The sequence below is a fragment of the Arachis hypogaea genome, chromosome 6 (assembly GCF_003086295.3).
Source record: "Arachis hypogaea cultivar Tifrunner chromosome 6, arahy.Tifrunner.gnm2.J5K5, whole genome shotgun sequence".
NCBI lineage: Eukaryota > Viridiplantae > Streptophyta > Magnoliopsida > Fabales > Fabaceae > Arachis > Arachis hypogaea.
The window spans coordinates 20,661,729-20,733,817 of NC_092041.1; the positions used below are offsets into that span (position 1 = coordinate 20,661,729).

Here is a 72,089-nt window from a genome sequence, read left to right on the forward strand (position 1 = left end):
CCACATTCCTACAACAAGTTTTTCTAGTTAACTAAGCATTTATCCGGGAAATAATCAATTTAATTTGTTGGACTTAGCCACACTCTATCCAGAGTTTAAAAATAATTTATCAGACATCATACAGGTTTACAAGCTTGCCAGGAAACCCAAACAGTCATAAAAATAGAGTTTTTCCAGAAAACAGGGTGTGTGCGCACTCATATACCTGTGCCTATGCATAAATCAAACTGTCCTTTTCGACGGGTGTGTGCGCACAGACCTGTAAACTCACTCTGATGGGTGCGTACGCACAAGCTTGTGCCTACAATCAAATTTTCTGATTTTCTGCAAAATCTGAAATTTCAGTTTTCGACACCAATTTTTAAATGTTTATAACTTTTGTTACAAAATTTCATTTTCCTTCATTCTTAGACAGTTTTAAATCTCTCATCTCATCATGATCCTTAATTTAAGATAAATTTCATCGAATTCCAAACTCCGAGCGCCAAATTATGACTCTTTGATGTTGGACAAAATTAACTAGTTTACCCAAAAATCTGCATAATACGTACTTTTACAATGTTTCAATTTATTTCATTCAATACTACCCCAAACCCATTTCTTGGAACCCCTTTTACACAATTATCAATCTCAATCCATTCCCTAACCAATAAAAGCCCAACAACTAATTCCATTCATCAAGAACCTAATCAACCAATTTTAATCATACAACATAACTCATTACAATTTTTCATTCATTACCACAATCACAACACATCAAATTTTCAACCAATTCTCATTATTTCCACAATAAATCACAATATGGCACTTACACACTTACCCTAACTTATCAAGTAAGAGATACCTCACCCTATTACGGCCTTTCAGTCCAATTTTCATATCAAATCTTAATAAACAATCAAATCACAAATATATATATAATGACAATTTTATATTCAGCTCAATTATACAATTATACCGATTTCTCAAATTCACACTATATCACAACCATTAGTCATTTATCAACTAACCATTTCAATCCTATTTTAGGGATATTTAACCTAGGTTTTCACATAACTTTACATAATGCCTACCCGAATCCAAAATCCGTACCTTAATAACGGCAGTTTTTTTCAACTCTTTGATTTTCTCTCTAGATAGATCCAAACCTCAATTTGCCAATCAATGCCTCCACTAAGCGTTCCACAAGCGTTCAGTTCCGCAACAATCCTATGCCAAGCACTCAATCCACTCTAATAAATTCAATTTCACCAAAATCTCAACCTAGAGCTCGTATGAAATGGAGGTTTAAAGAAGAAAATGCTCACCTTACTTTATTCCATTCGAAACTTGGATGAAATTCAACTATAATTCATGCTAGAGCTCCCCTATTGCGTCAAAATCATAAAATCTCAACACACATACTCAAAATGCGAATTGCAAGAAAAACCTAAAAATGGCTCAAGATTTTTGGGAGTACTCACCTTAAAATGGTATAAAATCAAAGATCAGGACAAGGTGGTCGTGTGGCCAAAAACGAGTCTTCGATTGGAGCTATGATTTGAAAGTTATGTGAATTTGAATGTGGCGATCGATGAATAGTGAAAGTTAAGACATCTCACTCTCCTTCTCTTCTCTCCACCGTGGCTTTCTCTCACAAATAAGGGTTGAGTGTGCTGAAATGTGGAGTGTGAATGGCTTATATAAGTTTTGAAATTGGCCTAACATGTGTCCGTTTGTGATTTTTTGTTCGTTGACCCTATCTTAGATCAAAATCTTTAAAATAAGTGTCCGATTTTTTTTATTCTAAATTCTTTTAATTTTTCGTCATATATACAATTTTAATTTTTTTTTACATCCAGTATCAGTCAAATTTAAATCGATATAATTAAAGTTAATGCCGATACATATTTTTTATAATTAATTATTTATTATTCATCTGGGTTTTACACTACCTAACACTCTATTTTCATATTCTTTAAATTTCAAAAGTACTTTTTCAGCACATCTTATTAGTATAAAAATAAATTATTCTTTTCTTTATTATTTTTGTTTTCATTCTATCTATCTATCCATCCACACTTAGTATTTAGAGACGGACCCACATACAAAGTTGTGGGACCATCTGCCCCATTAAATTATAGAAAAAATAATAAAAATATACATAAAAATATATAATGCCCATTGTATCATTATATTTGTGGCATGTTTAAATTTTTTATTTATGTATGATAAAAATTTATGTTCTTAAATATCAATACAATAAAAAAATTATATATAAATGTAATCTATTAAAACTAGAAAAATTAAATTTACTTAAATTAAAAAATAAATAATAATAATTTAATTAGTTAATTATACAAAATCAAACTTAAATTTTTAAATATAAATAATATTATTAGTATTTAGTAATTTTTTTAAAAGTTAATTGAGATAATATTATATATTATTTATTTATTTTTATTATTTTATTTAATTTATTTTTGGCTTTATATATAATAATTTTTTTTGTCATACAAACAGTTACATAAATATGATAGAATTTTAACTTTATACATAGCTATTAAATTTAATTTTTTTAATTTTTCTGTTAATCTCTCTCACACAACTACAAAAACTTAGAAAAAATTAACATTGGTCCATTCAAATTATATTTTTAATAATTTTTAATTATTGAGCTATAATTATTTTTTATATTATATAAAAATTAATAAAATGTGATTCAATGAGTATAAAATATTTGACAAAAAATTAGTATTAGTAATAACTATATTAAAATATTTTTAAATTAACATATTTTTAATATGTTAATTAAATTATTGAAAATTTAATTAATATATTTTAAATTTTAAATATTTATTTTTAATTATTTTTTGTATTATTTTTGTCAATACTACTAAATATTTTTGGTCCCTCACGGTTAGTATTTTAGGGTTGTCCATTTGACTCCTTTTGACCGGTAAATGAGTGAATGTTCCACTTCCGTCAACGAGTAAACTTAGAAACATGCATAATCTTAAAGCAAAACCAAAGTTCAATTATTGACTATTTTTAAGAATTTCAAAGGATATATAATCATACAATTTAAAGTTAGATGAAGACTAAACATACAAGGTATAGTAAGATATATCTTTTTCTTCTAATAAAATCGAGCTTTTTACACATACAACATTAACAAACAAACACAATATATAATCGAGCTTTAATTCTGCTAGCTTTTGCTTTTAGCAATAAACTTCCTATTAGATTAGGTTTCTTCCATCGTGAGATGGTGCGTGCTCCCTCTCCTTTATTTAAATCTTTAGTACTATAAAGAAAATAATACAGTAATGTATGTATGTTGACCACTTTATTGAGGAGGGGTCACTTAGACTTATTGTTTATTTTTTTAAAAGTAATAAGAGACAAACTAGGATTTGAAGCAGAATTTTATGCATGGAAAAAACATCACATGAATAGATTAGTTTCAGTACATGTAGGACAGATCCAAAATCAGCACCTCAAATCTCTTAGATCCCATTGCCATTTGATGGTTAAAAACTATTAGAAATATAATTATTTATGTATTTTTTTTATCGGTTTAGATTTTTAAAAAAAAATAATATTATAATATAATAAAATTTTGAGAGAAGTGATTTTATAATTAAAAAAAATAATATTTTTTTTAAGTTAAGAGTGAGACTATTTTTAGTTGAGTATAAAAAGACTATATCGTTTAAATTAAATTATAATTCATTGGCAATGTTTTATTCTCTTACATACAAATAATTAATTATTCTTATATATATCACTATATATTTCATTAAAAACAATGCTAAGGAGATAATATTCTAAAATTACATTCTTTAATTTAATATTTATAATTTTATGTTTATAATATTTAAAATTATATATTTATTACTTCTATCTAATATCATAGATTTATTTTAAAAATAATTAATAAATATAAAATAAAATAACTTTAGATTAATTTAAATTAATTTTTATTATCTCTCAAACATTTTCCTTTCACTAATTACGTTAATGAGATGGATTTTTAGTTGTGAGTCTACCAAATAGATCGTTTAAAATAAACTAAAACCTGCGATAACAAAATCAAAAGGAATCGGAGAAATTGCATCAATTTGGATGAGTACTAATAATTCCTTAATAAGGTAGGGTCGATGATGAGTTAGATCATTCTTTTTATGTTATCCAAACTTGCTTCACACGTTCGATATGCCAAAGCAAGGCCAAACATGCATCCTTTATCGTTTTCTTGGTTTCTCCATTATTTGAATTGAGTCCACGTAATAATAATGACCCTGCTGCTATATGTTTTATGATGACACTGGAGAGAAAATTAATCAAAATTATCTTATTCTATTTAACATTTATAATTCTATATGCGTATTTATTATATTTAATATTATCTAATTATTCTATCAATAATTAAATAATATAACATTAATTATTTTATATTAATTTTCTATTATTTTTCAAATATATATGAAGTAATACTTAATTTAGTCTCTATATTTATACGTAAACTTTAGATTAATTCCTAAAATTTCAATTGTCTCTATTTAGCTTTTAAATTTTACAAATATTATTCACATTAGTCTCTCAAATAATTTTTGGTATACAAATATTAATTGAGCGCTGATATAAATAGCCAAATGTCACATTAGAACTTGTAAAACGACGTCGTTTTAGTTTTAGAGTTCAAATAGCCCAAAAACAACGTAGTACTTTTTTTGAGAGAAAAAATTTAATAAATACCGATTACAATATTATTTTAGGATTATATAAGTGCAAAAACTAAAACGATGTTGTTTTACAGAATCTAATGTAATATTCAGTTATTCATATCAGCATTTTATTAATATTTGTGCATCAAAAACAATTTTAAAAACTAATATAAATTATATTCATAAATTTTAAAGACTAAATACAGACGATTAAAACTTCAAATACTAAAATAAAACTCACCTAGAAATTGAGAAACCAAATTAAAAGTTATCTCAATATTTTTTAATATTTTCTCATGGTGCTTCAGGATATTAGTAATAATATTTTCTGACTACAACTTGCAATCATTTCTGTCTCTCTGAAATTTAAAGAGGCATTATCTATGGATAATGATTATAAATATTATATTTTTATGTATATTATTTTATCAGAAAAGCTCTGCATACAAGCCCTATTGTATGCTTTACAAGTTTATTAACCAATAAACCCTCAAAACGCGCTGCAACCCTACGTCCAATACACGCGCTATATAACTACCAAATTTAAAAGATTTGTTTCCTTTCTTTGTTCTTCTTCTCGTTCTTCTTCTTCTGGTTCTTCTTCTTCTCGTTCTTCTCTCCTTATTTCTAGATTTGTTTCGTTCTTCTTCTTCTTCTCGTTCTTCTTCTTCTCGTTCTTCTCTCTTTTAACTCCAGCTTCGTTTTCTATCGATTTTTGTTTACTGAAATCAAAGTTTGGATTCGTTTTGAAGATAATGATTGATTCAACGTCAGATTCTCAGCTGAATCAGGGCGAAGTGGATTATGAATTTAAATCTAACGAAGTTCCTGAGGTTTGATTTACATACGTTTACTCTGAATTTTGTTGTAGTAATTTGTATAGCATTGTGTAGCTGAATAATTCGTGAACATTGACTGTGAGACTAACGCGTCAACATAAATCTGTGGATGGAATGTAATGTATTAGTTTTGATTGATTATCTGGAATTCATAGCAGACGCTCGGGTGTAGATCAGAACTTTTTTGGGTGTATTTGTTTCGGTAGTGTGGGTGTATTTACATTTATGGCTGTTTCTGTTATTTTAACTGAGTTGTTGTCGTTCGGGTGTATTATATCAGACATGATTGGGTGTGTTTTTAGTTTTTTGTGACGGTGTATTCTGCAGCATGTGTGTTTACAACTTATGGCTTTTATTGTCATTTTAGTTGAGTTGGTGCCGTTCGGGTGTATTATATTTGCAATAGTTGGGTGTAATTATAGTTTTTGACATGGTGTATTCTGCAGCCTCTCTCTGTTGTTGATGACCAGTTTGTTCTGAAGGTTGGAATGACCTTTACCACCCTTGAAGATGCTGGAAAATTTTACAGGAACTACGCCAAGGTTGCAGGTTTTTCTACAAGAGTTCGGAGCACAAATAGGAAGGGAAACGAGATTAAGAATCAATTGATTACATGTAGCAGAGAGAGAAAATGGAAATCTAAAATATCTCCGACCAAGAAGACGAATCCGACAGCCGGTTTAAACTGTCCTCCAAGAACTTATATACACACATTGAAGGATGTCGGTGCTTGGATCATTTCAAAGGTTGTGCTGGATCATTCACACCCCTGTTGTCCAAGTAAAGCAGAGATGCTCAAACAGCACAGGAAACTAAGCATGTCCATTCGTCGTACAATAGAGAATAACGAGGAGGCGGGTATCAGACCAAGCAAAACCTACCAATCATTTGTTGCGGCTGTCGGGGGTAACCGTGAGTTAAATTTTATCGAAAAGGACGTGAGGAATTACATTATCAGGGAAGTGCAAAGTGTTTCCGAACAAGAAGATGCAAAGGAATTCGGGAAATATTTGTTAAGAATGAAGGAGAAGAATCAAAATTTCTTTTTTGAGCTTGAACTCGAGGATGATCAATCAATTAAGCTGGCTTTTTGGGCCGATGCAAGAAGTAGAGCTGCCTTTGAGTATTTCGGAGACGTCATTTCATTTGACACCACCTACAATACAAACAGGTAACAAACTGCCCCTGTTTATGATGCTAAATTAATGCATTTTTATGAATTCGCAGCAGAGGTGTATATTGGCTATTTTTTGGGTGTATACGAAGCATGTGTTGGGGTGTACCTAATGATTTTGCATTCTGCACTATGGTAATTTGTTTCAGGTATAATTTGGTCTGTGGTTCTTTTGTCGGGGTGAATCACCATGATCAGTCAACACTTCTCGGATGCTCTTTGATGAAAAACGAAGAAATTGAATCATTGAAATGGTTATTTCAATGTTGGCTTCATTGCATGGGAGAAAACGCTCCGAAAGAGTTTCTCACCGATCAACGCGCATCAATGAAAAGGGCTTTAGAGGCCTGTATGCCAACAACAATTCACCGTTGGTGTATTTGGCACATCATGAAGAAGATTCCAAACAAATTAAACGGGTATAAGGGACATGCAGATATTGAACAAGAAATGAGCCAAGTTGTTTGGAACTCTCATAGCAAAGACTCATTCGATAGGAATTGGAATGATTTTCTGCTGAATTTTGGTCTTATGGACAACAAGTGGCTTTCAGGTAATGTTTGTTTAAAATCTGTAGCAAAGGTATAAATTGCATGTTTTTTCGGGTGTATTTATAGTCTGTGTTTGGGTGTATTCTGCAGATCTGTATGAAGACCGTCATTTATGGGTTCCTATCTATCTGGATCACCACTTCTGCGCAGGGATGAGAAGCACACAAAGGAGCGAGAGCATGCATTCATTTTTTAACAAGTTTATCACCCGGAACAGCTCGCTTATTCAGTTCGTCAAACAATACGATAATTGCCTCGGAAGCAGGGAGCAAGCAGAGAGAGAATCAGATGCTACAGATTTTCATACGGTCATACCGTGTGCAACCAAATCCTCCATTGAAGCTCAGTTTCAAGATGTGTACACTCATCAAAAGTTTAGGGAAGTCCAAGCGCAATTCAGAGGAAAGGCGAATTGCATCACCAGATTAACGAATTCTGCTCTAGGCTATTCAGTATACGAAGTCGGAGAACAAGTTTCCAGCTCAATATTCAACAAGTTTGTGGTTACTTACGACTCAGTTGCAGCCGAGGTAAAATGCCAATGCTTATTATTCGAGTCGAGAGGGATACTGTGCCGTCACACACTAAGCGTGTTAAGCTTTGAACAAGTAAGCCAAGTGTCACCTAGATATATACTGGAACGATGGAGTAAGAAGGTAAAGAGGCGACACACACACATCAAGAGCAGCCACGACGAGCCACTGATGGAGCCAAGAAACAAGAGGTTTGACCAATTGGTTTTTCGTTCGCAAAATATTTGTGAATTTGCATCCGAATCGGAGGAGCTGACTGCAATTCTGCATCGTGCGTACGATAACGTCATGGCTGATATGGAATCATTAAAAGCCAAAAGGAAGGGGACATTTTCTTTATCCCACGAAGACGCCAACTTGGAATCCGTTAACGAGCTTCAAAGCCCGCCAAGGATCCGAACAAGAGGACGTCCAAAAAATAGGCTAGGTTCAAAGTTGGACAAACAGATTGCAAATGCCACAAAGAAGAAGAAAATGAAAGTTTTAAGCGAAGTAAAAGTAATGTTCTTTAAATTTGTGGTGATTGAGTTTATTTTTCACGTTAATAGTTTAGCTAATATGTGAGTGTTATATTCAGATAAACCTGTTTGATGCTGCATCAATGGTGCATTTAAATTCCAGCCAATATCAAGGACATGTTATAAATTATCAGTTTAGGGTACCAGCAGCAGGGGATAACTCTTTGGGTGTATAGTTTTACAGAATATGGGTGTAAAAGCACTGTTCTCTTGGGTGTATTTTTGTGAATTCACATTTTACATTTTAAGTGTTTAGGGTTCAGGGTTTTAGTCTCAAAGCATCATGGGGGGATAGATTTCAGGGTGTATATTCAACTTTATTTGGGTTTAAAAAATTGCAGGTTATGGGTGTATATTTGATTTGATGTTTTTCTTCATATTTTAGTACCTGTAATTCATACATTTTGAATACAGCACAGACAGTTTAATAGCACAGACAATTTGGGTGTATATTTTAAGCAATCTTGGGTGTATATTAAACTCCCGTTGGGTGTAAAATTTATAATCTGTGTTTAGATCTGCCTTGATGTTTTCCTTCATATTTAACCACCTGTAATACAGCTTTTGAATACAACATAGACAGTTTAACAGCACATATAGTTTAACTATGGAAAAAAATTTCATTGAATAGAAGTTGTTTATAAATGGCCATTTTTACAGCATTTGTTCAATTTACAAACTAGCTAGCAGTTGGATTACTCATTTTCTATATCAATAGAATTTATCTGACAAAACGGACTCAATAATACAGAGGATGGCTTCGACAGTCTTATTGCGTTACTCGCTCTAATTGCTTCATCTCTCTCTTTACTCATTTCATTGAATAGTATCCGCGAAGCATACTCCACTCTATAGTGGTCCACCTCGTCCTACAATTAAAAAGTATATTTTGTTTAAACAGCAATATTAATTCAGTAAAGTAATACAGAGTTATATAGTTCTAAAGACAGTTACCTGTTTCCAATTATCCCATTCATACTTCCCCCTTTTAATGTTTTCCGGCTCAATTAACTCAAGCCACTTCATAACGTAGATAGCGCAGTCATATCTGAAAATGAAGAAAATAAATTACAAATCTCATTTAGGAAAGTTTAATATTCAGAGTCACAAATTTATACGTTGATTTTTGGCATGATATATTAACGTATGATGCTTTAATTTCCTTCTCCTTCTCGCCTTTCTTCAGAGGTTTCCCGCCGGCATATGCTCTCATTCTTGAAATTACATATCGCTTAAATACCAAAACAAATCAGTAATATACCCGAATGAAATACACCCAAATGAATGCAAACAATCATTATTTAGAACATACTAAAGATGTAAAATACACCCAAATGAATGCACTAGATACAACCAACTGAATAAACAACATACACCCAACATGATCAACAAAATACACCCAAATGGTTCCACAAAATACACCCAAAGGAGAACACAGAGCCAACTTACAGTGAATTTATTAAGCTGCTTTCTCTTATCGCTTGGAGCTTTCTTGTGTAGCGGGTCAAGTATATGAAATCTCTGCTTTCTTGTATCAATCACCCATAACCACCAATGGTCCGAGTAGCAAACAGGTGCAAAAATCTGAAGGATTGCCATATTTCAACAGTGTGTTATTTTATTTGGCATATAAGTAAAGAACGGTACTAACAAATTTTACAAATGAAAACTTACATATAGATGCGAAGTTAATTTTTTTGCATCTATGAAGGGAATAAAACTTGGGTAGTCTTCCATCCTGAATTTTTTATTGGTTTTAGGTGATATGAATTTCCCGTTTGAGTGCTTCGAAATGGCCATGTTCTGCAACAATTGTGAAACAACAAATATAATACTGAAAATACACCCAAGTGAATACTATAAATACACCCAAATGACTACACAATTTACACCCAATTGAACTTAAAAAATACACCAAAATGAATACAGAAAATACACCCAAAATGCGTAGAAGTAACACTTACCACAATATCGGGGGAGAGACAGTATACTTGTTCTTGAAACCTTTTATCATTTGTCTGGTTGAGGATGAGGCACATGGCAGATACAATCTAGAAATATATGCCGAAATCAATTTATATTAATAAACATTGCAGTAAACTTTGGTGTAAAAACATTAATGTTATTCTAATATTACCTCAGCTTCTATATAAGTTGCTGCCTGGAGTGATGCAATGTGCATTTTTGTCAAAATGTATTTATCTTGGGCCATCAGAGTGCACAGGTTCTCATACTCGTTAGTTGTGCCATCTGCGTATGTCTTCACTCGCGTCCTCCAGATGTAGCACTTCTGTTTCATATCATCCGTATTTTGATTTATTCCCGCAGGAGTTTCAAACTTCCCATAACTTTCTCCCCCAGTCTCCCTTTGAATTTGTGGACTTTTACTTTCTTCTTTTGCTGCACTTCTTGCTATTTTTTCTACCAAATTCTCTAATTGTTCTAGCAAATTTGCAGCTTCTGGAGATTTTGCCCTTTCTGCCTCCTGTGTTGACGCTCCCTCCTGCGTTGATGCTTCTTCTTGTCTTGAATCAGTGAGGCCAAGGCTGAATGATGGCATCTGATCTGTTCTAGGAACATACGATGTTGTCCGTGCCATCATCAATAGGGAAGCAGCGTCTTCTGCGGCTGGATAACTGCGTCATCATTATAACGTATTATAAGAATAAGAATATACGAATGATAAGCAAATATTGATTTCAGTCTGATGAACTTACATTTTAGTTGGAGCTGGGGGAAGCGTGGGTGTGCTTTCTTCAAGTTGTTGGGGGGTTCAGGAGTGCTGCACAGTTACACACAAATTAATCATGGCGTAAAAAAAAACTATTCAGGAACAATATACAGCCAAACTGTTACCAAATATACACCCGAACTGTAACCTAATATACACCCAAACTCTAAACAAATAATACTATTTCTTATGTTTTTGTAGTTCCTTCAATTTGTAGCAGAGGAGTTGGTTCAAAATCTATCTCAGGTGTTTCTTCAAATTCCGACACAGTGGTTGTTTGGGACACTGGCACAAAAACTTGAATCAGAACTCTAAACAAGAAGAAAAATGAAAGGTTAACAACGCCTTTGAAAATAATAAGGTTATAAGGTTGAAATATTCTTGAAAAACTCACATTGCAAGTGCTTCCAACGGTGTCTGTTCCCTTACAACCATCATATTCGAATCAGCCGGCTCACTGGCTGACTGTTGAACCGGACTCAACCTAAAATACACCCAAAGAAAGTCAATAAATACACCCGAACAATTCAAAAAGAAGACAGGCTTTGTTTTTTGAGAACTTACATACTTGCAGTTTTTGCTTTTTTTTCCTTCCTTTTTTTTCTCGAATAAAATAATAAAGGGCTTTTTTTTCTAAAAAAATATATACAGAATTAGAAGTAGAAGGTAATAGAAGAACAAAAGTAACGGTTATTTGAAAGAGAAATTACATGCTCTCTGCTGGCTTGTTTACACTACTTTGTTCTGTGCGTCCTTGAGAGGAAGGATCATCACTTCCCAAGTTCACATCCGGTATTCTAAACAGATTTCATGTTATTCAGACAAAATATGATACAGGTATAAAATAGACCCAAATGAATGCACAAGATACAACCAACTGAATGGACAATATACACCCAACACAACAAACGAAATACACCCAATTTAATAAACAACATACACCCAACTTGATCAACAAAATACACCCAAATCATGATAACAAGATTTTATTAAATAAAGCTTCTTATGTTTGAGAGGAGACATAGCGACCTTCTGTTGATCGCAGGTCAGCTTCGTTCTGCCTGCGAAACAAGAAACAATTATTAGCGAAGAAAACACACTAAATTCTGAAATATACACCCCAACAAGACATACCCTTCTGCAGCAGATTTTTCATCGATTCCCCTTAACAATTCATCTAGATCTTCACTTCTTATTTCATATCTCTCACTATATTCATAAAAGAAGATGTTAACAAAAATAATTATGATGATAGATAGTAATATAGCTTACGAGGTACTGTACCCATCATAGTATTGATCTTCTTCAGGAGATGAATGCTCAACAACAACTTTTTTCTTTTTGGATTGTGTTCTGGGTGGAAAAAACAAGTATGAATCAGAAATAAAAAATTAATTTTATCACAGAATATTATCCAAAGAAGTGCTTACTTTTTTGGTGTTCTTTGTGTCTTTTTCTTTTTCTTTTGCTTCTCCACCGGTGATGATTCTTCGCTTCTATAAGTTAATAAGAGACACTTCAGTTAATACACAAAATCTTTATAATGAGGCCAAAAGAAAGGAGTAATAATTTCAGAACATTACTCATCAGTTGATTCAGATTCTGAATCAGAATCTGAATTCTCTTGACTCTTCTTTCTTTTTATGGAGTCCATTTTGGAAGGCAAACAATCATTATTTAGAACATACTAAAGATATAAAATACACCCAAATGAATGCACAAGATACAACCAACTGAATCGACAATATACACCCAACTTAATAAACAACATATACCCAACTTGATAAACAAAATACACCCAAATGGTACTTACTTTTTTCCTTTTTTGCTGGGTTATTTTTTTGGTGAATCTTCTGAGTCTTCTTGAGTCTTAGACTCAGAGGTAGAACTATCACTGTCAGTTATTTCTGTCTCCGAAGACGATGTTGAACTCGCCTTCCTTTTTTATTTTTTTTATTTCTTGTTTTTTTTTCTTTTTTCTCTTTTCTTTTCATTTTTTCTCTTGTTTCCACCATCTTTACAATGCCCTGAAACATTAGATATTTTAGTTAGCAGCATTCAGGTAAATAAAATACACCCAACATATAATGTTCACTTACCAAAATTTCCTCTGTTTTTGCACTCATTCTTTCGACCAACTCCTCCTTACTCCAATTGGCAATCCAGAGTTTTGGCTGTCTTTCAGCCCTCTTCTTGCCTTTGTTTTTAGAAAGATGAAAGTAAATTATCATCAGGGCAAAGAGGCAGCCATCAATTGCCTTCTTCTTTTTCTCCTTGTAGTCGGTTATGCCCTTGACGATAAAGGTCAAAACATGCCCCCCCCCAGTTTCGCTCAGTTATTCTGTCCATCTCAAAAATTGGGGCCAGGTGCACAGGCGAGATTTTGTTTATTGTCGTTGGTAAAAGGAACGCCATCTGTATATAGAGGATGAAAATCCTCTTGAACATTAGGCATTCCTCTTCGTTACCAACGCCAATATCCATCATCTCATCTGTAAGACTTTTGAGGGTCTTACCCTGGAATCTTCTAAAAATTACTTTGTCATCCTCAAAAAGTTTCTTATAATCGACTTTCTGAGGAAATAGATCTCCTACAAAAAGGAAAACAACAAAGTATCAAAGTCGGTTCAAATACACCCAAGCATCAACTTAAATACACCCAAGCATCAGTTAATATACACCTATAGTTTTTAGCGAGTTACCTGTTGCATTGATGCCAAGCGCATCATCTATTTTTCTTGGTGTTATTTTAAAAGAATCGTATCCCGTTTCCAGTCTGTTCTCCCCTAGTTTGAAGTTGTTAGCCAGCTCCCTTAACACTTGGTGATGCACCCTTAGTGGTGGGATGTGTATCAAGCCACCGAATCCCAAATCCCTCACAACTATTTTTTTTCCTCACTCATGTTTCTGAATTTATCACTTAAGAGATGTGTTGCACACTTAAGGTCTTTTGTTTGCTGTAAACAAAAATAAAATTATAGTCAGATATAATTCTATTATATAAAACTGATTTCATGTAAGACATATATTTATTCTTACATTTCTTCCAAGTTGGTTTCTCACTGCCATTTTCTCTAAAATGAAAAATACACCCAAAGATATCAGTAAGATACACCCATATATATGAGTCAGATACACCCATTGATAACAGTAAGATACACCCATATATATGATTCAGATACACCCATATATATCAGTCAGATACACCCATAGATATGAATCAGATACAACCATATATATCAGTCAGGTGTCACTCAAACATGCATCAATATCAAGCAACATTACAAGGTTAACCAATATACACCCAACAAATTACTCCATATACACCCATAGATATGATTCAGATACACCCATATATATCAGTTCAGAAATATACACCCAATATTTTATGCCATATACACCCAACAAATTACTGTATATATACCCACCAAACTACGGAATATACCCCCAAAAATCAGTTACCAGAAGAACTAGAACAACAAGAACAGTAACACCTACAAGAACGAAGAAGAACAGTGTAACATAGAAGCAAGAATAATAGTAAAACCTAGAACATTAAAAACTGTAAAATGAGACGTAGAGCAAAAAGAACAGTAAAAACTAGAAGAACGTAGAAGAACAGTAAAACCTAGTTCGAAATTTGGAAAATATACAGGAATGGTAATGTAACGTACCTTGAGTATTATAGTTTTGTTTACTCTGGAGATTCTTGATCGAGAGTTTTATAGTGTGTTGATGGAGTTTTCGAATGTTAGTGACGAGTTGTATATCTTGAGTTTCGAATGTTGCTCGAAAATGGAAGGGTTGCGTTTTCTCTGAATGGCTTTGAGAAGTGGAAGAAGTGGAAGAGTCTTCCATTAAGGGGCGGTTTACGTGAAGAGAAGCATAACCGTTTGAGTGGGAACGCGTGATGTTACGCTCCATTCAATATCTTTACTGCGCGTGTGGAATGTTTGTGGGTTGGGAGCTTGTAACACTTGTAAGGCCTTATTGCTTGTATGCGTAGCAGGCCCGTTATTTTATATCTTTTAATAAAATAATTAGTCATACTAAAATAATTAAATTTATTGTAGCTGAATAATCAATGTCTTTTTTACAATAGCATAATAAAAAAATTAGGTTAAATCATTCTAATAATCTTTATAACTTTTTTAAATTTATAATTAAATCTTAACAAAGTAAAAATTTTTATTTAAGTATTTAACCAATTTTAAATTTTAAGTAAATTTTTTCAACAGTAAATATTACAAAAATATTTTCATCCATCTCACACTACTAACAAATATACCTTAGCATATTTCAATAAGTTAAATATTTTTAGAACGACAAAAATGTAATTATAAATTTAAAATTAGTGTAGAGGAACCTAATTAAAAATTTTTAAAATATAGAGACTCCATTATAAATTTAACAAAATTATAAATACTAATAGAGTAATTTAATCAAATTTTTGTGACCACTAAATATATATTTCTATTATATAGTGAATGATTTATGACTAATTTTTAGTGTATATATAATGTGATTAAATAATAGTAATAATAATAATCTTAAATATTATTAAATATCAAATCTTTGTTCAATTATCGGAAAGAAATGAAAAGGACCTTAATAATATTTCCCCCCCTGCTTTGGCTTTTAAAAAGCATTCATGATTTATTAGTATTTGTCTAACTATAACTGTCTTTTCCCTTTTCTCGTTTTCTGGCATGCAATGCAGGGAACAAATATTAAAACCGGACCCTTTAATTTGTTGAGTAAGACTCCGTTGATGGCATTGACAAGCACATACACAATACCATTTATTAATGCCTGAAATTGGAGGCAAATCAACACACACAAGACCAGAGCAGTAATTGTTTTTTACACAATGAGTGGGGGCACAAACCCACTTACACTAAAAAAAAAAAAATGCACAGAAAAAAGGTATGGTAGGTGAATGAATATATGAAAGTGGATTTGAAACTGATGAGTTTGGAAAAAAGATTTTATTATTTATTGTGATGACAAATATTTAATTTATTTATTAAGAATTAATTTTAATTTGTGATTTGATTGAATAATGTACTATAAAGTTTTAGGATCATTAATGATGTTAATTTGGTTATATTTAGAAAGAATCAATCAATAAGAGTAAGATATGAAGAGAATATAGAAAGATTTATTGCTGTTAAATAGAAAAAGAAAAGTATCATGACATCTATGTGAATTAATGGACAACAACGGCTAGTGAATCATAGAGCTTTGGTTTTATTATAAGAAGAAGATGAGCCTTTAGGAAAATTCAAGGAGAAAATTTAGAAATGATAGACTATACATTGAGCGTCTTTCTTCTTCATTTTGATTTTTTTTTTTATATATTCAGTTTTGTTTTGAGTCTTCCTAGTGAATAGAAAAAGGTTTATGATTCTTAAATCTTAGAGATTATATGAAAAAGCTTATGAGTGAAAATTTATAAACTAGAAAAAAAAAGTCAACACTATTTTAGATTAAGTTTGTCTTAGTTTTTGTTTGGTTTGACGATTTAGTTTGGTTTTAGCGTTTGTTTATAAAGTATGAAATTACTACTTCATTTATTTTGGCATAGAACCGATTTGGTTCATTTATGTTTGTCTTTGTTTTGATCTTGATATTAGTGATTGTAATTTTTAAATGATATAATAAAATTTTGTTATTATTGTGGTGGAAATTAGACATAAATCTCATTGTACTTTAATTTGAGATTGAATTAGGATACGGGCCTGCTACACATACAAGTTTACAAGTTTATAAGTTGGCCCAGCCCAAATAGAACTCACGCGCATGAAGAGAGATAACATGGCGCGTCAAAATCACGCGCTCAACACTCAAACGGTTACGTATGGCAGACTCTTCCACTTCTTCCACTTCTCAAAGCGCTTTGAAAACGAGGAAACCCTCCCATTTTCGAGCAAAAATCAAAGTTCAAAATATACAAATCGTTGTTCGAAACCTCCATCAAAACACCATCAAACTCTCCGTGAAGAATCTGAAGAGAAAACAAAGCAACAATACTCAACGTAAGTTCATTAAGATTCCTGTATATTTTACTTTTCTTCTACGTCGTTCTTCTAGGGTTTACTATTATTCTTGCTTCTTTGTTACACTGTTCTAAGTTCTACGTCGTTCTTCTAAGTTCTACGTCGTTCTACGTTGTTGTTCTAAGTTCTCCTGCTATTGTTGTTGATTTTTGGGGGTTTATTCCGTAGATTGGGGGGTGTATACTGCTTAACCTTGTAATGTGGCTTGATATTAAAGCATGGTTGAGTGATATCTGACTAATATCTATATGGATGTATCTGAATAATATCTATGGGTGTATCTCACTGTTATCAATGGGTGTATCTTGCTGATATTTTTGGGTGTATCTGACTCATATATACGGGTGTATCTTACTGTTATCAATGTGTGTATCTGACTCATATATATGGGTGTATCTTACTGATATCTTTGGGTGTATTTTTTGTTTCAGAGAAAATGGCAGCAAGAAACCAAACAAAAGACCTTAAGTGTGTCACACATCTCCTGAGTGATAAGTTCAGAAACATGACTGAGGAGAAGAAGGCAATTGTGAGGGATCTCGGATTCGGTGGGTTGATGCACATCCCACCACTAAGGGTGGATCACCAATTCTTAAAGGAGCTGGCAAACAACTTCAAACTTGGGGAGAATAGACTGAAGACAGGATATGGTTCTTTCCAAATAACACCAAAAAAAATAGGTCATGCGCTTGGCATCAATGCAACAGGTAACTAGCTTAAAATTATAGGTGTATATTAAGTTGTTGCTTGGGTGTATTTGAACCGACTTGGATACTTTGTTGTCTTCCTTTTTGTAGGAGATCTATTTCCTGAGAAAGTTGAGTATAAGAAACTTTCTGATGATGACAAAATATTTTATAGAAGATTCCAGGGTAAGACCCTCAAAAGTCTTACCGATGAAATGATGGAAATCGGCGTTGGCAACGAAAAGGAACGCCTGATGTTCAAGAGGATATTCATCCTCTACATACAGATGGCGTTCCTTTTGCCAACGACGATAAACAAAATATCGTCTGTGCACCTGGCCCCAATTTTTAAGATGGACGGCATATCGGAGAGAAACTGGGGGGCATGTTTTGACCTTCATGGTCAAGGGCATCATAGACTACCAGGAGAAGAAGAAGAAGGCAATTAATAGCTGCCTCTTCGCCCTGATGATAATCTACTTTCATCTTTCAAAAAACAAAGGCAAGAACAGGGCTGAAAGACCACCAAAGCCCTGGATTGCCAACTGGACTAAGGAGCAGTTGGTGGAAAGAATGACTGCAGAAAGAGAGGAAATTTTGGTAAGTAAACATAATAAGTTGGGTGTATTTTATTTACCTGAATGCTGCTAACTAAAATATCTCATGTTTCAGGGGATTGTGAAGATGGCAGAGACAAGAGAAAAAATGAAAAAAAAAGAAAAAAAAAGAAGAAAATAAGAAATAAAAAAAATAAAAAGGAAGGCGAGTCTAACATCGTCTTCGGAGACAGAAACTACTGACAGTGACACTTCTACCTCTGAGTCTGAGGCTCAAGAAGACTCAGAGGATTCAGGAAGAAAACACCCCAGCAAAAAGGGGAAAAAGTAAGTACCATATTTAGGTGTAATTTCTTTTTCGAGTTGGGTGTATTTTGTTTGATCATGTTGGGTGTATGTAGTTTATTAAGCAGGGTGTGTTTCATTTGCTGCGTTGGGTGTATATTGTATATTCAGTTGGGTGTATCTCGTGAATTCATTTGGGTGTATTTTTAGTATGTTCTAAATGATGATTGTTTGCCTTCCAGAATGGACTCCAGAAAAAGAAAGCAGAGGCAAGAGGAGTGAGATTCTGATTCAGAATCTGAATCTGAACCAAGTGATGAGTAATGTCCTGAAATTATTACTCCTTTCTTTTGGCTTCATTATAAAGATTTCGTGTATTAACTGAAGTGTCTATTATTAACTTATAGGAGCGAAGAATCATCAACTGCGGAGAAGGAGAAGAAAAAGAAAAAAATAAAAAAACAACACCAAAAAAGTAAGCACTTCTTTGGATAATATTCTGTGATAAAATTAATTTTTTATTTCTGATTAGTACTCTTTTTTTTCCACCCAGAACACAACAAAAAAAGAAAAAAGTTGTTGTGGAGGATTCACCTCCTGAAGAAGATCAATACTTTGACGGGTATAGTATCTCGTAAGCTATATTACGGTCTATCATCGTAATTATTTTTTTTAACATCTTATTTTATGAATGTAGTGAGAGATATGAAATATCAAGTGACGAACTCGATGAATGGCTAAGGGAAAACGTTGATAAATCTACTGCAGAGGGGTATGTCTTGCTGGGTTGTGTATTTGAGATTTTGGTGTGTTTTGTTTGCTAATAATTGTATCTTGTTTCGCAAGGAGAACCAAGCTGACCTGCGATCGACAGAAGGTCGCTATGTGTCCTTGAAACGTAAGAAGCTTTATTATTTAATAAAATCTTGTTATTATTTGAGATTTGGATGTATTTTGTGGAACCATTTGGGTGTATTTTGTGGATCAAGTTGGGTGTATGTTGTTTACTAAGTTGGGATATTTCGTTTGTTTTGTTGGGTGTATATTGTCCATTCGGTTGGTTGTATCTTGTGCATTCATTTGGGTGTATTTTATACCTGTATCTTATTTTGTCTGAATAACATGAAATCTGTTTAGACTACCGGCTGTGAACTTAGGAAGTGATGATCCTTCCTCTCAAGGACGCACAGAACATAGTAGTGTAAACCAGCCGTCACAGATCATGTAATTTTTCTTTCAAATAACCGTTACTTTTGTTCTTCTATTACCTTCTACTTCTAATTCTGTATATATTTTTTTTAGAAAAAAAAGCCCTTTATTATTTTATTCAAGAAAAAAAAGGCAGCAAAAAAAAGCAAAAATTGCAAGTATGTAAGTTCTCAAAAAACAAAGCCTGTCTTCTTTTTGAATTGTTCGGGTGTATTTTAAGTTGAGTCCGACTGATTCGAATATGATGGTTGTGAGGGAACAAACACCGTCGGAAGCGCTTGCAATGTGAGTTTTCCAAGAATATTTCAACCTTATAACCTTATTATTTTCAAATATGTTGTTAACCTTTCATTTTTCTTCTTGTTTAGAGTCCCGATCCAGGTTTTTGTGCCGGCATCCCAAACAACCACTGAGACAGATTTTGAACCAACCCATATGCTACGGATTGAAGGGACTACAGAAACGTAAGAAATAGTATTGGGTGTATATTTGTTTAGAGTTTGGGTGTATATTTGCTAACAGTTTGGGTGTATATTGTTCCTGATCAATTTTTTTTTACGCCATGATTAATTTTGTGTAACTGTGCAGCACTCCTGAACCCCCCAAACAACTTCAAGAAACCACACCCACGCTTCCCCCAACTCCAACTAAAATGTAAGTTCATCAGACTAAAATCAATCTTTGCTTATCATCCGTATATTCTTATTCTTACTCTTATTCTTATAAATCATGACGCAGTCATCCAGCCGCAGAAGATGCTGCTGCCCTGTTGATGATGGCACGGACAGCAACCTGTGTTCCTAAAACAGATCCAGGGATGCCATCATTCAGCCTTGGATTGACTGATTCAAGCCAGAAGGGGGCGTCAACACAGGAGACAAAAAGGGAAAAATCACCAGAAACTGCAAATTTGCTAGAACAATTAGACAATTTGGTCCAAAAAATAGCAAGCAGTGCGGCGAAGGGAAAAAACGAAAGTCCACAAATTCAGAGGGAGACTGGGGGAGAAAGTTCTGGAAAGTTTGAAACTCCTGGGGGGAATAAATCAAATTTCAGATGATATGAAACAAAAGTGCTACATCTGGGGGACAAGACTGAAGGAAGACGCAGATGGCAATACTAACGAGTATGAGGAGATGTGCACTCTGATTGGCCAAGGAGAATACATTTTGATGAGAATGCACCTTGCATCCCTCCAGGCAAAAAGTGATATAGAATCTCAGGTAATATTAGAATAACATTAATGTTTTTAAACCAAAGTCAACTGCAATGTTTATTAATGTAAAATTGATTTCGGCATATATTTCTAGATTGTATCTGCCATCTGCCTTATCCTCAACCGGAAAAATGAAAAGAGGTTTCAGGAACAAATATACTATCTCCCCCCGATATTGTGGTAAGTGTTACTTCTACGAATTTTGGGTGTATTTTCTGTATTGATTTGGGTGTATTTTTTAGGTTCGATTGGGTGTAAGTTGTGTATTTTCAGTATTTCATTTCTTGTTTCGCAATTCTTGCAGAGCATGGCACTTTCGGATCACCCAAAGGGGGAATTCATATAACCGAAAACGAAAAAGGAATTCAGGGTGGAAGCCTACCTGAGTTTTATTCCCTTCATAGATAGAAAAAAATTAACTTCGCATCCATATGTAAGTTTTCGTTTGCTAAATTTGTTAGTACGCTTATTTACTTATATGCCAAATAAAATAACACACTGTTGAAATGTGGCAATCCTTCAGATTTTTGCTCCTGTTTGCCACTCGGGGAATTGGTGGTTATGGCTGATAAATACAACAAAGCGGAAATGTCAAATACTTGACCCGCTACACAAAAAAGCTCCAAGCGATGAGAGAAAGGACATTAATAAATTCACTGTAAGTTGCCTCTGTCTTCTTTACTTTAATAGATAGGTCTATTTCGTTAGTTGTGTTGGGTGTATATTGTCCATTCAGTTGGGTGTATCTTGTCCATTCATTCGGGTGTATTACTGATTTGTTTTGGTATTTAAGGGATATGTATTTTCAAGATTGATAACATATGCCGGCGGGGAACCTCTGGCGAAAGGGGAGAACGAGAAGAAAATTAAAGCATCATATGTTAAAATATCAGGCCAAAAAATAAGGTATAAATTTGTGACTCTGAATATTAAACTTTCTTAAATGAGATTTGTAATTTATTTTCTTCGTTTTCAGCTATGACTGCGCTATCTACGTTATGAAGTGGCTTGAGTTAATTGAGCGCGGAAAACATCAAAAAGGGAAAGTATGAATGGGATAATTGGCCACAGGTAACTGTCTTTAGAACTATATAACTCTGTATTACTTTACTGAATTAATATTGCTGTTTAAACAGAATATATTTTTTAATTGTAGGAGGAGGTGGACCACTATAGAGTGGAGTATGCTACCTGGATACTATTCAGTGAGATGAATAAACAGAGAGATCGGGCAATTAGAGAGAGTAGTGCTATAAGGCTGTTGAAGCCATCCTCTGTATTATTACGTCCGTTTTGTCAGATTAATTCTGCTGATATAGAAACTGGGTAATCCAACTGCTGTGTAGTTTGTAAATTGAACAAATGATGTAAATGTTTGCCATTTATCAACAACTTCTATTCCATGTATATTTTTTCCCATAGTTAAACTATCTGTGCTGGTAAACTGTCTGTGATGTATTCAAAAGCTGTATTACAGGTGCTAAAATATGAAGCAAAAAATCAAGGCATATATAAACGCAAATTATAAACTGTTACACCCAACGCAAGTCTAATAATACACCCAAGATTGCATAAAATATACACCCAACTGTCTGTGCTATATTCAAAATGTATGAATTACATCTACTAAAATATGAAGAAAAACATCAAATGAAATATACGCCCATAACCTGCGAATTTTTACAGCTTTTGTTCTATATATGTGTCTATATATAAATTGTGAATTAACAAAAATACACCCAAAAGAACAGTGCTTTTACACCCATATTCTATAAAACTATACACCCAAAGAGTTATCCCCTGCTGCTGGTACCCTGAACTGATAATTCATAACGTATCCTTGATATTGGCTGGAATTTGAATGCGCCGCTGATGCAGCATCAAACAGGTTTATCTGAATATAACACTCACACATTAGCTAAACTATTAACGAGAAAAATAAACTCAATCGCCACAAATTTAAAGAACATTACTTTTACCTCGCTTAAAACTTTCGTCTTCTTCTTCTTTGTGGCATTTGCAATCTGTTTCTCCAGCTTTGAACCTAGCCTGTTTTTTGAACGTCCTCTTGTTCGAATCCTTGGCGGGCTTTGAAGCTCGTTAACGGATTCCAAGTTGGCGTCTTCGTGGGATAAAGAAGATGTCCCCTTCCTTTTGGCTTTTAATGCTTCCATCTCGGCCATGACGTTATCGTATGCACGGTGCAGAATTGCAGTCAGCTCCTCCGATTCGGAGGCAAATTCGCAAATATTTTGCAAATGAAAAACCAATTGGTCGAACCTCTTGCTTCTTGGCTCCATTAGTGGCTCGTCGTTGCTGCTCTTGATGTGTGTGTGTCGCCTCTTTACCTTCTTGCTCCATTGTTCCAGTATATATCTAGGGGACACTTGGCTTACTTGTTCGAAGCTTAACACGCTTAGTGCGTGACGGCACAGTATCCCTCTCGACTCGAATAATAAACATTGGCATTTTACTTCGGCTGCAACTGAGTCGTAGGTAACCGCGAACTTGTTGAATATTAAGCTGGAAACTTGTTCTCCGACTTCGTATATTGAATAGCCTAGAGCGGAATTCTTTAATCTGGTGATGCAATTCGCCTTTCCTCTGAATTGCGCTTGGACTTCCCTAAACTTTGCATGAGTGTACGCATCTTGAAACTGAGCTTCAATGGAGGATTTGATTGCACACGGTATGAACATATGAAAATTTGCAGCATCTGATTCTCTCTCTGCTTGCTCCCTGCTTCCGAGGCAATTATCGTATTGTTTGACGAACTGAATAAGCGAGCTGTTCCGGGTGATTTATTTGTTAAAAAATGAATGCATGCTCTCGCTCCTTTGTGTGCTTCTCATCCCTGCCCAGAAGTGGTGATCCAGATAGATAGGAACCCATATGTGACGGTCTTCGTACAGATCTGCATAATACACCCAAACACAGACTGTAAAATACACCCGAGAGAACATACAATTTACACCTCTTCTGCAGATTTTAAAAACACATTACCTGAAAGCCACTTGTTGTCCGCAAGACCAAAATTCAGCAGAAAATCGTTCCAATTCCTATCGAAAGAGTCTTTGCTATGAGAGTTCCAAACAACACGGCTCATTTCTTGTTCGATATCGACATGTCCCTTGTACCCGTTTAATTTGCTTGGAATCTTCTTCATGATGTGCCAAATACACCAGCGGTGAACTGTTGTTGGCATACAGACCTCTAAAGCCCTTTTCATTGATGCGCACTGATGAGTGGATAATTTATACGCTTTTTGGCATTGTTTTTAGTATGTTTTTAGTATGATCTACTTAGTTTTTAGTGTATTTTTATTAGTTTTTAGTTAAAATTCACTTTTCTGGACTTTACTATGAGTTTGTGTGTTTTTCTGTGATTTCAGGTATTTTCTGGCTGAAATTGAGGGTCCTGAGCAAAAATCTGATTCCGAGACCAAAAAGGACTGCAGATGCTGTTGGATTCTGACCTCCCTGCACTCGAAGTGGATTTTCTGGAGCTACAGAAGCCCAATTGGCGTGCTCTCAACGGCGTTGGAAAGTAGACATCCTGGGCTTTCCAGCAATATATGATAGTCCATACTTTGCCCAAGATTTGATGGCCCAAACCGGCGTGGCAAATCAGCCTCAGAAATTCCAGCGTTTAACGCTGGAACTGGCATAAAACTTGGAGTTAAACGCCCAAACTGGCATGAAAGCTGGCGTTTAACTCCAGAAAAGGTCTCTACACGAAAATACTTCATTGCTCAACCCAAGCACACACCAAGTGGGCCCGGAAGTGGAATTTTATGTCATTTACTCATTTCTGTATACCCTAGGCTACTGGTTTACTATTAATAGGATCTTTTGACATTGTATCAGTACCTCATGACACTTTACACGTTTTCTTTGTGTATCTTCCACGGCATGAGTCTCTAAACCCCATGGTTGGGGGTGAGGAGCTCTGCTGTGTCTTGATGGATTTATGCAATTACTACTGTTTCTCATTCAATCATGCTTGCTTCCATTCTAAGATAATACTTGTTCTTAACCCGGATGAATGTGATGATCCGTGACAATCATCATCATTCTCAACTATGAACGCGTGCCTGACAACCACCTCCGTTCTACCTTAGATTAAGTAGTTATCTCTTGGATTCTTTAACCGGAATCTTCGTGGTATAAGCTAGAACTGATGGCGGCATTCAAGAGAATCCGGAAGGTCTAAACCTTGTCTGTGGTATTCTGAGTAGGATTCAATGATTGAATGACTGTGACGAGCTTCAAACTCCTGAAGGAGGGGCGTTAGTGACAGACGCAAAAGAATCACTGGATTCTATTCCGGCCTGATCGAGAACCGACAGATGATTAGCCATGCTGTGACAGAGCATAGGAACATTTTCACTGAGAGGATGGGAGGTAGCCATTGACAACGGTGAAACCCTACATACAGCTTGCCATGGGAGGAGTCTTGCATGCTTGAAGAAGAAGAAGACAGTAGGAAAGCAGAGATTCAGAAGACAGAGCATCTCCAAAACCTCAACCTATTCCCCATTACTGCAAAACAAGTAACCATTTCATGTTCTTTTGCTTTTCACAATCAATCCTGATAATTTCTGATATCCTGACTAAGATTTACAAGATAACCATAGCTTGCTTCAAGCCGACAATCTCCGTGGGATCGACCCTTACTCACGTAAGGTATTACTTGGACGACCCAGTGCACTTGCTGGTTAGTTGTGCGGGGTTGCAAAAGTGTGATTGCAATTTCGTGCACCACGCACTGATCGGTGAGAAACCCTTTCGGAGCGTTTCCTCCCATGCAACGAAGCCAGCATTGAAATAATAATTTGAATGATTCAATTTCTTCGTTCTTCATCAAAGTGCATCCGAGAAGTGTTGACTGACCGTGGTGATTCACCCCGACAAAAGAACCACAGACCAAATTATACCTGAAACAAATTACCATGGTCCAGAATGCAAAATCATTAGGTACACCCCAACAAATGCTTCGAATACACCCAATGAAACAGCCAATATACACCTCTGCTGCGGATTGGTAAAAATAAATTAATTTAGCATCATAAACAGGGACAGTTTGTTACCTGTTTGTATTGTAGGTGGTGTCGAATGAAATGACGTCTCCGAAATACTCAAAGGCGGCTCTGCTTCTTGCATCGGCCCAAAAAGCCAGCTTAACCGATTGATCCTCCTTGAGTTCGAGCTCAAAAAAGAAATTCGGATTCTTCTCTTTCATTCTTAAGAAATATTTCCCGAATTCCTTTGCATCTTCTTGTTCGGAAACATTCCGCACTTTCCCTGGTAATGTAATTTCTCACGTCCTTTTCGATAAAATTTAACTCGCGGTGACCCCCGGCAGCCGCAACAAATGATTGGTAGGTTTTGCTTGGTCTGATACCGGCCTCCTCGTTATTCTCTATCGTACGACGAATGGACATGCTTAGTTCCCTGTGCTGTTTGAGCATCTCTGCTTTGCTTGGACAGCAGGGGTGTGAATGATCCAGCACAACCTTTGAAATGATCCAAGCACCGACATCCTTCAATGTGTGTATATAAATTCTTGCAGGACAGTTTAAACCGGCTGTCAGATTGGTCTTCTCGGCCAGAGATATTTTAGATTTCCATTTTTCCTCTCTGCTACATGTAATCAGTTGATTCTTAATCTTGTTTCCCTTCCTATTTGTGCACCGAACTCTTGTAGAGAAACCTGCAGCCTTGGCGTAGTTCCTGTAAAATTTTCCAGCACCTTCAAGGGTGGTAAAGGTCATTCCGACCTTCGGAACAAGCTCGTCATCAACAACCGAGAGAGGCTGCACAATACACCGTGTCAGAACTGTGAATACACCCATAGATATGATTCAAATACACCCAATCATGTCTAATATGATACACCTGAACCGCAACAACTCAACTACAGAATGACCTTTAAAGCCATAAACTGTAAATACACAGGCTGCAGAATACACCATGTCAAAAACTAAAAACACACCCAATCATGTCTGATATAATACACCTGAACAACAACAACTCAATTAAAATAACAAAAAACCAGTAAAGTGTAGATACACCCACACTTCTAGCTAAAATACACCCAAAGAAGAATTGATCTACACCCGAGCGTCTGCTATAAATTCCAGGTAATTAATCACAACTAATACATTGAATCGACAGATTCATGTTAACGTGTTACTTTCACAGTCAATGTTCAGCAATTTTTCAACTACACAATGCTATACAAATTACTGAAAGAAAATTCATACTAATCCTATGTAAATCAAACCTCAGGAATTTCGTTAGATTCAAATTCATAATCCACTTCGCCTGGATTCAGCTGACAATCTGAGGTTGAATGATCCATTATCTTCAAAACGAGTTCAAACTTTGATTTCAGAAAATAACAAATCAAAATAGAAAACGAAGCTCGAGTTGCAGAGAGAGAAAAAGGTAACGTAAACGAAGAACATACCAGTGAGAAAAGGAGAGGAAAAGAACGATGGAGAAGAAGGAGGGAAGACGCGCAAGAAGAAGAACAACCAAATCTCAAAATATCGAAAACGAAGAAGGAAACAAATATTTTAAATTTGGTAGTTAGATATACGCGGGATGTTATATAGCGCGTGTAATCAACGTACGTGGAGCAGCGCGTATTTTGATTTTATTGTTTAATGAACTTGTAAGGCATACAAGCCCTAATGGCTTGTATGCAGAGCTTTTCCCATTAGGATATATGTTAGTATCATTCTCTCTACTCTTTTCTTTTCGAGAAGCGCTACACATATAAGTCATTTTAGTTTACAAGTCATACAAGTTGGGCAAAACGCAACAAAAAGGACACTCACCCATACCAGCATGTCAACACATGCGCTACTCAATGGTTTCCATAGCACGCTTCGCGTTCCTCCTCCTCCTCCTCCTCCTCCTCCTCCTCCTCCTCCTCCTCCTCCTCCTCCTCCTCCTCCTCCTCCTCCTCCTCCTCCTCCTCCTTTGTGTTTCTCCTCTTTTTTCATCACGTGTTTCTTCTTTATCATCGTTTTTTTACTACTGTTATTATTACTGCATTTTTTCCCTCCTTCTCTTTCTATTATTTTACAATATTATGCATTTTTTGTTTTTGTTTGATTTTTTTCCTCCGAAGAAGAATTATAAGAATATGAAATAAAAAGATGAAGAAGAAGAAGCAGCAGAAAATGAGAAGGAGGAAGAAGAAGAGTTTTGAATTATACAAAACTTATCAGAATAAAAATACACCTAAATATTTTTATGTTACACCCGAATATCTTCGTATTACACTCAAATTTGTTGTAAATACAGAAAAATACTTCCTCTAATGTTGTATTTTATTTTCTTCTTTTTTCCTTTTTTCTTTCTTTCTTTTAATTAAATGAATGTGAGTTCATCATTTTCAAGTAATTTTGCAGCATTATGTGTTTCTTCTTCTTCTTTGTTTGATTTTTTTGTTTTGATTCTTGTTAAGAGAGTAAAACAAGAAGAAACTTGAGAAGGTAAAACAAAAAGAAAAAGATGAAAAAGAAAAAAAAACCAGCAGAAGATGAGAATGAGAAAGAGGAAGAGTTTTGAATTATACAGAATTTATCAGAATAAAAATACACCCAAATATCTTCATGTTACACTCAAATATCTTCGTGTTACACCCAAATTTGCTGCAAATACAGAAAAATATTTCCTCCATGCTACATTTTTTCTTCTGATTTGAACCACACCTTAGCCACTTGATTGGATTCAAAACAAAAATCAATTTTGTTCTGGTTCAATTGACAATCTGAACCTGAATTATTCATTATCTTCAACAACGAGATAACTGATGATGGAGGAGAAAGAGAACAAGAAAGGAGGAGAAGAAATTCCAATGAAAAAAGAAGGAAGAAGAGGACGAGGAGGAAGATGTGGTGTTGATGACGACAATAACGAAGAATCAAAATAACAAACGTGCAGTAATAAGAAGAAGAAGAAGAACGTGCAGTAACAACAAGAAGAAGAAGAACGTGCAATAACAATACAAAGCGTGTGAATATAAATGACTTGTAAAGACTTGTCTAAGAAAAACAATTGTATATGGAGAATAATTCTTTCTGTTTTATTTTTTGTAGTCGTAAGAGACTAAACAAAAAAAATCTCTTACTAAGTCAATTGCACATTTAAATTTAAAAAAGAGTGCCTTGTTTCAAAATCTTTCTTTTTCAAAACATATAAAATTTTTAGAAACTATTTTTATAGGAAAAAAAATGATACAAGAGAAAAGAAAAAAGAGAAAAAAAAAGAGAAGTATATATCACTAATTTAACCATTAAAAAATTAAAAAATAAACTAACAATTTAGATATGGAAGTAAACATACATGTGTTTGTAATATATAATAATGTTTAACGAAGTATTATTTTTTTATTTGTAAATAAATTTATCAGTATTTTAAATTTTTTTAGATAAAAATATATCATAGTTTACTCTAATTAAATTAATAAGACGAATATATTATAAAATCTAAAAGAATCAATGCATGTCGAAGAGCCAATGAGGTTGGCTTACTCTTCACTGTTTGATGGCCATGTCGAAAGATTGTACAAGTGGAATGATTTATTTTAAAAATAAATAAATAAATAAATAAAAAGAATATAGTTCCTTTACAATATTATCGACTTTATGTAAGTTAGATAATAATTAGTTTTTCAACTTTTGTTGTGTACGTAATATTTTTGTTATCCAATTGTAAAGGGACGGATCCCACGATATTTTTAATTTTTGTTTTAAAAAATATAGTTATATATAATATGTTCTCACTTTAAATTTTAAATGATTCTATTATAAATAAAATAAATTCAATTAGCTTAAAATTTAAATTTATTTTTTTATTTTTTTATCATTTTGACTATTATTTAACCTAATCAAATTTAATTATTATATTATTATTCCTTTATTTTCTTAAATTCCTCTTCTTATTTTTATATTTTTAACCTTTTTTTTTTTATTCCTTGTCTAGTAGTCATCTTTTTTTCATCAAAAGTAAATTTTCAATTCTCCAATTTTTTTATATAGCTCTCCATAACTCTGAATATCTTTCGATTTCATTGTTTCTCTTTTTGATATTTTCAATTGTAATTTTTAATTCAAACAATTATAGTTTAGGTATTAATTTAATATTCTATTTTTTTCGTGACTTTATATATTTTATTTTATTCTCGATTTATTCATCCTTATTACTTTTTTTTATCTTTTGTTCTGTTATATGTACCTATGTTGCATATAAAATTTTAAAATGAACTGATTAATTTACTAATTTAGATTATATTTTTTATTTTTAAAAATAATAATAAAAAATATTTTAATTACAATATATAATTAAATAGATGCATAAAATCTTTTATCTAACATGATATCAAAATTAAATTAAAAAATATATAATAAATTTAATTATTTTAAAAAAGAAATAAAAAATATAAATTATATTTCTATTATTTTATATAAATATACTTTTCATATGAAGATTTAATTTTTCTAGTATTTATATATAATTCTAATTTTAAATTATGAATACTAATATATCATTAGTTACTAATATGACAATTAATTTAATTTTTTATTATTAAATGTGTATAAAAAAGTTAATTAGAATAATAAATTATCTATAATTTAATTAAAATATTTTAATTTTAAGTTTTAAAAATAAAAAAATATTTTTTATAAATTATATATAATGAATAGTATTTTAAGAATAAAAGTGTTCATTAACTCTTTTTAATTTTTATATCTCCATATAATTAATAATATTTAACAAAATTTATTTAATATATATTTTAATTTTGCTTTCATTCCTAAAATTTTTTGAATCCGTTACTGACGACTACTATACTTAGTAATTAGTTAGTTACTTATAATTTAAGTTACTGAATTAGTTAAGCTAGTTGTAGTTATTTACACTAGTTAGTTCGTTATTTTACTTACTTTTCACTAATATAACTTATATATAAAGTCACTCACAATAAGATTAATGCAATTATCGTATCATTTTTTTATTTTTGGTTCATTTAACATAGTATTAAGATATTTTTTCTTTCTTGAACCTTCTCTACTCTCTTCATCTTTTTTAATTCGTTATTTTTTTTATTTCTATTTTTTTGTTCTCAACTCACATAATAGAGCTTGATAAAAACGTATTAATTTAACCAATTTTTGGCCGAAGTTGCAGTTTCAATAAACAAATTTTGAGAAGTTAATTTTTCAATTCTGATTTCACACTATTTTTTCATCACGGTCTATGAAAAATTTTATTTCTTCGTCTGCTTGATCAATGGTGAATAATCATTGTACTTTGTCCTTAGCTGACCAACTAGAACTTATTCTTGTCACTCAGCAACTCACTGAAGACAACTATCACTCGTGGAGTTGAGCAATGCAAAAGGCGTTGAATGCTAAGCACAAATTCGGATTCATCACAGGATCCATCCCTCAAGTAGTTCCAGCTACTGAATCAGAGAAATTTAAAAACTAACACTTGAATTTCATTTCAAAAGAGATTGCTACATCTCTTATCTACAAAAATTTTATTGAAGACTTGTGGAATAATATCAAAGAACATTTTTAATATGAAAATAGTCCTCTTGTTTTTTAATTGAAGCACGTATTCATGAACTTTCGTCAGGGATCTATGACAGTCTCGCAGTATTGCACTTGAATCAAAGTAATTTGGAGAGAATTAAATTTCTATAAACAAGTTCAATACAATTGTGGTGATTCTCGTGTGATGTAAGATTTTCTTCGAGTTGAATATATCCATTTCTTCCTAATGGGATTGGACAAGTCTTTCTCTCAAATTCGTGATCAAATCTTGCTCGTGGATCCCTTACCAGCAATCAACAAGGTGTTGTTACTAGTTACACAAGAAGAAAAGCATCGTTCACTAGAAGTGGCTTCCTCACCAAGTCAGGTTGCTTTCTTTGCAAGAAATCAGCGTCAACTTCAGTCTCAAAGAAGAAGTAGAAGGACTGCAAAGAAGGATCGTTGTCCTCTATTGTGGTATTTTTGGGCATTTAGTTGACAAATGCTACAAAATCCATGGTTTACTATCCAACTATGGTAGAGGTAAATGAATAAGCCTTCTATCTACAATGTTGCTACAACACAACTGCCTCAAGAGCAAAATGGAACCTCAACTTAGAATTTGACTCTGGCAAAAGTTCAACAAATCCTAAATCTGTTGAGCAAGCACCATATTCAAAAAATTCTTCTAAGACAAATGTCATAACTCCAACAGGTATTGTCCTTATTATCAATAACTTATTGGATTTTAGATAATGGTACCAGAATCTACATAACATGTGTTCTGTCCTTGTTTACTTTCGTTCATACATCACAAAACTATTTTGTTTCATTACCTGATAGTAGCGGTAGCAAACGAGCCAAAACCTACCGAGTCAGCTCAGGTAACTAGCCAAAAAAGATGGACCGGCTAGAAATTTAAGACTGCTATAATAAAAATGCCCACCTAACCCGCATCACCTAATTCATGAGTTTTGGCAGGTTTTGGGAGGTCCAGGCGAGCTTGCTCAATGGGCTTTTGGCTTTAATATGATAATTGAATTTGAAACATTACTTTTGTGCTTGTATTTAGAATGTTTGTTCATTTTACTTTAAGTTATAATTTGGACTATGTTTGATTGATTAGAGACTTGGACTTGGACAATATTTAATTATATATTTTAGACAATGTTTATTTTTTTGGACAATGTTAGTTTTATTATTTTGTTTTTAAAATCTTGGTTAATGATTATGTTTATTAAATATTTAGAATTATAAAGACTTTAAAGTTTGTGAATTTAAAAATTATAATTTTTTTATATTTGTAGAAATTATAAGTTTATTGAAATTTTTGTGAAATTATATTTTTTTAATATTTAATGGTTAATAATTTAAAAAAAATAAAAAGAGAATTGGCGGGTTTAGCCCTCTAACCCGCCAATCCGCCGTTAGACAGGGCGGGGTATAAATTTGGGATCGCCTCAATAGGTGGGGCAGAGCGAACTAGCCTGCCAAATGGCGGGTTTTTGGCGGGGCGAGGTAGGGCGAGGTGAGCTAACCTGCCTGCCATCCCTACCTGATGGTGACATTTTTCATGCTAATTTCATAAGCACAGTCATACTTAACAAATACATTGTTCTCAATCACGTTTTAATTGTACCTGATTTTCGTGTGAATTTACTTTCAGTATCAACTTTCTTATCTAATACTTTACTCGTTTTTTAATTGGGTCTAATTATTTTACTATTTAGCAACAACTCATTGAAGAGGGTGAATTATAACAAGGACAGTATATTCTAAAAGTAGTATACAAAGTTCTTAAAATTCTGGTTGTTTTTTATGTGATCTTTTTTCAATAAACATGTTAAGATCACAATTATGGCACACTCATTTAGGTCACATTCCTTCAAGAATTTTGCATCAGATTATAGCAATTGTGAAATCTGCCAATTAGCAAAATTTAAAAAACTTTCTTTTGAATCACACAATAATATGTCTTCGCATAAATTTGACTTTGTTCATTGTGATGTTTGGAGCCTTACCATCTCCCAACATATCATAGAGAGAGATTCTTTCTTAAAATTGTTGATAATGCTACTCAATTTTACTAGAATTATTTACTAACTAACAAATTTGATGCCATTGTTTGTTTAAAGAATTTTTATTCTTTAATTGAAATTCAATTTGGCACAATAATAGAAGGAGACCCCGACTTCAATGGAAAGGGGGAATCATCGTTTCACAGCCGCTTCTCTACAACAAACTACCATGGATCTGGGCATTTTTCTTAAGATAAGATCCAACACCTGCAGAAGTCAAGTGATAGGAGAAGCTACTGGTGGGAAATCGCTGCCTTACCGAGGAAGGCCCTATTTCTTCCCTGGGATTACTGTCTCGTGCCTCCGGATTTCTGTCTGTGTCCTTTTTCGCTCATTGCTCGATTGACTCTAACCCAGAATGCTTTTACTGAATTCCATCATGCACTCTCAAACAATTCTTGCGAGAGGGTCGAAGCATTCCTAACATTTGCTCTCACTAACTTTCTCTAACAAAAGGGAGCTTTGCATCAGTTCTCTTGTCCATATTGACCTCAAAAAAATGCTATTGTGAAAATTAAAGGAAGTATCAAAATATTTTAAATGTTACAAGAGTTGTATGCTTTCATTCTAAAGTGCTTATCAGTTTTTGGGGTAAATGTGTGATCACAATAACCTTCCTCATCAATAGAACCCCATGCCCACTTCTGAAATTCAAGACTCCATTTGACTTGGTCTTCAAGAAAACAAGTTATGACAATCTAAATCTGAAAAGCTTTAGTTGTCTAGCTTATGCAGCCACCAAGTCAGCTTCAAGAACCAAGCTCTGTCTCCCTCCATTTTCATTGGCTATCCTATTGGCTATAAAGGATATAAGCTATACAATCTGAAAAGCAAATAAATTTTTATATCTAGAGATATAATTTTTTTCCCAAAACTACTCAGAATATCTTACTAGAAGCACCAGATCTTGAGCCAAACCCCAACAATGCCTCACCACATCCTAAACTAATCACTATTGCTACAACTACTTGATCTCTATCACAGTAGCCACAAAGATCCTCTAAAAACACCTAAGCTCCTGCCTTAACGATTATGTGTGTCACACCACATCTCCTTATTACATCTCCAATCATATCAACAACAATAGACTAAACCTTAATTACCACCACTACGTTGCCCAAGACAATGCCATTCATGAACCTCAATTCTATCATCAAGTTGTTGAATTCCAAGAATAGAGAGAAATAACGCAAGAAGAGCTAAATGAACTTAAAGCTAATCACACTTGGGAATTGATATCATTGCCCAACGATAAACACACCATTGGTTGTAGATGGGTGTACAAAGCCAAAATGATAGATTATGGGACTATATAGCATTACAAAGCATGTTTAGTTGCATAAAGTTACTCACAACAAGCTAGTGTTGACTTTCGCAACACATTCAACCCTGTTGCAAATATTACAACAATGATGAGTCTCTTAACACTTGTTGCAATAAAGAATTGGAGCTTACTTCAGCTAGACATCAATAATGCATTCCTTAATAGGAGCTCAAAGAAGAAGTCTACGTGGATTTACCTCTTGGCCATCTACAAAGGAAACAAGGCTTAGTGTGCAAACTCACAAGATCGCTCTATGGTGATTAAGACAGGTCTCTCGACAATGGTTCACCAAATTTTGTTCTACACTCACTGAGCATGGGTTTAAACTGTCCAAGTAAGATTATTCAATTTTCTCCTTAGGTGAAGGTGAGTCTACTACATTTCCAATATGTCGACAACATCATCATTACTATCCCTATGGATGATGTAGACAATGTCAAGCAGAAACTCCAATCAATTTCTTAGTCTAGAGCTAGAAAGATCGAAGAAAAGAATCTCTCTTTCACAAAGAAAATACACACTATCTATTTGGAGGATACAAAATTACTTAGACTGCAAGACTACCAATACACCTATGGAGACCAAACTTAAGCTCAAAGTTGCAGAGGGTGATCCTATGCCAGATCGTTCAATCTATCGTAGACTCATTGGTCAATTGATGTATTTGACCATCTCTAGACCTGATATCACATTCATAGTAGTCAAACTTGCATAATACATGTCAGATTCTAGATTACCTCATCTAAATGCTACCCATCAATGTACTTAGACAATTAAAAGCTTCAACAAGACAAGCCTTTCTCTTCTTCTCACAATTGAAATTCAATATTTCGTTGTATGTAGACGCAGATTGAGATAGTTGTCTTGACACACATAGATCAACCACTAGCTATTACACATTCCTTGGTGACTCCTTGGTATCATGGAAAAATAAGAAGAAAAATGTGGTATCATGGAGTTCGACTGAGGCAAAGTATAGAGCATTAGCAAATGCCTCATGTGAAATTGTCTCCATCATTGCTCTTTTGAAGTTTATGGACGTTGAAGTCAACTCAGTCATGCTATTTTGTGATAATTTTTCGACCATCAACATGGCCACGAATACAGCAATGCACGAGAAACCCAAATATGTCGAAATTGATTGCCACTTCATACAAAAGACACAACTAGAAAATGAATTAGTACAGATAGATTTACAGACAGAGTTAGTCTTTATTACAGACAGATTTTTGGTTACCGACGAAATTACCGACGGATTTTGTCCCTCTATAAAAGCTTCGTCGGAAATTATTTACCGACGAATTTTTTTCCGTCGAAAAATTACCGACGGATTTTTACCAATTACCAACGGATTTTTCCTCTGTAAATTCTCCATCCATTTCCCGAAGGTGACAAACTTTTCAACGGATTTTTCGCCAATAATTACAGAGGAATTTTCTAACGGATTTTCTGTATGTAATTACAGACAAATTTTCCGACAAATTTTTCATCTATAATTACAGACAGATTTTCTGACAGATTTTCTATTTGTAATTTGAACCTTGGAAAATCATCTGACACTCTGATTACAGACAGAAAATCCGTCTGTAAATTCGTTAGTAAGGTAAAATAGATTTTTTTTATTTTTTCAATTACAAAATAAACTTGTTTTCATACAAAATAAATATAAATTTAATACAAATTTTTATTTAATTTGTATTCAAATATTTAAAATATTTAAAAAAATAAACAAATTCATCGTATTTATCAAGCAAGTCAATACAATTCAAAACATAGACAAAATGTATTGATACATTAACTATAGTCCTCAGTGTATTATTCAACTATACTAAATTTTTCAACTATAATTTATAACATTGTATTATATGAGAAAAATTACATTATGCAAATCTCTACAAGCCAATCAACCTCCTGCACATGCTTTGAGTAATGTCGTGTTGCTTTATATCTCTTAATGCAATTAGAAAAGGGATACACTTCTTGGCTGCAAAATTTCAAAGTACTGCATGTCAGTAAAAGTACACAGCAGAGAAAAATACATAAAAAATGTCAATAATAAAAGTTATTCATTTTGTTATGGCAAAAAAAACTCATTACTCAACATCCTTAATGAAAATTATGTCAATTGAAAGTATAAGAACTAACCATGATCTGTACAATATGAAAATATTTCAATATATAATTTATTAACTCTTCGAAATAAAAGACCAAACAAACAAGTTTTATGGAAAGAAAAGGCCAATGAGCACAATTTCAAATTAACTTTCCAATGTTAAGAGTCTATATAGCAAGGTATAATTCATCTGTCGACAAAAAATACTGAAGACATACCAAGGTATGTAGCATGTCAATTGTCAAGAATATAACAACAGAAAACAAGAGCTACAAATAGAAACATGCGTCTCATATTTGGTTGTAAAGTATGATAGATAAATTTGACATACCAGCAGTTTGAGCTGTAATAGGTTGATATACTTGTCCTATTCTTCCTCCTGCATTGCTAGGAGGGAATGTTTGCATATTTGCCAAGGGGCTGCATCCATTATCAGGGAAACCAAGCTTCAACGCAAGGCATTACAATAGGAGTTTACACTGATGCTACACAATGAAAAAGTTTACAAATAGATCCTGATCAAGTTTCAATAAACAAAAAGAACACGATGATAAGGTATAATTTTTCTTGTTAGTAATGTCAGTTAGAATCAAATACAAAAGTCACCAAGGGCGAATTCAATCCTACAGCTCAAATTTGTGTTTGCTAAGTCTCTGTAAAGAAATTGGCTTACAACAAACATGTAAAATAAGGAGCAGATTTGGCGGTCTTTCTCGCTCTTCTCCTCCAACTGCACTCGCCTATGGCCGAATTGGGAGTGCAGTAACCACTGTCACAGATTAGTAAACTTCTATGGATTCTAAAAGTGTTGGAGAAGCGAGAACTTCCGAAGGCGATAGATCTATCCATTAAGATGGTTTTTTCTTTCTTCCAGTTTGAGAGATGCGCCTTAACAGTTGAGTTTCCCTTTTTATCCCTCTGTAAGACAAAAATCAAAACCTTATCACAAGTAGATAAAGTAGATATAGAGATAGTAAATTAGCAGCAGCATCAAAAGCAAAATGGAAGCAACGATGTAGAATGCATTTGTCTTCTTCTGCATATATCAAGAAACCAGTTAAATGAATTCAAACGAATTACATTAAATAAATTCATTTCCACCACATAGTTGGACAAGGCATTAAGGAGTCTTTAAAAATTCACTCTCATTATTATGCAATTTGTCAAGTTAAATTCTTCAGGATTTCTGAATCTTTTAAGATTTTTCAGAATGATCCTCTTAAGGTAAATTAAAGAAAGGGATAGAAATCATTTATATATTTTAATTAAATTACCCGGTGGCCTTTGGAGAAAGGTTGCCTGCTTCCAGTGCAGCTGTGTGCATCACAGAATTGGTGCAAGAAGAATTCTCAAATTGTCAATGTAAGAAAGTAGTAGCTACCAATAATGTGCAACATTTTACAGAAAAGAAACTAATATCATACCATGGAGTCGGCATGCTGTAGGACCGTCATTAACAGGTAGAAAATAATTAGAGATAGATATAAATTGTTTATACCATCAATTTAGCCCTTGAATACTTAATAACATAGACAATTTAACCTCCGAATAACTAAATAAGTCTATTGTGTTCAAATGATTTACTCAGTTTGTTGATAAATTTCCCAAACCCATATAGCAACTGATGTTGGACTTGTTTAGTCCTTCAAGGGCTAAATTGTCAACTTTTCAATCTTTTGAGATAAATTGGTGGCTTGAAACAAATCTGGTTAAAACAAATGAATAGACAGACTGATGCACACCTCGCACAGATGTTTATTTCTTGCAGCGACAACAGGATTACATTTTGATTTTTTCAACCCAAAATTGATTTCAATGTCATAGTGCAATGCGCCACATAGATCTGCTAAACACTGGCTCTGATTCTGGATCAAGCACAATGATCTTTCAGTTAGTGATGCTACTACATGTCTACATGTAATGTTGAGCAAAGTAAGCCATAAGTCTTTTTTGTTTCTTTCAACAGAATTTCTAGTTTTAAAATTTAGACAGGCTAATACCCAATATCTTAATATCAAAATGATAAAAGAATATTATTGACAGGAAACTATTTATGCTTAGGAAAGTTAAACAATCAAAGCATCCAATAGAAATAACCCCAAATAAGGGATCTTTTTTTTTTCTCATCCTTAAGAGGATCAACTAGTCACTATCAGTCAACAGCAGGTTTCTCTATAGTAACCATTGAAATAAGAAAGTATAGAGAAGCTTAGCTTAAATAAAACTAGAATGACCCGATGACAAAGCTTAGATCTAACAGTGGTAACCTTTTAAAAAGAGAAATTGTATTGAAGAAAGTATTTCTACTGTGAATAACAAAAGGCGGAAGAGAATGTAACACAAAAAATTACTTAAAGACCGAGAAATGTGAAAAATTGAATAGGTTCATTCTCTTTGTAGTTCTCTTGAAGCCGAGAAATGTAACCGAGAAATGATAATTCCACCATTTTCAGCCTCTTTGTAGTTCTCTTGAAGCCGCTTCCTTGCCGAAGCAAGCCTCTCCGCGTCAAAATCTCTATCTCTTTGTTCTCTCTGTCTCTGCAATTAATATTCAAAGCAACAATGTGTGAGGAAGAGATTAATAATAACACCCCATGTCTATGATGCATTTTCCCCTACGCCCCACATTCATTGCTTTTCTTCGTTTTTTTATTATTTTATTTTCATACTTCGTGATGTTAGCAACAACATTTGGAGGGTTAAGACACTTTCAAAACGGTTATAAAAACATAATAATCACAACCGTACATTTTGGAAGGCGATGGAAGGAGTAGGGACTGAAGGTGGCGGCGTTGATTTTGGCAGAGCTTCTTTGCGGGGAATCACTTTTGGTTTTGGTTCTGCCTCTGAGGTGTTACAGTCAAACCCATAACTTCCATCTGTGTCAGCATACAGAAGCAGAAAAGCATTATTGTTCGCCAAAATTCAAAACAACAGAGACACACACAAAAAGAAGATTTGAATAAGATGCGCAAGTACTCACTATGTGGATTTGGTGAGTATGCAAAATATAATATTAATAACGCCAAACAGGCCTCAAACTTTACCATGATATAAAAAATAAAAATTCAAAAAAGGGTCCAAGAAAGACCTAATGATTCCTGTTTTGGGTGGTTTTCTGTGGTGGAGAGTCCCCATCAGCTGCAAATGTAAATGCAATGCCAACAATATCATCAAACACTTGGATTTCTAATTTCTTAACTAAGAAAAATGTCCCAAAACATTTGAGTTGAGGTTTGGTTTTACCCATGAGAGAAGCTGTTCCACCCGGTTGATTCAACCTTACCCACTCATCCACAATTTCCTTCCACTTCCTGCAAATAAAACAGCTCAATCAAGTACACTGAAATTATGGTAAGATTAATTCAATTTTGAAAATAAAAAGAAAAGTAGTGTTTAATCAAAAACCTCACAAGTAGCTTCACCTGTTTATTAAGCTCCCTAGCTCTGGCCTCCACTTCTTGGCGTTTTTCCTCACAACTCTTAACTGTCAATATAATCAAGCAGATATGTTAAATATCACATAATTTGAGTTTAAAATCAACTTTGTTAGGCCAGAAGAGCGCCACCTTTTCTAATATAACTGAAAATTTTCCTTCTGCTTGTAGTCTAACTTTCACAAGATCAGTTGGATTTGTAACTGCAATTGCCATAGCACCTGTTGATAACACAAAGTAAAAAATATTTGCATTACGTATCCAAATAGAATAACATTTATTCTTCATAGTAAAAAGATAAGAATCCACAGATTAGAAAACAAAAATACTTTAATACTCTCTCCAGTTACATTGATTTATTAATGTACTAAAAGAGGTAGAACACAACACAGAATGATAACGGTTCATTTATTGGCTAAGTACACAGAATAATAACCCTTTTCAAGTACACAGAATGACTCAGCCATGCATTTTATACTTAATTGATTCAGATTATCCTCCTGCTTCTTTGCTGGTAAAATTTATCAAAACCTTCAGAAATTTTAAGTGAAAGATAGCGAAAGCTTTAATCTTAGCAAGTAACCTCAAACAAGAAAAGCTTATACCTTCCTTTCTTGTCAATTTTTGTTCAGTCAACTGTCAAACAAGAACACATTCAAATAATTAGAATAAAGCAACAAAATTTGGTTTAATAAGGAGAAATAAGCTACTAGACATGTCCTGAATATTAACTCACCTCCAAATTAACATATGAGGAATTTCTTCCTATTGATTTAAGAAATTTGTCAAGACCACTTGCATTTAGAGCTGCAATTTAAAGAATCAGACTTTATATATCAGTGTAACTGCAGCAATGCATAATGGATCCAACAAAGGACCTATTAACTTCTGTCTTATGTCAACTAAACTCAATATGCTAAATTTTCACAGCTAATCCAACAAATTGTGTCAGATGAAATACTTTTCAACTCAGAGCAATAGAACTATGGCAGCCTCATTGATTTTTTAGAATTGCGATTGCAACTAATGATTAATTACATCATATTGTTAAAACACCTTTACTCTCTGCAAGAGTTGCTATACTTAACAATAAATAGTTAGAAATATCTCAAGACATATGAAGTAAAAATATATGTTAATAAAATAATAGAAATATAGAATCCTATAAAGCTTATCCTAAATTTGGTTAGGGCACCCCAAAAGACAAATGTCTTGTTGCAATCATGATACCTATGATTTCCTCTCAACCTGCCATGCCGAATCTCTCCTATATGAACCGAAGCACAAGTGAAAGCTCCACCTGCAAAGAACCAACCACCATTTTCCTTTCAAATTTCAATGGCCACAAAACATAGAATCACATCGTACATCTAAGTCTCTGTTAAAACACTCAAATACATAAACAAATCCACTAAATATTAGAAAACAGATCCATAACAAGAATTCAAAATCCTCATTAAAAAAAACAAAGCTAAAATGCAAACTATTCTCGAAATGAACGAGACACTAAATTACTCCACCCAAAAATTCTCAACTTCAATTTGACTCTGCTCCATCGCATAATCACATTATAAACATGCTAATCATGATACAATTTGACATACCGATCTCTAACTAAAAGGCAATGATGAGAAACACTGAAGTTAGAGGGGAAAAGAAAAACCTAAAATGCCAGAAGCTCGAGCTAGCGAGATAGGGTCGAGGAGCCAACCGCGGGTGTCTTTAGTGACGGGGGAGGGGATGGAGGAGCTGAACCTAACAAGGTTGGCCATTCTATCAGCTTCGCGGGTTAATTCTGTTAGCGGCGGAGAGAAGAAGGAGCCCGTTGACGGAGAAGGGAAAGCTAGGTTTAGCTAAGGGAGTTCTTCGATTTGAAGTTAAGCTAGATTTCTTTGATTTGTGTGTTGTGAGTGGAGTTCAAGCAGTTTAACTAAAAGTTATCGACGGAAAATTTTAAATTACAGACGGATTTTTCGTCTGTAATAATTTAATAAAACTAGTATTTTTGTCTATTTAGTTACAGACGGATTTTTCGTCTGTAATCATTTTCCACGAAAAAAATTAATTTTTTTGACAGAATTATCGACGGATTTTTTTTCGTCTGTAATTTATGCTAATTCATTTTTTTGTTTTTTGACAAAAAATTCCTCTAAAATTTTGTCTATATTTCCGTGAGATAAAATTCGTCGAAAATATCCGTCTGTAATAACTAATTTTCTAATAGTGAGAAGGTCGAAGTGAGAATTATAAAATTAGTGCACGTTTCAAGCAAGCATCATATAGCAAACATTCTAACAAAAGCTCTTTGAACTCTTCAGTTTCAATTTCTCATGATCAAATTAGAAACATATCATTTGAATGCTCTAATTTAAAGGAGGATGTTAGCCACCACTATATTTTGTGATTAATTAGTTACTTGTCATTTAAGTTACTAAATTAATTAAATTAGATGTTAGTTAGTTACACTAGTTTGTTAGTTATTTTACTCACTTTTCACTAACGTAATTTGTATATAAAACCACTCACAGTGAGATTAATGAAATTAACAAATCATTTTTTATTTTTGTTTTATTTAATATGATATCAGAATTTTTTTTGAATTTTTTATTCTCTTTATTTTTTTCAACTCGTCTTTTTTTTAATCTTTATTTTTTTTCCTTCTCTCAACTCATATAATGGAGCTTGATGAGAACACGTTAACTTTATTATTTTTGACTGAAGTTACATTTCTAATTAACAATTTTTAAAGAGATGATTTTTTAAAATAAAAAATAAAAAAATGCCGCAAATGGAAGGTGGAATATCCAATATATATGGCATGGTAGTGGCTGCTCACATTAAATTTTAAAGCACAAAGAAACAAGTGCTTGACAAGGCTTAAAGACACCGACTATAAAAGTGGACCTGAGTAGTGCTTACCATAATTTTGAGCCTTTGACCTGAGATCATTACCTTTGAAAAACATTATTGTGTCATGACAAAGAAAAAAAGAAAAAAAAATCATTGTGCAAAGCAAAATTGAATAAGAGTCATTTAAATAAAGTTTAATTATTCTGTTAATTTTTATAGTTTTGCGAAATTTTTAATTAGATTTCTATTTTTTTTTAATTGAGTTTTTATGCTAAATTATTTTTAATTGGGTCCCTACATTTTTTTTCCTTTTATTTAGGTTCCTATACTAATTTTTTTTTTAGTTGGGTCTCTATAAAATTAAGCCAATTACTATTAAGAGAGATTTAATTAAAAAAATAATATAGGGACCTAATTAAAAAGAAAAAAAATATAAGAACCTAATTGAAAAATTCACGAAACTATAAGTACTAACAGAGTAATTAAGACTTTAAATAAAGACGTCTAAAACATCTTTTTTAAAAGATATTTTTTAGCAATTAAAATTTAATACATATAATCGATTAAATTGTGTTATTTTTGTTAAAATTAGGCCAGACAAATTAATTTGAATGAAAAAATAATGAATCAAATTTTAAACTATTTTAAATTAATATTATTTTTTATAAAAAATAACTACAATACATTTATTATAGAAAATAACTAAAATATTCCTATTATATATATTAATTTTAAAAATTCTAAATTCCAATCCTTTATGTTTCTATTTTCATATGGTTAGAATCTTCATAAAATTAGAATTTAGAATTTCCAAAACTATATATATATAAATAAGAGTATTTGAGTAATTTTTTTATAATAAAAGTATTATAGTTATTTTTTTATAAAAAATAATATTAATTTAGACCGATTCAATATTTAATTTATTATTTTTTTATCAAATTATTTTATCTAACCTAATTTTAATAAAAATAATATGATTTAATTGATTATATATGTTTAATTTTAATTATTAAAAAATACATTTTAAAAAATATTTTAGAAGTCTTTAATTATTCGAGTAATTCCCCCACTAAATAACACAGGATATGATTACTACTATGCTTGTGCTAATCATCATCCTTCATACGTCGCCCTCAAATGATTGACTAATTAGTATTCATTCAATAATGCACCTGAATAATTCATAACCTTTTTATCCGGATCTTTGGGATATATTTTATCATCCTCCATTTACTCCTAAAATAAATCAATAAAATATTATTTATCTTTGAGATTCGCCAAGATAACACTGCTACTCCACCCTCGTTTTTATCTTACTACTATTGCATTCCACTTCGTCTATGGAGCATACTTTTTTAACCCAACCATAGTTACGTTAATAATGAGCTACAACAAGATAGTTCACTACATTTAAACAACACACTTTAGTACACTTACTTTCAAATTTTAACCCGTAAATATTATTAAATTAACGACCAAAACTTAGACCAAAGAAATACTTTTAAATTAAAAAACATAATTATATAAATGCGAAATAAGTTCATTCTAATCATTACTAAATAATTTCATCTATAATGATGCTTATGTACAAATATTTTTTATAACAAAATTTAACTAAATTGATACAAGTTTAACAAAAAAATTAATTTATACGTACATCAAGTTTTTATTTTTTTGTGTTTTTTTAGCACAAAAATTTTTTTTAGAAAGTACAAAAACTTATTGATATACTACAAAAATTTTAAATAACACATAAACTTATTGATATAATAAAAATTTTTGTATATAATATATAAAGTTTTGTTTCGAATGTATTTTGTTAGATAAATCAATATTTTAAACATATAATTCTTTAAAATTTTTTGTACTGTACACTAAAATTTTTCTACTGTGCGTATTTTGTTGATTGAGTATAATAATAATGATAATAAAAAAAGATAAAGAATAAAAAGATGGTAGAAAAAAAATTAAATAAGAGAACAAAAAATGCAAAAAAAAGGCCGCATAAAAAAAAAAGAAGAAAACGACGACTATAATATTAAAAAAGTGCACGTATAATAAGTATAATTTAGTTGGTCTTAATTTAAAAATCATTTAGCCACCTAATTTTATTGTTTCATTTATATTTTTTCTCTTTTCTTTTAAAATTAGCTACCATTTATCTCCACTCACTTACATTAGTAGATCATATAATATTGTGTCAACCATATAATAATTGAACAGTCCAATAATAGGTCAAATCCTGAATTAAGGCAGGTTGGTGTATAAATTTAAGTATGTTAGTTTGACTCATGACTTAAAATTACTTCTCCTACAAAATTAATCTAATAAAAAAAGTTACATATAAATAACTATATTTCTATCAGTGAGACAAATAAGTGAAGAGTCGAGTTAACCATGGTCATGATTAAGAATCAATTGGTTCATACAGTAAGATAAATCGTGTGGTCTGTGTTGACAACAAAGTCGATATATCAAAATTATTCATCTTTAATTTACATCCTATAATCAGATGCAAAGACAAATTTGTCCATAATGAAACCTCAAAGTTGAAGTAAAAATTAAATTAAAACAAATAACAAGATTCAAAACAAAAGACGATATATGATATGATATATAAAAGCTACTCCACGATGAGTAACACTCAACTATATACAAAAAAGATGGTAATAATTAAAAAGTAGACACTGACTTTTTAAAGAAATCAGAGGATATGGCCATATGGGTACGTTGATAACCGTGACTCTATCTCCAAACTCCAATTAGTTGCGTGAAATAATGTGGATCCTAATATCTACGTATAGTTATGCTTATACATACACTAACATAGTATATATACGACAGCCAACTATATAAGAAGCATGAACCTTCATTGGTGAAGTGGTGTGTCATCTATTGTTTCTTGTGGCCCAAGTAATTTATCAATAGGTGGTATTGGAAGATGGATGGTCATACACAAAAATGGTTGGAAAAAGCGAAGCCATTCATAGGTGTGATTTTCTTGCAGTTTGGATTTGCCGGCATGGATGTTCTATCCAAGGCTGCACTCAACAAGGGAATGAGCAATTATGTTCTTGTTGTTTATCGCCATGTTGTTGCCTTCATTGTCATAACCCCTTTCGCATTAGTCATTGACAAGTATGTATTCTCTATTCTTTGTCGATTGAAAATGCTTAAACCACTCTTTCTTATTCTTATTTGTATATTCATCATTTCTACGATGAGTATAGAAATAAGTTTATCAAAAGCTCGTTACTCCAATGAAAATATTTATATGTGAAGATAAAATTTTAAATTGTTAAATAATTTGATATGTTTTACTAAACATATTTAATTGAATCATCTAACGATCTACATAAAGATGTTTTTATAGAAATAGCCATTTTATTAGTAGAACGAGTCGTGATCGTATAACTTGAATTAATTTGGTATGTTGATGTTTTACCAGGAAAGTGAGGCCAAAGATGACATTTTCAATCTTTATGAAGATGGTGGCATTAAGCATACTAGAGTAATTTTCTGCATGGCTATCTATGATTTCTCTCATGCAAATTGAAACACTCACTTAATTAACTCTTGATATTTATTAATAATTACTATATTTTTATTAAATTATTATTGGCAGGCCAGTTATTGATCAGAATTTATACTTTTTGGGAATGAAATACACAACGGCAACCTTTGCCGCTGCCATGACCAATATGCTTCCTGCCATTACCTTTGTCTTGGCCTGCATTCTTAGGTAATTAATTAATGATTATTATTTCACTTCCTTTGGTGATGCAATGTTTCTTTGAAATTTGGTAAACACTTAACTACTTGTATTGGATTTGGATATATCAATCCAGAAGAGTGAGGGGTATGGTGGTCCTTAAATTGGTCTCTATATGCAGCATCCGTTAACAAATATATTACTATAATCATAAGAATAAAATTCAATAATTAAAATAATAAAATTATGTAGCTTAATATCAAATTGGAGTAACTAATTATATAAATTTTATGTGCAATAATTATTTTGGAATGTATAAATAATTAAAATAAAAATATTATACAAATTGAGAGAAAATTATGTATGTCATAGTCAAGGTTATTATAATTTTTTTTTTAAAAAAAGCATAAATATATTTTTTATAACTAGTGTCTTGGTATCGAATATTGTACTACTTTTCAAAACAATTTAGAAAAAAAAAGAACTTTAATACCATTTCATGAACTATTTTTTTTTCTAAACAAATAAGTGTTAGGTAAAAAAGCATACAAATAAACATATTTATATTGTATTAGATGCTATTTAATTTTGTATAGAGTGACATTTTTTCCAGTAAAATGGCAGTAGTTTGTTAGAATTTATTTGTTGTCAACAAATTTTAATTCATTTATTGATAGATAATTATAACTATTTTATATATATACTGAAAATTAACTAACAAAGTAATTATTTATATAAAATATATATTAAAAATATATAAAATAATATATATTTATACAAATTTATAATAATTAATTTAGTGATTAAATTTTAGCATATATCTAATATTTTTGTATTATTTTTTGACTGAATCAATATGAATCCGTAGACCAAGCCCTCAGAAATTTTTAAAAGAAAGTTCTTTGGTGCCTATAATTTTTGAACTAAATTGTCTAAAAATAGAAATTGAAGATAATAAGACTCACTCTTTTATTTTTAAATTCTATGTCTAAAATTTAGGCAAAATAGAAAGCATCTTTTTTAAAAGCAAATATGTGTACACTGTACAGGCTTGAGAAGGTGAAAATAAGAAGTGTACGGAGTCAAGCAAAGGTGGTTGGGACTCTAGCAACTGTTGCAGGTGCCATGGTTATGACACTGCTTAAAGGCCCAGAGCTCTTCGGGGCCCATGGAAGCAATACCCATACCCAGCATAATAATGGGGTAAACCTTCATGATGTCATTAAGGGTTCCATCATGATCACTGTTGGCTGCTTTAGTTGGGCTTGTTTCATGGTTCTTCAAGTGAGTCTTTCATTTCTTTATTTACAATATAAAAGAATTTTAAACCATTAATTAAGACTTTATAGTTACAGAATAATCCTTGGTCTAACGTTATGATGTATGTGGTGTGTAGTCTGTTACACTAGAAGCGTACCCTGCTGAGCTGTCACTTACATCATGGATATGCCTATTGGGAACAATTGAAGGTGGCTTAGTGGGCCTCATTATGGAAAGGGCTAATCCTTCTGTATGGACTCTACATTGGGATACAAAACTACTTGCTGCTGCCTACAGTGTGAGAGCTAATTCGTTAATTTAACAATTTTCATACCACATATAAATAAATAATCAGCTTAGTTTTTGCAACACATATGCTCTTGGTTATTTTGCAGGGCATATTTTGCTCTGGACTAGCCTATTACATTCAAGGAGTAGTCATGAAAACTAGAGGTCCAGTCTTTGTAACAGCATTTAGTCCTCTCTGTATGGTCATTGTTGCTATCATGGGCTCCATTTTTCTCGCTGAGCAAATGTTCCTTGGAAGGTAAAATAATTCTATACCAGATTGGGAATCAAGAACGAGTCAAGCAATCGGTTCAATTTAGGATAAAAATTAATCAGTAATAAATCAGTCAAAAAATCGAAAAAACCAATTAAAAAATCGGTTAACTGATTGAATCAGTTTGGTTTTTATAGCAGTTAATCGATTTAAAATAATAAAATACAAAATTTATTTTTTCAAAAAAAATATTTTATATATAAATATATAATATTTTTATATCCGATTCAATTTCGATTGAATTTCTGTTAAATTTTTAAATCTTTGAACTTCTAATTTTACCAGTTTGATCACTGATTCGATTTTAAAATTTTGGGAATTATACATTATCATGTTATTAACATTATATTGAACTAAAAGAAAGAATATGAAAAATTTTACAGGGTGGTTGGTGCCATTGTGATTATTTTGGGGCTGTACATGGTGGTTTGGGGCAAAAGCAAAGACTATGACTCACCAAATCCAAGTATTGAAGATAACAGTAATGCCAAAAATCAGTATCTTACTCAAGAAGGCATGAATGGTAAGGAAAACATAGCTAGAGATGAACAAGTATGAGACAAGATTCCAACTCTAACCACAACAACTTTATATAGTCTCATAGTTGTTTGGTCCTTCACACTATGATGTATGAGTAGTTGAGGTTTAATTTTTACTGTAATAGTAAGGCTTCTTCATAAGCCAAGCGAAGTACCTACAACATGAACATGGTGCAACTTTCAATACAACATTATATTGATGCTGAGACTCCGTATTTTCTAGTATTAATTAATTCCACAATAGTAGAAAATTCGGTGTTCCCTTTATTATGAGCATTGCTTCTCTTTATATATTGGAAAACATGTGAGAAGGAAGAAACTGTGACTAGTCATAGGATTTTGAATTAACATGAAAAATGAACAAGTCAAACAAAGTTAATTAAACATGTCCTTCAACTCCCATGCATTAATGAACAACCATCAGCCTTTCTTTAATCTTGAGCAATAGATATCAAATATTTGTGTAAAAAGACATGATATATAATTTTTCTTGTTTCACCATATATAAATATAATTAAAACCTGATTGAGGGTCAACCCCATATAGGGTTTCATTTTATCCTTCCTTTCCACACAATTTATATACAGTTCTATACTAATTAACAGAAGAACTGTTTCTGTTATCAAAATTTGCTGTACATCTTGAATCATTGGTTCAAATGATTGTTAAGTAAGAAAAAGACCAATGACATTTATATAGATGTTTCTATATAATGCTGCTAAACAAATTAAAGCAATTCCTAATCAATGAATTATATTGATAAGAAAAAACAAAGGAACATCTATACAAAATGATATCAAATAAATATCATTCTTACTATATCACATTCCAAATTTACAAATATTTATCAACACATTTTCTCTTCCTCATCAAAATTAGCAAAGCAACACCATATCTCCTAATTTACAGAGGAGGTCGCGGTGTTTCAAGGCAGTTAAGATTCCTCATCGAATCTAGTCTCCAAACTGGATGACCAAAATTCCAATAAGAATCTCTTGCCAAATAAAAAATTAAAAAAAGAATTCCATCCCTCCAAAATTCTTAGTGCCCTACATGGTGGACTCACAAACTTTGTACAGTGTCCATGCAACTCTGTGTCCTCGTTAGCATCAAGAGCTGCTCTTCTGCCTGCACTTTCGCAGCGCAAGACGATGGTAGCCCAGCGTTTACCAATGGTTTTGAGGAACATGATCGTGTAATGGTGACAGCATTAGAGGGAGGAGGTGGAGGAGGAGTAATGCCATTTTTGCCCCTCAAATCGACTTGAGCAAAGAACATCGAATACACTGGCCTGTGGTCAGAGAATTTGGATTCTCCACGAACATACCATAGCTGCTTCAACCTTTCCCCTTTCCACAGTATTCGATCGCACCTGTGAACAACAATTACTTGAGCCACAATAATTCAAAAATAACAGCTAGTGCATATAAATAATTATAATGTAATGTATATGTTATTCTTGCTCTAATGTCTAGCCAAAAAAATTGAATACAAGACACTGAATAAACTAAGAAGCAACTTGGCCTCGTTAACGTGAGCAAGAAGCTTATCATAAACCATGAAAGGTTGTTGGCTAGCGTGACGTCTTAGTTTATTACTTATTATAATAAGCGAAAAAATAAAGGACCTTAAAAAAATTGTCATTGGTCAATAATAATACTCGTCAGCTGTTTATTTATTTTTCTTCATAATTAATATATGGTTCCCTTGCCTCCATCATTAACTACATTGATTATTTATAACTAAACTAGGCATCTCTGATTGCAATAACATTCACATGATGATGATTATTTTCTGGCGGTTGACTAATTCAGGAAGCAAATAATCTATACATCACGTCACGACTTGGCCATTTTCAAATGGAATCGATTTCTAGTTACTAAACAAAATGCAAATGGCATTTTATTAACTATGTGAATTTGTATAATAATGTTTGTTTCAAGTTGTAAACCGGGGAAAGTGTCATCTGACCAGTGGCATCACATAGCATATTATTTTTAACAAGTGGCAACAATAATGCATATGATGAGGACAAACAATTAATCATCATCTTGTTATGGTTTCATGCGACATGTATGTGAAAAACAGAAATGCTAAAAATTAGGTTAGATTAGATAAAGAAGCGAATTGAGATTGAAATGTTACCAAGCAGGAGTGCGTCTTTTTTCCTTGGACTTGGAAGTTTGGGCAACATAGTGGTCCGAATTGGCTAAGTATTTGTATGTAGGTGCAAAGTATATTCCCCCTTCATTCCAACCTTTAAATACTCTACCTGCTTTCTGCTCTATTCTTAGCTGCCAATCGCAATAAACAAAAACAAAATAAGATCATCATATGATAGTACTTAGTACATATATACTATACTTTAGTTAATGAAATTAATTACCTGATCCATTTCTAGTAGTGCCTGCCAATCATTCTTCTTGAGAAGCTCATGTGTATCATCGTAGCCAGCTACAAGCCGATAATTCAAATCTCCAAGCCATATGATATTACTACACATGGATTAAAAAGAATTCAAATATTAGGCAGTAGGACGTGGAAATATATAACAAGAAAAGATTATGTTATACACATTAACACATACTGGTGTTGAAGTATGGTTTGAGGAGCCTCGAAGGAACTCGAAAACTTAGTTCGCTTCAAGATTTCCGAGACGTGCAAGTTTCTACGCATTTCGTCGCCGTCTTTCTCTCCAGAGGCCAAGTGGGTGCAGACGAAGCAGAACGTGGTGTGGTACAGTCTCATGCTAATTGATATTGAGCCCTGTTAGTGTAACCATTTACCAAACGATAAGAAATGATAATTCATATTTCATAGTTTTAGAGTGTGCGAAAGTGAATGTGATGGACCTTATTGCCAAGGTAGCCCATAATGCCAGTGCCAACGCAAGAGGCCCTAATATTGGTGACGTGGCAGTAAAGATCGGCACGCACCCAAACGCATAAGAAGATTCCAACCATTTGCCTGCTTGCTGCAAGGTAATACCGTTGCTGCTGCTTAACGCCTCCTTTTTCTTCTTCAATGTTTGGGTTTAATGCGTGCCTCATAAGGCTTAGCCACTTCGCTGCTGGCCCACTGTCCTCTGGCCCAAGCACGTTCCCTGCGTTTAGCGGCACTATTTCTTGGAACCTATTCACATACACTTGCACACTTTTACTATTTTACCCCAAAACGAATTCTTTATGCGAGTACAGGGATTAACTTCGAGAGTAAGAAGCGCGAGGTTAAAAAGTAAAAGGTGAAAGTAACAGGTAGTTCTGAGTCTGACATGTGAGCTTTAGGGTTAGCCACTTATTTAAGAACAGATAGGGACTTCAAACCATCATTTCAAGGGTATTAAATTAAGTAAAAAAGTTTCTTCTTCCTTTTTGAATTTCTTTTAACACTTATTTAAGAACGCTTTAAAAATATTCATGAATATTAGAACCTAATAATAATAATAATAAATTATAAATTTAAGGTTGTGAAAAATGGCCGTCAAGTTTAATTTTCAATAGTTGAATTTTGAACTACAACTTATTGAATTTATAAAAGTAAGATGACCGGAGAAAAAAAAAGGCAAAGTTTTGCTAATTATTGCAACACAAATTAAGAAGATATAAATAGAAAAATTTAATCAGTCATTCAAAACATTTAATGTAAAAATTATTTTTTTAAATATAATCTAATATAAAATTTACATTTTTAAATACTCTTTAGCAAACTCCAAAAAGGAAAAAAAAAATAGTAACAGAGGTAATGAAATTCAAACTATTAAGAGAAAAAAGAAAAGAAAAGAAAAAATACCCAATTACATAGACATCAGCTGGTGAAGGAGACTTGAACCAATCCCTCAAGTTCAAAGCTTCATCGGGTGACTTCCCTCCAACGTTCCACGTCCCCACGAACATCCTACACAAACAGCCACACCCGTCAAAAATCAAAATCACTCTTTCTTAAAAGTCAAAGAAAACGCCACAACTAATACAAATAATAATAAAAGAAAACAGCACCCCAAAGAGTTTAGGTTAGCCACATAATGTTTCAACGAAAGCTATGATACAAGTGCTTACCTGAGGTCGAGAGCATCACTGAAAGGAACACAAGTTTCTTCCTTCCCAAGATCCCAACTTCTCATTCCATTTCTAGAATCCATCAACCACCCCTCTTTGAAAAAATAAATAGCCCAAAATCAATCAATAGAATTCAATATTATTTCCATCACAAAATAAAAACTGCTAAATTTTGTAGGCAGGACACCCCTGTTTCTCGGAAAATCCGGCCATCCACGTGGCAATCAAATTGGGATCGAATCAAATTGGGACCCAATCCAATTAATCTGAGGGCTACCAATAAACACTGTTCCTAATTTACCTGAGAAATTATCTGGGACGACGGCGTAACAATCTTTGTCCGAACAACTCTTCCTCCTTTCTGCTCCTGATTCCAAATTAATTAATCAATTTATGAAATTAAACCTAATTGACGAAAAACATGAAGAACGGATCGATCTAAGTTTTATACTTTTATTTACTTACCTGTGAAACAATAATCTGAGTGAAACTTATCAGCACTAGTCTTTATGTTAAGCCACTTTTTCACGGCTTGTTTTGGCCACGAAGACTACAATAATCACAAAATTAACCGAAAATTAATTAGAAGACTACAACAAGGAGAAATTAGTAGTAAATTAAATTAAATACGAGAGATCAATTATGTGAGTGCATGCATATAATATACCTTGGATATTTTGTTGGACTCTGTTCTCATTGCTCTTCCACCTTCGAATCGCTCAAAACTGAAGCAAAAGCAAGATATGAATTAGGATCTTTGGCATGAGAACAAGTGCAGACGGCTAAGGTTTAATATATAGTGGCAATAATATATGGAGATGCAGATTATCCAAATCCGAAGCGAGGAATTTTTAATAACAAAATTCGAGAGGGAGATTGATTTTGTAGCATTAATTGGAGGAAGTCACACACATGGAAAAATTAAAGTAATTAAAAATAAAATAGTAATTAACAATGGTATAGATATTTGTTTTGTTTAATCTTATTGGTACGAAAATGATTAAAAATGATAAACGGTTTTCAACGGCAAATATAAAAGAGACTAGTTGCAGGGAGAAGCGGAGACAGCACACATGAGTCCTAAACAAACGAAAAAAAATGAAAAATGAAAAATGAAAATGAGAATATAGTATAGTTGTGGCTTCTATTGTGAGGTAGATAAAGAAAAGGCCGGGTTCATCGTTTTCTTTGGAGGAATCTTTCTTTTGAAGCTCCCGTTTGGCGCTTTACAGATCAAAGAACCATGAAAAAAGCCTAAGCCTTTCTTTATTCGGACAAAACATTCAAAAGCAAAGATTGAGATCTCACTAGCATCCATTCAAAAGGTGAACCTTTTCCTTTTCTTTTTCTTTTCTCTGTTGCCAGAGAGAACACCACCACCTTATTGAAATCCAAGCAGAAAAGAAACACCATATTGTAACTGAAAAGAGACACTAACTTGTTTAATTGCACACGCAAAAGGGAAAGAAAATAAAGGAAACAGAGAAAGCAGACGTGAGTCAACGGCATTGCTAAATCGAGAGTGATGCTTGATAATGGAGGAGCAATTATTACTCGTACTAAAACATAAATGGCAACGAAGAAGAAGTACCAGATCAGATCAAGAAGAAGAACACTTTCAGCTTCAGCTTCAGCTTCAGAGAGAATGATCAGAATAAAAGAGTGAAGAAGAAGACAAGACTGTTAACGATCTCAGCTTTCATTTTTTTTTTTCTCTTTTATGCTTTATGGTGTTGTGTAATGTAAGAGGGAAGCATGGAAAAGAGAATATCTGAATATGGGTGTGTGACAGAGTCCTATAGTAGCAGCTTGTTCCCTTCTTTGTTTCTTTGTTGGTTACCCTTTTCGGATGCACAGAGAGAAGAGAAGAAGGTTTGGGTTTCGGTGCTATTTTTTCGGGGTCTCCTCGGTAAAGCAAAAAGGTTTCTCTGATTTATATCATATGAGACTTGAGTCTGAGGGAGGAAGGGAGAGAGAAATAGAATTAGAAGGTACCAAAAAAGAATCTCCAGATTTTTGAAACGGGGTTGCAGGGGTATATTCGTCTTTTCATTATATGTTTCGGTGGTTAAGGTCACTGAACTGCTAATCTTTGCCGTACACCTTTTAAGCTTGCCTTAATGTACCACTTCCAACGGCTGGCGAAATTTTTATCCTAAAATGCACATAATTATTTAAGATTTAATTTACATTTTCTAATAACATATATATTTTATTCGAAAATCCTATTTGAATTTTGAACACTAATAAGTATTTTATTTCTTCTCTTTGATTCTCTTTTTCTTACAAAAATTAAAGTTGGAAACTTTAAAAGAATAAAAAAAACTGAAATATTTAGTAACAAAAAAATAATCAGCCAAAAATAAACATAATTTATTTTATTTAATATTTATTAATTATTATGATAATTAATAAATATTAAATAAAATAAATTTTGACTATTTTTTTATTTTTCTAGCATTACCGTAAAAAAAAAAAAAACAAGTTTTAAAGTTGAAATGAAAAAGGTATGTTGAGAAATTTAATTTTGATTGGATGTTAACTTGAATTTTAAATTTAAGTGATTATATAGTAATATTCCAATCTCATTAACCAAATCATATTAACACAAAAAATCAATCATTAGTTACTTACTATATAAAATTATATATTTATCATTCGTTAATAAACTTGATCATACTGGTACATATAAAGAAATTTGATTATTATGTTATAATATGTTTAATTATTTTATTATAAAATATTTGGGTGAATTTTTAAAAAAAGATTTTTTTTTGAGTTATTTTTTTTAAAAGATCTTATGAAAAAATAAAAATAATTTTATGTTTGGATATCTCATGCAAAAAGATCTTTTTATCTATTAATTATGTTTGGGTATAATAATATAAAAGTACTTTTTTGTTTATTTATTACATAAAAAACATCTTTTTTTTAAGAAAAAATAATCTTTTAAAAAAAATGTAAATTACAGCTTCTTATAAAAGATTTTTTTTATTTTTCTAGTACTTCTACTTTTATTACTAGAAATTTGCCAAACATGCTAAAAAATAAAAAAAAAGATATTTTTTCATTAAAAAAGATCGTTTTTAACAAAATAATGACACGCAAACAAGCACTTAATCAATTCTAATGACTGATTAATTTGTTAAGAAATTATATAAAATAATATGTATAAATATGTGGTTGATATTATTGTTTAATGTTTATAAATACCTTTTGAATTGATTTAATTTGTGTTACTAGCTATATCAATAAAATCATTTTACTTAATCATTATTATTATCTTAAGAATTATACAAATACAAATATCTAATTAAACAACAACATTAAACTTTTATGTAACTAAATCCATAGCTTAATAGCCTATGTGTCTTATTTAAATTTGATATCTTATATCTAACTTTCATTTCCTACTTATTCAAATATACTCTTCAATTCTTAATTTATATTAATGTATAAGAATTAAGTTCAAATTCTTTAAATTAACAATAGCTCAATTATATATATTTTTATTAAATAAGCGATTGTACAATATTCTAATCACATTAATTATACTGCATCGCACAACATGATTATTAATAAGCCGGCCATAATTTGTTTTTTAATTGCTAACCTTCTCTGGTTTTTCAGTTTTTTTTTTAGATAAAAAAATTATATTTTTCAATTTAAGTAATAGTAGAAGTAATTATATTTTTGTACACTGTCAACGAAATTAAACTAGAGACTGTACATTTTTAGTATCACTCACATTGTCACCTTAAGATATAATAAATACAAGCATAACTCTATCTATTATATTTAAAACGAAAAATATAAAAATCTTTATTTAGATAAATAAAAGAAGAGACAGTCTTTCAGAGGCTCTCGTTCTCTTCTTGGTGGAAGTGTATTAAGTATTAACTTTTTCTTTCCCTGTTTTGCATTCTGCATAATTTATTGTATTGGGCTTTGATATAAAAAAAATTGCATGAATATCGATAATCTGATAATTAGGCATGGATTCATCTCTCTTAATTTGATAGTGTTTTTATTTATAAATTCACACAAAATATAATACAAAAAAAACTTATGTATGAAGAAATATTATCAAAAATAGAAATAATATTACCATTTTCCTTATACAAGAAGTAGATTTACAAATCAATCATGTTAATTCTGAAAGTAAAATGAAATTTGTTTTAAAAAAATGGATTTGACATATTTTTTGAGTAAATGATCGATACTTCCTTTCGATCTTCTGTGAAATGTTTAAATACCACTTCATTATTTTATATTTATAAGATTTGCATTTTGCTCCACTATAAAATTAAAATAATAATATACACGTCCATTTCATCAAAATGTATTTAATCAACAATCATTAAATTATATATATATATATATATATATATATATATATATATATATATATATATATATATATATATATATATATAAAAGTTACACTCACCCTCCTAGCAAAATTCAAATAACATATTATTCTTTAGTTCACTTGATCCAAATATCCTTTAATAATCATTATAACTATAAATAAATCAATAATAATTGTTTGGTTGATTTAAATAATAATAATAATAATATATCATATATATTTATTATTAATGTAATAAATTTTATCTCGCTTTAATATTTTATCATTATCAATGAAATATATAAAAACTTTATTGTTTTAAATTAAATTTGTTTGTAACAAGTTAACATATTTTTTTTATCGTCGTGTGATAAAATATTATAAATAAATACGCTTGTTGCAATTATAATAAATAGAATTTTGTTTTGATATAAAGAATATAAAGAGTTTTTTTATAATAATCTAATCAACTTTATATATTTAGATGATTATTTTACGTAATAAGACTAAAAATGAGTTCTTTTTGATAAACTAAAATCACAATTAAATATCTAATATAAAATTATTTTACATTATTAATTTATAAAAAATAAATTTTAACAAATATGTATTTTATTATTATTTAAATTAATCAAATAATTATTTCTAATTTATAGATATAATTACAATAACCATTACAAGATATTTTGATCAAATAAATTAAAATATATGTTATCTTAATTTTATAAAAAAATATCATTTAGATATTTTATAAGAAATGAGGGTAAGATTTTCTCAATCGTATTTTTGTAAGCACTAGTCATAAAAAAAAAATTTAAACTAAAAAATAATAAAATAATAAAATAAAATACTGATCATTATTAAATTTATAACTGTTGTCCTGTTTGCTGTATTAAACTCCAAACTTTAGGAAGTATAGGCGTAGAGAGGTAAGGTGATATATTTGGGGATGGGTGTGGCTGCTACGTCAATTCTGTGTAGTAGTGACTAGTAGCTAGTGTGGTACTGTTTAGTTGAATGTCAAATCAATGCATCAAAGAAAGAGGCTCATCTCTCCTAAATAAACACCTATCTGCGCATTCATGCAACACACCAGAAAATGTATAATCTTGGCCTCTCACTTTTGTTTTTATTAGTTTATATTTTACAAAATTAATTAAAAATTAAGAAAATTGATTTGCGATATAAGGAAACCCCACCGAAGTCGGAACCAAACTAAAGCCTCATCCTCCACAATTGTATTAGGGTATCTATATATGAAACCCAGTATAGTTGGCACTTGGCACTGTATCTGTACGTGTTGTTCCTCTTAGTCTCACGGGACCACGCATGCGTGCTCTCTGCTCACATCATTATAGGTACCAAAATGGCTTCCCTGCCTAATATGTGCCCCCCCTCTCCTACTATTTCATTCATTCTAATTACATTCATACATACATATATTCCTTTGCCTTCAATTTGTTTGTAAAAAAAAAAAAAAATCATATGTGTCCTTATTTAAAAAATTAAATTATTAGAAAAACGTATACGAGTAATTATTCTAATTTTTTTATAAAAATTCTAACACTCTCATAAAATTACTTATGTTAAAATTTAAAGGAGGTCACATTGATAAAGAGACTAAAAATATCTTTTTTTTTAAAGATGTTTACATGTGTCATGATATTATTGGATATTTTTATTAAATCGGTTAATAATTTATTTTTTAATAATAAACCTAATTGTCTGCACTATAATTATTAAATCCAGTTTGATCCAACCGATTTACACAATCTAAATTAAATCATGTTTAAATTTTTTGATAAAAAAATAAATATAACCCTGAGTTTTGTTTAAAAAAAACCCATGATCCACTGGATTATGTAAATTGGTCGATTTGACCGGATCTGATAACTATTGGATTTATTGTTATTGTTATAAAAAAATAAGTTTTATTCTAATTTATTAAAAAATTCAAAATAACCGATTCATTAATACGTCCAATAATAATGCGACACATAAGTCTCTTTACATAAAGACGTTTTACGCGCTTTTATGAGAGTATTCTCCAAATTTAAATTGTTAACTTATGACAAAGAGACACACAAATAATTATATACAACAATTTATTAAAACATCTACCTAACTAACAATATTTATTTGATATTTAATAAAATTTAATAAAAAAATGTAAAATATTAAATTATTATATTAGTCCTGTAATTTTACTATATAAATTTATAATTAAGTGTTTATAGTTGAAAATCTTTCAATTAAGTTCATATGCGGTTTTGAATTTTGTAATTAATTCATATACTCTGTTAGTTCTTATAGTTTCATCAAATTTTTAATTAGGTCTTTATACTTTTTTTCTTTTTAATTGAGTTCTTGTACTAAATTTTTTTTAATTGGGTCCTTAAACTTTTTTTTCTTTTATTTGGGTCTCTGCACCAAGTTTTTTTTTTACTTGGGTCTCTATATAATTGAACCAATTATTGTTAAAAGGGACCTAATTGAAAAAAAAATTGGTACATGGACCAAATTAAAAGAAAAAAAAGTATAGAGACCTAACTGAAAATTTTGCGAAACTATAGGGACCAACAAAGTAATTAAATCATTTTAAAATAAGAGGACGTTCAAGTATAGAGATTTATCATTTAAGTATATCTTTAATTTGAAAAAAATATTCTATTAACTTTAATATTTTTGGTATAATAAATATCTAATTATAAAATTCAAAACAGTACAATAATATAATTATTAAAAAAATTTTAAACTATAAAAATTTAGTTATAATTAAATTTGATAAAATTATAGAGACTCGTAGAATAATTTAACTAAGACAAAAATATAAAAATAATAATAGAATAGGTGTTTATATGGCATTTAAATTTTGTAAGAATAATATTTTTCTATAAGAGTGGTTAACTACTAAAATGAAACCTAAAAATTTTTTAGATCTCTTAAGTAGGTTTTTATTCATTTTGAGCCTGGCTATATTTTTAGGTCATAGTATAAACAGTGTCCCTACTTGAGTCTGAACTTTTTAAGGTCGAACTCGAATATTTATAGGTTAGACTTTATCTCCAGCAGACTACAACATCAATCCGGGCGAATTGTCTTTCTTGAAACTAGGTCGGACACTTGACATGTATTAAAATTTGAGACATTACGTCTTTTTGTAGTTTTGTGCACATTACTCTACGATTATCTTGGTAACAGTGAGAAATAAATGGAGGATTGCAGAATTACTCTTTTATTCCTGATGTTTTATAAATACCCAAACTCATTTCTGTTTCTTCTTTTTTGCTTTTTTCTGAAACATTTGTACTCTATTTTTTTCTCTTTCAATACATCATTCTTTTGTTCAAGATTTCTTTATATTGAGGCTTTAGAAGGCTTTGCTTGTGTTAAAAAAACGTTAGTATTTTGCTGTTTGTGTGTTCTTCGCTTCATTCTTCAATCAAGGTTGGTCTTCACTTTTATTTTCTGTACCTTATTCTTGGCTGGATAATGTGCATTTCTGGTTTTAAATTTGTTTTTGTTGTTTTGGCAATGATTCTTTGTTTACTTGATGGTACTGTATCGTATTCATTTGAAATTTTGTTTCTTTTCTTGAACTTTTATTGTTGCTGCTAAGAAACTGAGTGGAGTTTTACGTTATGTTGCCCCAAATAATTTCATGTTTTTCCTTGAAGATGGTACCATTTTCGTATCTGTGTGCGTACGAAGAGTTATAAGAACTGTAACGTTCTTAGTTGATAACGACCCGACCTCTTTTGATTTTGTGTAAATATTTATATTGTTATTCCTGGCCTGTCGACTTGTAGTGATGATCTTCTTTTATTATATTGTAGGTATAACTTTTATGTCTCGGTCAATAATTTACAATATGTCCTCTAAAGTCCCGTCCGACCTGACTTGGGTAGATATAGCTGTTCTTACTCCTATTCTTATTATTGATAATGAGCACGCTGTAACCTTTCATAGACACTATAGGTTATTCTTGAATCGGGAAGATGAGAGAAGATATGAGATTGTGGTTGCCGACCCTGAGGAGAGGGTCTGTTTTTAGTGTCATTTCATTTATGTGTATGATTATTTTTTCACCAAATTAGAAGTTAGCCTTCCATTTTTTGACTTTGAATGTGAGGTCCTTGAGGTTTGTAATATTGCCTCTACTCAACTGCATTCTAATTCTTGGGGTTTCCTAAAAAATATACTAACTTTTTTGTCGAAAACTTGTCGTCCTTCCTTCTCTTGAGGTCTTCTTTTATTTTTTTTGTCCTCACTAAACCTTTCAGCTCCAAAAAGCAGGACTGGATCTCCTTTCGAGCTGCCCAAGGGGGGAAAGTCTTTGACATTTTTTATGATTCTTTTCATGAATTTAAAAATTACTTCTTTAAGATCCGTTCTATTGATGGTGTTCAACCTTTTTTCTGGGTGAGAAAGATAAGCCTCTTTTTCCTTTGTATTGGGAAGAACATCTCATAATAGTTAAGTATAATTTGGACGAATTAGATGAGGTCTAGGAGAGTGTAGTCAGTTTGTCACCAAGAAGTGTTTAGAAAATTCAAGCCAACTTCAATCCGAACTAGGTAGTCTTCTTTTCATTTTGTAGATGTAGTTTTGTTGACTTTATTTTCGTGGCTAACATGATCTGACCTTTATGTTGTGAAGAGAAGATGGATTCCAAGTCGGCTGCTATAAAAACTCTTCGGTCTGCTAGGAAGAATACTGTTGTTCGAACTTTTCAATTAAAATAAGTTGGTGAATCTGGCAACCTCTCCTCTCCTTCTAAATTGGACTCAGGTGCATCAGTCTTGATAAAAGTTATTACTGACCCGACTCCTCACCCTACTCCCCCTTCTAGGTTGGGGAAGCAAACAATTCCTGTTCCACCTCCTAATCCCAAGTCAAATCCTAAAAAATGTAAGACTACAGAATCAATGGGTATTTATGAGCAAGGTTTTGATGCAATAACTTGGAGAAAGAAACACATCCTTCTAAATAGCTTTATCATCATGGATGATATTTTCATAAAAAGCCATCTTTAAGTATTCACCTGGGATGGAGTTTGAACGGCTGGGGTTTGTGCAACTTTGCTGAGGGAATTAGAGAAGACGCCCCTTGGCGTCACCCAGCATACTTTGACTGATCTATAGGCTAAGGTGGCCGGTGTCTTTAAGGGAATAAAAAAAGAGTTAGAGGATGAGAAGGAGTCACTTATGTACGACCTCGGTAAGGCTCGGGAGAGGGTAAAGCAATCTTAGGCCGCCTTAGCTATAGTGGAGGGCTTAAAGGAAAAAGCTGAAGAGAGTTATACTAGGGTCTTTGGGAAAAAACTTGACTTGGTGGATGAGGTTACCAAGTCAAAAGAGAAATATGCAGAACTAGAGGAGACTATAGCTCAGGGAATGGACGAGCCAGTTGAAAATATGAATGCTCAAATCCGAGTTGTAGCTCCAAATGCTTACCTCTCTCTTATCAGTCCTGACAACATTATGGATGATGGGAAGATTGTTCCTGCGCCAGAAGATGAGGAGGACACTCCTATGCCTGACCTGAAGGCTCCTAAAGTCCGAGCTAAGGGAGCTCTTCGGGTGGACGATGAGCGTGCTCCATCCCAGCCAGAAATTTTTCTGACCTCCTCCTTAGCTTTTTGTATGGCTCGACTTATGGATTTTTATAAACAATTTGGCTTTGTATAGTTGTAGTTGGAATAATTTTTTCTTTTTATTTTGTTGTTCTTAAAAACTTTTTTCCACTTTTTTGGTATGGGACAGTTGGCTATGGATGATTTTTTGCTTGTCATAGCTGTTTCTTTAACATTTTTTTACTAAAAATCGAAGTTACCTGGTAGCTTTTGATATAATTTTGTTAAGTTGCAAAAGATGTCGGTTGAAGTAAGTCGGTCCTTTCTTGATCTTTTTGTAAGATTGGGGTTATATAATTTTTCTTAGTTTTATTCCGAATTTAAGTGGTCGGTTTTAACAAGTTACTTTTGCGATTCGTTTTAGATCTAACTCTTTTTACTTTAAGTTTTGAATGAGGTCGGACTACGATCTGCTTATATAACTTCTTACACTAATTTGTACCTCGTCGCTTCCTTACAGACTATCTAGGTCGGGCAATGATTTTCGTGGTTTTTCGAGTTTAAATTAGTGCGTTTGAATGGGAAACTTTTTAAAAAAATGAATTATCATTAATAAGAAAATCTGTTTCACATACGCTTTGTTACTAAGAGTTTTTCATTAACCCTTATACCTTGCTATGTTGCCTCATTACATCCCCCTTTAGGAAAACCCTTTTCAGGAGAAAACCATGAAATCGAAAAAAAAGAGCACACTAGGGAGCAAGGTGCACTTTCTAACTGTAGTAGCGAAGTTACACGCGTGCCACGACCTTGGAAGCTCGTTCTCCTTCAGGTCAGACACTTTATAGTAACCTTTTACTAGAACCTCAGTGATCTTATAAGGTCCTTTCCAGTTTGCAGCTGACTTTTCTTCACTCGACTTCTGTGTTTCGATGTCATTTCGGATTAATATGAGGTCATTTGTGGCAAAGCTTCTTTCAATGACTTTCTTGTTGTTCCTTAAGGCCGTTCTTTACTTCAAGGCTTCTTCCTTTATCTGAGCTTGTTCTCAGACTTCTGGGAGGAGGTCAAGTTCTTCCTTTTGAGCTTAATGTTTCCTACCTCGTCATAAAATCTAACCCTTGAAAATTTTTCATTGACTTCTATAGCTATCACAGCCTCTATATCATAAGTAAGTCGGAAAGAAGATTCCCTCGTTGTTGAGTGTGAGGTTGTCCAATATGTTCACAAGTTTTGAGAAAGATCGTCAGCCCATACTCCCTTTGCGTCTTGTATTCGGAGTTTTAATCCAATCAACACCACTTTATTCGCAATTTTGACTTGTCCATTGGCTTAAAGATGATCTACCAATGTGAACTGGTGCTTGATCTTGAGGCTGGCCACCAAGCTTCTTAAGGCTGAGTCGGTAAACTAAGTTCCATTGTCCATGGTGATGGAGTGTAGAACTCCAAATCGGGTAACAATATTCTTGTAGAGGAACTTCCGACTTCTTTGACTTGTGATGGTTGCCAAAGGTTCTACCTCGACTTAGTGAAATCATCAATACCTACTATGAGGTACTAAACTTGTCAGGGGGTTGTGGAAATGGCCCAAGGAGGTCTAATAAGCTCTTCTGATAAGGCGAAGTGATGCTGATAAGCTCTTCTGGGGGTACCACGAAGAAGTTAGCATGCTTTTGGTAAGGCGAACATTTTTTAATGAAGTTGGCTGCCTCCCTTTGTAAGGTCGGCCAAAAGAGGCCAGCTCGGATCACTTTTTTAGCTAGTGATCGTGCTCCTAGGTGGTTTATGCATATGCCATATGAACTTCCTCAAAAACTTCATTGGTCTTGGAGGTCGGGACACATTTTAGTAGAGGTGTGGATATTCCTCTTCTATAAAGGATGTTGTAAACCAATGTGTAGTTTTTTGCTTCTCATATGAGCCTCCTTGCTTCCTTTTCTTCTTTAGGAATGATATCGAACTTGAGATATTCGATGATGGGAGTCATCCATCCTAAACTTAGATTGGATATGGCCATTGTTCCTGACTTGTCGACTTCCTTGGTTACTGATGGTGTGTGGAGAATTTCTTGGACCAAGCTTCTATTATTGTCCCCTGACTTGGTATTGGCCAACTTGGAAAGGGCATCAGCTCGGATATTTGATTCCCGAGCTATATGTCAGATTTCTGCCTTCAAAAATTGAGCTAATTATTTCTGTGTTTCTTCTAAGTACTTCTTCATATTGAAATCTTTAGCCTGATAGGTCCCATTAACTTGAGAATCACTAAACACAATCAACTTTGCCACTCTGACTTCTTTGGCTATCCTTAAGCCAGCAAGTAAAGTTTCGTACTCGGCTTGGTTGTTGGAAGCTGAAAATTCGAATTTCAATAAAAGTTCTATTCGAGTTCCTTCTTCATTTTCCAGAATAACTCTTGCTTCGGTTTTAGTTTTGTTGGATGATTCGTCTACATATAAGTTCTAGGCTACAGGGCTTCTGTGAGCTTCAGTATATTCGGTTGTAGAGTCTTGCTGACAAAATAGATCAGTTGTTGTCCGTTCTTATCTTCTCAGACCTAAGGCTGATGCTATGGCTCTATTTGCAACTGCTAAGTACAACACGAGCTCTTCCCCTGGAATAGGTCGGGTGAGGATTGGTGGTTGACTTAGAAAATTTTTGAAGTCTTGAAAGTCTTGTTCACATTCTTGAGTCCATTCAAATTAGCTCCCTTTCTTGAGTATTAAGAATAGGTATAGAGACTTCAAAGCTGATCCTGCCAAGAATCTAGATAAGGCTGCCAACCTTCCATTTAATTATTGGAGTTTTTTGAGGTAGGTCAGGCTTTTCATCTCCAATATTGTCTTGCATTTGTCCGGGTTGGCTTTGATACCCCTTTGGGTGAGCATAAAGCCTAAGAACTTCTGGCTTCTACTGCGAAGGTTCATTTTTAGGGATTTAGTCTTATCACATGCCTCCTTATCATGTTAAATACTTCGGCTAAGTCGGACAAGAGATTGACGTCTTCCTTAGTCTTGACAAACATGTCGTCTACATATACTTTGTTCATTAATCGTTGATATGTGGCTCCAACATTTTTTAATCCAAAAGGTATGACCATATAACAACAATTAGTCTTTGAAGTGATGAAATAGGTCTTCTCTTGGTCCGTCTTGTATATCGAAATTTGATTATAACCCGAGTATGTATCCATGAAGGAAATGTATCTATACCCTGAAGCAGAATCTACCAAGGCATCAATACTGAGAAGAGGGTGTGGATATTTGGGACAAGCTTTATTAAGATTGATATAATCAACACACATCCTCCATTTCCCATTATGCTTCTTTACGAGGACCGCATTAGCTAACCGTAGAGGATATTTTACCTCCCATATGAACCCGGCTTCTAACAAAGCTTGCACTTGTTCTTCCATGATTTGTGTTCTTTTAGGACCGAACTTCTGTTGCTTTTGTTGAAAAGATTGTGAGCCCAGATAAACAGCATAAATTCAGGTTGTATACTAGACATATAAGAGGCTTTTCCAGTGAAGAAGTCAGCATTTTATTATAACAGTACAACAAGTTTTGCCTTTAATTCTTCATTGAGGTTGGCCCTGATGTTTGTTGTCTTCTCTGCTCGATCCCCGATTTGAACTTCTTCAATTTTCTTCTCGGGTTGTGGTCTCATTTCTTCTCTTGCTCGGATATCACCGAGCTCAATAATGTTGACTTCCTTACCCTTGACATTGCCCCTTAGGTTTATGCTTTCATTATAACACTTTCTTGCCAACTTCTGATCTCCTTTGATAGTGGCAATTTCCTTTGAAGTCAAGAATTTCATGCATATGTGAGGTGTGAAAATGACTGTAGCTAGTTGATTTAAAGTTGTCCAACCTATTAAGGCATTATAGGCTGATGCCATGTCGATTACAATGTAATCAATGCTTAAGGTTCTTGATTTCATGCCTTTACCAAAAGTGGTATGCAACGAAATGAAATCAAGGGGTCGGATGGGTCTATTGCCTAACCCGAAGAGGTTATCTGGATAAGCTCTCATCTCCTTTTCTTTTAGCCCGAGTTTATCAAATGCGTGCTTGAATAATATGTTAGCTGAGCTTCCCTGATCCATCAGAGGTCTGTGGAGATTTGCATTGGCAAAGATCATCGTAATTACAATGGGGTCATCGTGACCAGGCGTCACTCCTTGGGCATCTTCTTTGGTAAATGAATTTGTGGATAAATCGGGAACATTGCTATCTTCACCGACCTTGTATACTTTCTTAAGATGCCTTTTGCAAGAGGACTTAATTACTCCCCTCTTACAAATCCTCCATTTATCATGTATACATGCCTATCAAGGGTTTGTGGTGGCCAATCTTGTTGACCTCCGTCTTCATCACCTATCTTCCTTTTTCCTAGATTGTCGGACCTATCCACGAGGTATCTTTCTAGCCAACCTTGTCTGGCCAGATTTTCTATGACATTTTTCAGATCATAGCAATCACTGGTAGAATTTCTATATAATTTGTGATACTCGCAATATTCCGTCTTACTTTCAGCTTTCTTGTGCTTAATAGGATGAGGAGGTGGAATTTTTCAGTGTGGCAGATTTTTCTGTAGATGTCGACAAGAAAAACTTGGAGTGGGGTGTAGTTATGGTATCTTCGAGATTTTTCCAAGCTGTATTCCTCTTTTTTCTTTGCTTCTTTGTCTTTATCCCAAACTTGATAGGGAGGGTTTTGCCTTGGAACTGACTCTCTAAGTCGAAAATTTTTCTCCATATTGATGTACTTCTCCATCTGCTCCTGTACTTCATACAGAGAAGTCGGGTGTCGTTTTGATATGGATTGAGAAAATGACTATTTTCTGAGGCCATTAACTAACCCCATTATTACTACTTCTAGAGGTAAGTTTTCTATTTCTTAGCAAGTTTTGTTAAATCTTTCTATATAATCTCGAAAAGTCTCTCCGACTTCTTGTTTAACCTCTAAGAGATTTGGAACATACTTGACTTTGTCCTTCTGAATTGAAAATCGGGTAAGAAACTTCCTGTCACATCGTTAAAGTAGGTCACCAACCTAGGTGAGAGGCTATCGAGCTACTTCATCGCCGCTTTAGTTAACATTATCAGAAAAGTTTTGCAGCAAGTTGCATCAGACATCAGCTAGGTACATCCGACTTTTAAAATTGGTAAGATGGTGCCTTGGATCGGTCGTTCCATTATAGAGAACCATGTAGGGGATTTTAAATTTCCTAGGAACCCTAGCTCGCATGATCTCTTTAATAAATGGATCCTCTCCTTCTAGAGGGTTTTTCTCCCGATCAGTCTGAGTACTCCGACTTCTAAGGTTGGCCTCCAGTTTTGAGAGCTTTTCTTTCAGCTCTCTGCGTCATCGTACCTCTTTTCACAAATCTCTTTTCGCTTCTCTTTGTTGCTCAATCTCCTACTCAAGTTGCTCTAATCGACCATGGTGCCCATGTACAAGTCCCATGATTTCTGTTGGATGAGGGGGCTCCTCATCCTCGAGTGAATGAACTTTCGAATGGATTCACCGCGGTGGAGAATTTTTTGATGTACCTTTCCTGTGGGGGCCACTCGTCCTTTCATGTTGTGGAGGTATCACGAGTGTTCAGTCGTCGTTATGAGGTTTTGGTTCTAATTCAGATGCCGTATGACCGTCCTCAAATTGATTGTCCGCCATGATTGAGTGTAGACTTCCAAGTTTCCGGCAATGGCACCAATGTTCAGAGGGTTACCTGATATGGGGTTGCTTTTGGGGTTGAACATGAGGTCCAGACTCCTTTTAGGGTAGCATCTGATTTCTGCTGACGCCGAAGTTTCGCTTTTCGAGTTCTTCGTGAGGGGGGATAGGGGTGGTATGTGCAAGGGATTCCGATGCTTAAGTTAGCAAGGGGTTCAAAGCAAGTTTTTAGTAGATTGGGGTCTGAATATACCTGAAGGTATCAGTATATTTATAGTAGAATAGATAACTACCTTTTAGAGTATTTTCACCTTTGATGGTGGACGCTGTTCCCTTTTTCTAGAGAAGTTGTTGAGATCTCTCCTTCTAGAAAAATAAGAGATATCTTAGTAGTCGGTTACTTATTTGGATAAGTAGGGCCAGACTTTTGTCGCTGTATGTGACCTCTATATATGAGGTCGAATAGGAGTAGTAGCCGGATCTCTTGAGTAGGCTTTTATTCATTTTGGGTCTGATTATATTTTTGAGTCACGATATAAATATTAGAGATATAATAACTCAATTATATTACCCAACTTAATATCTATTTATCCATCTATTATAGAAATAATTAAAAAATATAAAATAAAATAAATAATAATTAAAAAATACAAAATAAAATTGTTTTAAATTAGTTTTTGTTGTCTTCTAAATATTTTTGCTTGATACACATCTTAATGCCACAACGAGACATGCATAAAAGAAGTGAAGCTCCTATTGATGGGTTTATTATGCCGAATATTTTGAATTGACTCATCACACAAATGACATGTATGTATAACAAAAAAATATCATGCGTCCATTAAAATTAATTATTAAATTAATTATTATATATATATATATATTGTCATTTTCAAAGTGTATTAATTAATATTTTAACATATATATTCTATATAAATAATTTATTTAGTGATTAACTTTTTATATATACATAGAAAACATATTTGCAATTATAGTAATCTTCATCAGTTAATATCTTTTATTTTTTTATTGTTAAAAATATAATTATTTATATATTTTTATCAATTTAAAATTTTAAGATAATAAATTTTACGACAAAAAAAATCGTATAAAACAAAAAAAAAGTTTGCACAAAATTTACACAAATTTAAGAAAATCTTTCACATAAAAAAAATATTAGAGATATAATTATTTCTATAATTTTTTTCAATTCAGTTAAAATTTTGGGCAATTGATTTGATGACACGTTCAATTTTTTCCCACAATATACTCAAAATCAGCTTATGTATGTGGACACTAATATTAGAAAGAGAAGAAGAAGAAAAATAATTAAGAAAGAGAAACCCAAAATTTTTAATTAAAAAGAAGGAGAGTGTTTACATTAATATTGTAGTTGTGTAGACAATAATATAATTTTGAGAACGGGCTAAATAAAATTTTTGTAAAATAAATTTAATTTGTAGAAGTATAATAAAAAAAAATGGTCGAATCATACAAAAATGAATGGTAAAAATAATTCCAGAGGGAGAAAATTTTTAAGGATGAGTTTATAGTTACAAGTTTTAGTTTTACTGGTAGTTCATTAAAGTCTTAAACCTTTTGAGGATATAAACATAATAACTTTTACAAGTATATTTTAGCAATTATATTCTGATCTACATTATTTATTATTATTATTATTATTATTATTATTATTATTATTATTATTATTATTATGAGAGAGATGAAAAATGTTTTTCTGATGAATATTTTGTGAAATAGTTTTACGTTATATTTATATATAATAATACACTTTAAGATACTAATTATTGGATGTTATAAGAAGCTTATAAAACTTTAATTGTTATGCAATTATTAGATGGTATAAGTAACTACTTTTTAATTACTTATTAATTACTTACAATTATTTTTTTTGATAGACTGAAAATAAATTTGTTGCGGATCCATTAATAAGATGCTAATATAAGATCATATTTAAATTTTTAACATTTATTTAATTAGATAAGTGATGTAACTTTTTGACTAACTTAAATTGATTAATTTTATAATTTTATATATATAACAAGAGTATATTAATACACTTTAATAAAATAAATAAAAATCTAAATTATTTTATTTTTAAATGCAGTTATTTTGTGTCAATCGAACAGATACACTGAAATTATCAATAGGGATGTACATAGATCGGATCGTATCCGTAAATCCGCAGTAAATATTCGCATTCGATCCGCAGATTGATCAGATCGAATAGGAAACTTTTTACGGATCGGATCGCGGATATCTGCTCTACATCCGTATATCCAATCCGCATATCCACATAGTCGCACAATAATAATTAAAAAATAAATAAATATATATGTTTGATATTATATTTATTTGTTTGTATATTTTAATTAGTAAATTATTCTTATATTGTATTATTTTATTTTTGTTATTTAAAAAAAATTTGAGTAAAAATATTTTAAGAATAAATAAGTTTAAAAGTGTGAAAGAAATATTTTTATTGAATTTTTTACATAGAAATATGATTAAAAAGAGAATGTTCAATTATGCGGATATATCTGATATCCAATCCGATACTAAAAAATGCAGATATCATATCCAATCCAATTCGATGGAAATTGTGCGGATCGAATCGAATTTTCGGCCATATCCAATATGATCCGTTCTGTGTACATCCCTAACTATCAATCTGGCTAATTAGTAGAAATGGAGCATAGAATCCATCTTAGTAGCATTGACTTTTTACAAATATGTTTGAGGTGTGGTTTGGATCGATTTTAAATTAAAAAATTATTCGATTTGAATACTAATTTTATTTGTGGTGCAATTTGGATTGGATAATTTTTTTTAGAGAATCCGATCCAATCCAATCTAATTTTATCAAGCGGTTTGAATTGGATTGGATTTACAATTTTGTAAAT

General features: G+C 32.5%; 2 protein-coding genes and 1 long non-coding RNA gene across 5 annotated transcripts; 1 reads left to right on the plus strand and 2 right to left on the minus strand.

Moving 5' to 3' along the window:
• Window positions 1–39,564: 39,564 nt before the first annotated feature.
• Window positions 39,565–40,563, minus strand: LOC112698137 (uncharacterized). Its single transcript, XR_003151387.2, has 4 exons — window positions 40,546–40,563; window positions 40,384–40,451; window positions 39,886–40,278; window positions 39,565–39,675 (listed from the first exon to the last, which is right to left on the minus strand). It is a non-coding gene; the product is annotated as an uncharacterized lncRNA (long non-coding RNA).
• Window positions 40,564–46,062: 5,499 nt separating this feature from the next.
• Window positions 46,063–49,706, plus strand: LOC112696435 (WAT1-related protein At2g37460). The gene is made up of 7 exons (XM_025749204.3): window positions 46,063–46,565; window positions 46,876–46,938; window positions 47,053–47,169; window positions 48,189–48,423; window positions 48,536–48,697; window positions 48,795–48,946; window positions 49,345–49,706. The coding sequence occupies exons 1-7, from the start codon at window positions 46,369–46,371 to the stop codon at window positions 49,517–49,519; spliced, it is 1,101 nt and encodes a 366-aa protein (XP_025604989.1). The 5' UTR covers window positions 46,063–46,368; the 3' UTR covers window positions 49,520–49,706.
• Window positions 49,707–50,282: 576 nt separating this feature from the next.
• On the minus strand, window positions 50,283–55,600 carry LOC112696436 (type I inositol polyphosphate 5-phosphatase 8). 3 transcript variants are annotated; one of them, XM_025749205.3, is made up of 11 exons: window positions 55,147–55,600; window positions 54,223–54,280; window positions 54,021–54,105; window positions 53,857–53,922; window positions 53,556–53,649; window positions 53,290–53,394; window positions 52,353–52,632; window positions 52,088–52,266; window positions 51,887–51,995; window positions 51,646–51,794; window positions 50,283–50,872 (listed from the first exon to the last, which is right to left on the minus strand). In XM_025749205.3, exons 2-11 carry the CDS (start codon window positions 54,250–54,252, stop codon window positions 50,563–50,565), a joined length of 1,407 nt encoding a protein of 468 aa, XP_025604990.1. In that variant the 5' UTR covers window positions 54,253–54,280; window positions 55,147–55,600; the 3' UTR covers window positions 50,283–50,562. The 3 variants fall into 3 exon arrangements, with proteins under 3 accessions (XP_025604990.1, XP_072052965.1, XP_029143337.1); XM_072196864.1 differs by having other exon boundaries at window positions 53,857–53,916; window positions 55,147–55,512; XM_029287504.2 differs by lacking the exon at window positions 55,147–55,600 and having other exon boundaries at window positions 54,223–54,800.
• Between the last annotated feature and the right edge of the window lie 16,489 nt (window positions 55,601–72,089).

What these genes read in the sequence shown, in the direction of transcription:
- LOC112696436 (XM_025749205.3), bottom strand. Translation starts at nt 54,252, where the DNA reads ATGAGAACAGAGTCCAACAAAATATCCAAG. An exon ending in AGTCCAACAAAATATCCAAG is followed by an intron (nt 54,106 to 54,222) that starts GTATATTATATG and finishes TGATTATTGTAG; the next exon opens with TCTTCGTGGCCAAAACAAGC. An exon ending in TGGGCTACCTTGGCAATAAG is followed by an intron (nt 52,267 to 52,352) that starts GTCCATCACATT and finishes TTACACTAACAG; the next exon opens with GGCTCAATATCAATTAGCAT.
- LOC112696435 (XM_025749204.3), top strand. Translation starts at nt 46,369, where the DNA reads ATGGATGGTCATACACAAAAATGGTTGGAAAAAGCGAAGCCATTCATA. An exon ending in TTCGCATTAGTCATTGACAA is followed by an intron (nt 46,566 to 46,875) that starts GTATGTATTCTC and finishes ATGTTTTACCAG; the next exon opens with GAAAGTGAGGCCAAAGATGA. An exon ending in GAGCAAATGTTCCTTGGAAG is followed by an intron (nt 48,947 to 49,344) that starts GTAAAATAATTC and finishes AAAATTTTACAG; the next exon opens with GGTGGTTGGTGCCATTGTGA.